This window comes from Prosopis cineraria, unplaced genomic scaffold, assembly GCF_029017545.1.
Source record: "Prosopis cineraria cultivar Desert tree isolate PC_DT_omini unplaced genomic scaffold, ASM2901754v1 PC4, whole genome shotgun sequence".
Classification (NCBI taxonomy): Eukaryota; Viridiplantae; Streptophyta; class Magnoliopsida; order Fabales; family Fabaceae; genus Prosopis; species Prosopis cineraria.
Window position 1 is genome coordinate 18,967,345 of NW_026555335.1, and position 72,089 is coordinate 19,039,433.

Here is a 72,089-nt window from a genome sequence, read left to right on the forward strand (position 1 = left end):
GTATCATTATGTATTTCTTTTTACATTTCTATTTCATTGCATAACTTTAATCCTGTGATATTTATAATATTAATTATTTGTCCATATATTAAAACAGTATAATTCATTGTTCTTCGTTATAACTAGTAAAATAAAAATAAAAGAAAATATAGAAAATGAAATAGATGACACCCCTTTTGAAATAAATCAACAAAGATACATGAACATAATATCACATATAACTTATAAAAAATGATATTGCCAAGTAAGTTTAGTAAGAAACAGAGAATATTTAAGAAATATAATATTCAAAAATTCTGTGAAAGAATAGAAAAGTTAGGCAATAGTGCTCCTATTAAGCCTAGGAAGAACAATATTAATAGAAAATAAAACTTGTAGAAATAGAAATATGAGATGGTTCGATAAAATATTAGGATCTAAGTCAAAAAAGAAGAAAAAAAATAAGTTTTAAGAGTCTCAGTTTATAGCCAAATAGGAATAGTGAACCTGAAGGAGAAATAGAAGAGGTAGAAATAAAGAAATACATTATAAAAGAATTGACGAACAAATAAAAATCCCAAAAATAGAAAATAGAGTAAATTAAATAAGAGAAAAATTTAAAAGAGATATTTGTGCAGAATATCCAAATTCTTTTTGAAATAGAAAAAGATACAAGAAATAACAGGTGAAAAAAAATATGACAAAAGAAGAAAAAGAAAAAGCAAAAGAAAAATAAGAGTTGAATCTTGTCAAAAAATAATCTAAGCACAAAAAAAAAGGTAATTAGGTGAAGCAAATCAGAAGAGCTAATTTAACCATAATTTTTCTAAACTTCTATAAAATCAGAAGACTTTTAATTTTGCAGGCATTAAATTAAATGGCTCTTCTCTATCTCGTAATATAAACCTCTCTTTACTTGTAATATTACAAGATATGTTTGTGTATCTATACATACATACAACTTGGTTAAATAAATGGAAATGGAAATAAATTAAAATTTAAATAAAAAGAATATCATGAGATTAGTAAAACAAAAATATATTTTTTTCTATGGAAAATACTTTAATCTAATTTTGAAAACACAAAAATTAAACTTGTCATAAAATTTAATTTGAAAGCGTAAGAAATATCACTACAAAAAAATTATAAAAATGTTGACAATTAGCCGCTGCTGATTCTCGACTTTCAGCGGCGACTTGTATGTCACCGCTGAAACTTATAACATAATTTTTTAAAAAAAATTATAAAAATGTTGATAATAAGCAGTGACACTATAAAGTTTCTGCTGATTCTCAACTTTCAACGGCGACTTGTATGTCGCCGTTGAAATTTGCAACATAATTTTTTTAAAAAATAAAAAATTAATCTTTTAGTCCTTCAATTTTTAACTCACTTATAACTCAGTCCTTATTTTTTAATTTTTTAAAATTTTTTTATCAAATAAGAGGGATAAAAAATGCTCATATATTATTTTAAAATACCTCTTTGTATTCATTAATTTGAGATATAAGCTAACATAAAAAAATTAATAAAGGTTAAGGGACTAATTTGTAAGTGATTTAAAAGTTGAGGGACTGAGTTATAGACGAGTTATAGTTGAGGGACTGAGTCACAGAGAGTCATAGTTGAGGGACTGAGTTACAAGTGACGCAAAAGTTGAAGGACTAAAAGATTAATTTTTCCTTAAAAAAATTATAAAAATGTTGACAATCAATGACGACACTAAAAAGTTGCCGCTGATTCTCAACTTTCAGCGACGACTTGTATGTCGTCGCTGAAACTTACAGCATAATTTTAAAAAAAAATTATAAAAATGTTGACAATCAGTGACGACACTAAAAAGTTGCTGCTAATTATCAACTTTCAACAGCGACCTGTATATCGCTGCTGAAACTTACAACATAATTTTTTTAAAAAAAATTATAAAAACGTTGACAATCAGCGACGACACTAAAAAGTCGCTGCTGATTCTCAACTTTCAACAGCGAGTTGTATGTCGTCGCTGAAACTTACAATATAATTTTTTTAAAAAAAATTATAACATATTTTAAAATATGTTGACAATCAGCGGTGACACTAAAAAGTCGCCGTTGATTCTCAACTTTCAACCGCGACTTGTATGTTACTGTTGAAACTTACAACATAATTTAAAAAAATTAAAATTGTTGACAATCAACGGCGACACTAAAAAGTCGCCGCTAATTCTCAACTTTCAGCGATGACATAAAAGTCGCCTCTGAAACTTATAACATAATTTTTTAAAAAAATTATAACATATTTTAAAATATATTGACAATCAGCGGCGACACTAAAAAGTAGCCGTTGATTCTCAACTTTCAGTGACGACTTGTATGTCACTGCTGAAACTGACAACATAATTTTTTTAAAAAATTATAATATATTTTAAAATATGTTGACAATCAGTGACGACACTAAAAAGTCATCGCTGATTCTCAACTTTCAGCGGCAACAGAAACTTACAACATAATTTTTTAAAAAAAATTATAAAAATGTTGACAATCAGCAGTAACACTAAAAAGTCACCACTAATTCTCAACTTTCAGCAGCGAGTTGTATGTTGCCGTTGAAACTTACAACTTAATTTTTTTAAAAAAATTATAACATATTTTAAAATCTATTGACAATCAGCGACCACACTAAAAAGTCACCATTAATTCTCGACTTTCAATGGTGACTTGTATGTCACCGCTGAAACTTACAACATAATTTTTAAAAAAAAATTATAAAAATATTGACAATCAGCAGTGACACTAAAAAGTTGCCGCTAATTCTCAACTTTCAACAGCAAGTTGTATGTTGCCGTTAAAACTTACAACGTAATTTTTTTAAAAAAATTATAATATATTTTAAAATATGTTGACAATCAGCGACGACACTAAAAAGTCATCATTGATTCTCAACTTTCAACAGTGACTTGTATGTCACCGCTGAAACTTACAACATAATTTTTTAAAAAAAATTATAAAAATATTGACAATCAGCGGTGACACTAAAAAGTCGCCGCTAATTCTCAACTTTTAGCAGCGACTTGTTTATCGCCGCTGAAACTTACAACATAATTTTTTAAAAAAATTATAACATATTTCAAAATATATTGACAATCAGTGGCGACATTAAAAAGTCACCGTTGATTCTCAACTTTCAGCAGCGACAGTAAATGTCGTCGCTGAAAGTGTGACTTTCCGCGGCAACATACATTTGTCACCACTGAAAATTTGACAATCAGTGACGACTATATCTTGTCACCGCAGAAGTCACTATTTCAGCAGTGACTTCAAATATCGCTACAGAAAGTCACACTTTTAGCAGCGACTTTTACTATCATTGTTGAAAGTTGAGAATCAGCAGTGATTTTTTAGTATTGCCGCTGAAAGTCATTTTTTTTATAGTGTGTCAACTCTCAAATGAAAAACCAAGCGATGAAAGAAGTGATCACTCAATCATATAGTGTCGTCGCTAAACGTCATTTTTTTTATAGTATGTCAACTCTCAAATGAAAAACCAAGCGATGAAAGAAGTGATCACTCAATCATATATGGATAAGGAAGCGAATTAATGCACTGGTTAACTTGCTCTTTGGCCCATCCATGATAGTTTAGATATATTGAGAACTTTTATATGCCTTCACCAAGATGTAAAAAACTTTTATGTTATAACATGACTCCACAAATTTTTACCCGTGACCTTGCATTTCAAAGAAAAAAAAAAAAAACTTCCCCCCGTAAATACACACTCCTATGTATAATATGAAAATTTAAGTCAACTTAGTTAAACTAGTAAATCACAAAATCATTGTTTAAATTGGTTTAAAAAAATGCTTTATTTATGATTCATTTAATCATGATAGTTTGATTATATTTTCACAACTAATTTTTGAACTAGTATCTCAATTAGTTTAATTACTGCTTTGGTTTTAATACTTTTTGCAAATATGTATATAACTTTTTAAAAAGATATTGAGGCATCACCACCCACATATATTTCAGTCCCCAAGAGAGAATTGCTATATAACACGACACCTCCTTCACTCAAACCTATATGCAAACTTCTTCCCGAGACCGTCTTCACTCAAACCTCTCCAGCTTCCAGTCACGGAGACAGAGAGAGTTAGAGAGAGAAACTAAAAAATCCTAATAAAGAAGATGATGATCTCCTCCAAGATTTATGCTTCCCTCATCATATGCTTGCTCTTCATCTCCTCCTCTGCAACTCCTTCTCTTGGCTGCACCCACTGCAGCAGAAGCAAGCCCCCAAAGAGGCATCAGAAGCCGCCCAAGCTCCCACCCAGGACTCTCCCGCTGCCGCCGCCGGCGCATCCGGCTGAGGCGACGTGCCCGGTGGACACGGTAAAGCTCGGGGCGTGCGTGGATCTGCTGGGAGGGCTGGTCCACATAGGGATAGGAAACCCAGTGATGAACCAGTGCTGTCCCGTGCTTGCAGGGCTCGTCGACCTTGAAGCCGCCGTGTGTCTGTGTACGACATTGAAGCTGAAGCTTCTGAATCTCGACATTTATGTGCCTCTCGCTCTTCAACTTCTCATCACCTGCGGCAAGATTCCTCCTCCTGGTTACACTTGTTCGCTCTGATACCCCACACTCGATCTCCACCTTAAAGGACGCCGTCTGGTAGGTAACACTCTTCTTTCTTCTTTCTCTCTCACTCCTCTATAGTTGCAAGTTCAACTTTTTACATTTATTTTTTTAAGAGTGTGTTTGGTTGGGGAGGAGGGAGGGGCTCCCTCCCCACCCTTCCTTTGGTTAGAAGGAGGGGAGGGGAAATTTTTCCTCCTCTCCAAAGCCTCCCCTCCAAATTGGGGGGAGCTCCTCCCCCTCTCCCTCCCTTTCCTCTTCTTCCCTCACCTCCCCTTTCCTTTCCTTAATCAAACACACCCTAAGAAAATTATATTTCTTGTAATTTTCAAATCAAGATTTTTATTATTGAAATATGGAAAAAGAAAAATTGAATGTGTGAATTTTAATTATGAAGAAATACTAATTTAGTACTAATTTTTTTATGAGATCCTTACTTGTTATTTTTTTTAATTTTCTGAAATGTTATATATATATATATATATTATTGTAAATAGTAAAATTGTAATCGTCTATGAATGAACTTTTTAGAAATTTAAAATTTTTATAAGAATTAAAGTTATAAATTCCAAATAAAAGAACAAGAAAAGGCTTTTTTTTTTTTCTAGTTTATGTTAGCAAATTATTAAAATATTCATGTAAAAAATTCAAATAAGATCCAAAACATTTTTAATTTAGAAAATGTTGGATTGATATCAAGAAAAATCATGTTTATTTTAATCTTGTTTACTCCTTCTTTCAAGATTTAAAACTCAGCACGATTTTCTATTAATAGTGAGTTAGTGACCACTTTACATGATAGATATGTAAAAGGATTTAATTTTTTTTTAAAACCAAGTTTTAATGTTAACACACTTTTTTTTTAAATGGATAATGTGTATAGCAAAAACATAGATCTTTTTTAACTTGATTTGTTACATAATGCACAAGTATTTAATTTTTTTGTGTAGAAATATATTAGTGGGGATTTATTTTTATGGCTTTTAACCTGTTCCTTCAACAATGCATTATAATCACTTTTTTCAAAAGTATAATTCGTTTTCTACTTGATCATTTTTTTCCTTTTAGGGTATACAAAAGCGCTTTACTCAGAGAATACATGTCAATAATAAGCTGATAATAACCTTATGTATGCATTATTGTTAAACATATCAACAAATCATTCCATATACATATACACATACGTAATAAAGCTATACAAGTTAAAATATAAGTTGAAGGGTCTTTTTTTCCTGCTTTTTGATTATCAATAATATATTTTGCCTCTTATTTTTTCACATGTGGTTGTCTGGTTACTCGACAGTGATTATGACTGTTTGGTGTCGCTGGCCGAGAGAGAGAGTGAGTGTCTATATTTATATTATATGGTGGCTAACATGATTGATTCTTTTTTTCTTTTAAAATAAAAAAAGTAATGCTTTTAAACGGTAAGAAGTCAGAACAATGAACCCGTGAACTCCAAGCCCTTGTCTCATGCCCTTGTCTTATTCCATCCGCGGAGTTATCACTTGAAATTGAACTCATTGAGATTATTATTGAATTATATAACCACAAACCACCTTGTTTAAGTGGTTTAAAAAAGAGGGAGAGAATGGCATAAAGGTACTAAAAAATCAATTAATTAAACCTAGATTTTAAGTATCAATTTTTAAAAATTTACAAATTCGACTCTCAATTTCACAATTTCATTATGATAAATTTACTACATATTTTTTAAAATTTTTACATGATTAAAGAATAAAAAATATTTTTTTTTATTAAAATTTAAAACACAAGTTGTAAATTGATCATAACAAAATTGCAAAATCAAGAGCTAAACTTGTAAATTTTTATAAATTACCACTTGAAACTTAAGTTGAATTAATTAATTCTTTTGAGATATTTCTATCATTCTTTCTTAAAATAATTATATCAATTTAACAACAAGCCTTGAGTTTGAATCCAAAAATATTAAAAATTTATATCCTTAGTATCTAATTTTTTCAAATGCCCCCATTGCTTACATGTGGCTTCAATATTGGGTAGAATATCCACCTGAAAGGATATCAACCCATTTCAATTTGGATTAGTCTAAGCCTCTTAAGTTCCTTTATCTTTATGTGAGATAGTCCCAAAATACCAAAATGTTTCATTGAAAAAATATTGAATTATATAAATTTATTTTTTTACATTTTAATTGTTTTTTATTTTAAAAAGTGCATAATTTAAAATAAAATAATTTTTAACTGACATTTTTATTGAAAAAATGATTTTATTATTTAACAACCACAAATCTAAAGCTTAAAATTTAGATCATTCTAAATTATATTATGTTGTTTCCAATTTGGTCCTTCCAAGTCCCAAGTTATTGATTGCATATATTGATTGTATCTGCCTATGCCTTGCAGCTATGCCTCCATTGTCTCTTATGGAGTATCCACAGAATCGGCATGAAACGACGTCGCTCACTCTCACTTCTCTCTCTCCCCCCACTATTATATTGGAATGGGATTGCTGATATTAGGCTATTATTATTAATCATTTAATTAAATTTTGTAAACATTTTGTTTTCAAGTCGTGTGTTAATCCTATATATGTTTCTAAACTCTAAAAAAATTGTCATATTGTTTGAGTCATAAATTATAGAAATGGCTAGAGTTTATACAGTTATATGTATATAAATATTTAAGTTCAGCTTTATAATTGTCATTTTGTGCAATCTATGAATGAGATAATAATTTTAAGAAAATTGTAATACAAACAATTATATACACTTTGTAGAAAATTCATTTAGTTTTAGATAGCACAAATTACAGCCAAAAAAATTAATTTTCTGTCAATAAATTTATTAGATTCTTAGATATTTGTGGATATATATAATTAATAATCACACCAATAAATAGAAAAATTATTTTCTTCTAGTTTTTTTTTTGAAATTCTGGTTAAAACACACACATATATGTTGTGTATTCTTAAAATATATTTATTTTTAATTTAAATAAATGCTTGAGTAAAAATTTTCACTGAAATTTTGCAGCACAACATTAAGGATAAAATGACTATTTGACTGTTAAGCTATAGGAGATCTTAAAATCATTTGTTATGTATTTTCATCTCTAAACATTTAAAATTATAGCAATCTCTTCCTTTATATTAATTTTAGTAGTCAATTAACATCATTTGGTCCTTATAGTTGTAATTCAGTCCCTTAATTTTGATTTATTATAACTCAAGCGTTTTGATTCAGTTGTAAATCAGTCCTTAAACTTTATCTTTTACAATTTAGTCCCTGAAATTTGAATTTATTAAATATTGGTCCCTATGTTTTAAAAAGTAAAATTATAAAAATTAAAAATATTTTAATATTGGTCCCTATGTTTTAAAAAGTAAAATTATAAAGATTAAAAGTATTTTAAAATTTTAATATTTATAAAGATTAAATATTTTTAATCTTTATAATTTTACTTTTTAAAATATAGGGACTAATATTTAATAGGTTCAAACTTTAGGGATTAGATTACAAGAGGCAAAGTTCAGGGACTAATTTACAATTAAGTCAAAACTTTAGAGACTGAGTTATAATGAGTCAAAATTTAAGACTTGAGTTACAACTAAGTTAAAACTATGAGAACTAAATGATAATTTTTCAAATTATAGAAAAGGACAAAAACGTAAAAACATGTTTTTTTATGATCATTTTCTACAATTTTTAAGTACTTTTCAATTATTTTTTTAGTCATTTCATGTAATTGTTGAAGTTGTATTTTTTTTTTTGTAATTTTCTAATCAAAGGAATGTAAATTGTGACAATACAATAAAGTAACTGAACTTTTCAGCAATGTGTTCCATTCGGAAAATGTTAACAGAAGTGGATAATAACTTAATAATATAAATGTCATTTAAAATTTGGAAAGCTTTATGTTATGAAAGATTCTTCGTACGCAACATTAATAACAGTGCATGTTTTATATGCTTGATCATCTCATCTATCAAAATTTTTACACCATTCATATATACTTTGAGCTCTTGAAGGTGCCGCAAAGATCCAACCATGTGTGAACATTGACCATGACAAATAAAGGCCAGCTTGATGTAATGACTGAACCTTAATTGAATTTTATTGATTGTCATGATGTCATCGCAAATCAAAATGTAATTGGAATTGTCTATTTTGCATGCAAAAAACTTTTAATTTAATTTGGACTCGAGAGTAATTTGTTTTACATAGATTATATCTTTGTTTAAAATGTCAAGAATACGCCAGGCTTTATATAGGTTGATTCAGATAACTTGTTATATGAATTGGATAGGGTTGGATCCCTTAATTCACATAAGTTTATGGTGCCACCTGACATAGCTCATTTATTTTGGAAATTACAGCGGATATACTCAATCATGAATATGATGACGGATAATTAATTTTTGTTATGATTTATTTTAATTTTTTGTCTTATTAACATAGATAAGCATATGTTTTGATTGAATTTTAAGTTGTATAATATATTGATATGTATTACTCAAATATCAATTTTTTTAATTTATCAAAAAAGGAAGAAAAAGTTAAGTTAATTGGTGGGTTGATTCATTTAACCCACTGAATTTTTTCTTTTTTTTTTAAAAAAAGGATCACAACATGAAATTGGGTTGAACGAATTCAACTTATGTTTCTCCCAATTGGTATGAGGCAATTTTTATGTCCGGGTTTGTCAATATCTAGGGAACATGATCAAAGTCTTTCAAGTGATGAATTAAGGTCCTTTGTCTTTCAAATATTTTCTTATCCAACGTTAATTCATTTGAAAGACGTTGATCCTTTTATTCATGTGATTTTATCATTTCGTCTTTATTAACAATTCCCTTTAAAAAAAAAAAAACTGAACAGAGATTAAGGCCACAGTGAGAGCCCCTGGTTTTGGTATTTCAGATTTTCAGTGGGCGCTGCTTTGAGAATGTCCTTCTGAATTCTGATCAAAACAAGACAGTGATGGTGAGAGTCACGGGCAAGTACGCTGAAGACCTTGTCCCACATTTTTTTTTTTTTGACCAGAGACCTTGTCCCAATTGAGGTATTGTTGTTTAATTTAAATTAAAATTCTTATATTCTGGCATTATAAAATATATATATATATATATATAACGTAATTATGCAGAATAAATTTCATTTGATATTTTTTGCGTGTATAATTTTTTTTCAACCCGTGCATCTATCATTTTTTTAGTACCTTAAACTACAATTGGAAAATAAGCGAGCCTCATTCATATGGCGTACATGGGCTCAAACTCGTAAGCTTTTTTCCTTCAAAATTGATTATTTTTTCAAGTTCAACTTCTATTGCTCGAGTGAAGGATTGGGGTTGAAAGCAAATGAATCTAAAGTATATCTGTTTTTACAATGAAGAATCACTTTGGTATTTGAATTTTACCCTTACGGTCTACGAATATTCTGAACTCAATATTAGGCCATTTTTGTCTCCGAACAACCACCATGTGGGTCATTTTTGATCCCGACATTAACATGCTCAACAGCCATTTTGTAGGTTACAACATTTGCATTTTTTTACATATTTTTATAAAGATTAATAGTCATTTTTGCCACTAAACTTTTGTTTTAAAGTTTGCAGGTTCTTAAACTTAATTTTGGGTCTTTTTGCCTCCAAACATTTTAAATTATATTTTTTATAAGAAAATATTATATGTAGATCTCAATCTTCTTCCTCTCCCCTCTCTACTCTCCCATGTTCTCTCTCATCCATTCCTCTCGGCTTCTTTTCCACACTTTGTAATAAACTCTGTGATTTGGACAAAGTTTTAATAAATTTAAAAAAATTTAGGGTTAGGCTTAATAAAATAATATTTTTTATTTTTCAGGCTATTTGGTCCAAGCTCGAATACTTGAATGAAAATTACTTTTATATATATATATATATATCATATATAAATTTTAAAAAATAATTTTAATATATGATATATAAATTCCAAGCAGGTCCCCACGTAAAAAACATGAGCTCTATAAGGCAGTCCAACTAAACAGCAAACTCTCGATGCCAAATCTGGTTCACAGGTTGCTGATTTAGGAATTAGGGTAGATGATGAAGCTAAATGGCAGATCTTCTCTCAACAATTATAGAAGCTAAGGGAGTTGATAGATCTTAGTGGTCAGTGTAACATCTCAAATTCTCACCCATTGATTTAATTAGGTTAATAATATTTTAAGAGAGTTTAAGGGTATTTAAATATATTAAAAAATGACTTATAATCAATGAGGATTTGGAAGAAGATAAGAAATGAGTTGTCTTTATATAAAAGCATATGATAATATTTTTGAGTAATTATTTTTGCATTAGAAAGTAAACATCTCAAGCTTTCTATAGAGTCTTAATTTATAATTTTTGAAGATGTGTGAAATTAATTATGAATTTTTAAATTGGGCAAACTATAGCATTTTGCGGTGGCTAGTATCTCCTTTGCTGTGCAAAATAGCCAAACATCAAATTTAAATGTCTATTTACAAACCAAAACGTTAATATTGAGTTTTTAAGAGGTTTTGAGCGATTTTTGAAGAGCTCTACTAGGGTTTTAGAGTTTCTAACACTATGACACGAATTTAACTCAATCTCTCAATGTAACACTTATAATCTTCCTCCTTCCCTCTAATCTTCTCTTTAAACTAGTTTAAGCTTACATTAAGCTTGAGTTTTCAATTTTGTGAGTACCCATTCATTGGGTCCAAGTTTTAAAGTGATTTGGAGGTTAAATAAGTTTAGTTTAAGTAGTTTTGATGATGATTAAGGCAACGAGATGCTCAAATCCTAAAACCTTAAACTTGAGGGGAAGTTTTTATGATGATTTGAGGAAGTAGAAACTAGATAAATGTTATACAAGTGGAATGATGATTATGGTCATTAAGTTTAAGCTTTATGAAGGTCAAATAAATTAATGGAAGTGAGTTTTAGAGTTAATTTTATTAAACACACTTAATGGGGGTATTGAGCCTTAATATTGATTGAGGGTTAATTAATGACAATCAACCATTAATAAGGTTTAATGATACTAATTGTAGATTGACCACTCTAGAGTTTGTTAATTGCTTGAGAGCTTCCTCAGAATCCAAAGTGTACTCTTGGGTGGTAATCCAAGAGTTGATGTAATTGAAAATTAAATTCTTGTAGATAATTATTGTTTACAATTATCAATCATTTGTTATTGATTGTAATGAAAATGTTGATGTGGATATACAAACATGTTGGTAATGATTATTATGAATTATCTGACTTGTAATCATGAGCTTGCTAGTGGCATGAGTTGTATGGGATGATTGAATGAAGTTTTATATGGTTGTTAAGCATGATACAATAAAGACATGGTAACTAATGAAATCTTAATGAGTATTGATTAACACATAAATTTATGGGCATTGGTATGAGAATGTGAATATGCAATTAAGTGATTGAATGATTTTCAATGTGGTTATTAAGTATGATGTAATACTAGTTTTGTGTCCATCATAATTTTGACAATTATGTTATTTGAATTTATAAGAATTTGTATCAAAATGTGGAGGTGTGATTAAGTGATTAAGTGCTTATGACATAATGTTATGAGTTGAGTAAAGATATATGATTTGGTAGGATAATCATACGTATGAACAAAGTTGAAAAGTATATATGAATGATGTACCATGCTACGTGAGTTTGTGATATTGTGATGAAGCTTGAGTAGTGGTTAACTATATAGGGCTAGATAGCATGTGCAATGTCAGCCTTGACATTAGCAATAGTCACCACTCTGTCACATCAAAATGGTATTTAGGAGATATAAATCACTCCTAAACTTACCCTAAACATATAAGGGTTAAATCAATTAAACATTTAAAATTAGTTTGAAACTCATTTAGGATTTCATAAAAACACCTAAATAAGTAATTTGAGCACAAATTTAATGATTTCCAAATATATTAGAAGCATGGAAAAGTTTGAGGAGCAAAACACTTGAAAATAAGGCAAAAAATGTTATTTTTGTACATTCTAGCACATATGCCGTTGCACGTGATTCATGCGCCATTGCATGTGGTATAAAAAAGTTAATTTGGCTTTTATGTCATGTGCCATGGCTTGTGCACAACATACCATGGTGCACGTGTCACTATCATGATAGCAAAATATTGGCATGACAGCTTTTCATGACAAAATTTAAACATGCGTCATTTTCGTACTTGATGTCCTATTGTAATGATTTAACTACTCACATGAAACTTATTCAATAAACTAACTACTGTATAATTTTCATTATGATTCAACACTATATGAGAATTTTAAGCATTTTTATGCAAAAAGGTAGATTTTAGAACAATTTACAAGCATTCAAGTATTCAAAACTCAAAACTTATATCATTAATCCATTTTAATGTTAGAACAAAGTCTAATGGACCATTATACATCTAATTGAGCACTTAAACACACAATAACACATCAAATATAAAACTTGGCTACTTAAGGCTTGATTTCATCTCACATGGCCAATTATCACAAAATTATAAACAAATACCACTTCGCCTTTCTATTACCACATGACCCACTAAGTTTATATTATCTTGGCAACATAATATCTTGCATTAATTAGTATCTCATTTATTTTTTTGGTTAATTTTAGATTTGAACAATTATCTTTATGTCATCATAGCTATTACCCCCGGTCAACCTTGAATACATTGAGTCTATATTTAGTGCATTAATTTGGAGGCCTATTATGTAAATAATTGATTGAGATATTTTGAATATTTATTATTTATTAATTATTAAATGACTACCTAATCTCATAAAATTTGACATTTATAATACTAAATTCTAGCGTCCACCCCAAAAATTCTTTTTTAAGAAATATTTATATTTATTAAATATATTATTAAACTTTAAAACTGGCAAATTAATGGTGATTACATGTTAAGAAATTTAAGGGTCTAAATTTAATTTTTTTTTTATTTTAAGGTTTAAGGAAGGTTTTTTTTCCCTATTTATTAGTTATTAAATATGTGTACGCAATTATTAGGTTATCAATTTACATTAGACGTCAATCCTTAAAACGCGGGGCACGCTATATTCTTAATCAATATCCTTATATAAATCTCCTAAAATCTTAGAGAATAATTTGTCAAACTTAACAGAGAAATATATTATAATAAATTAGTAATATGAAAATAATTTGCACCCAAATATCATGATATTACAATACATTTTAATTAATTTTTTATGCCAATATAATATCAAAACTAATTAAACTATAATATATTGTTTTCGTTAATTGACAACTTAATCATTTTTTTTCTAAAACATGATTCCGCAAATAAGTTCCAAATTCGCCTGTTGGGTCCGTTTACTTTGTTTTTGTTTTTGTTTTTGTTTTTTGTTTTGTATTTAATAGTTATACTAAGCCTTATATACCCATATGTGCATATTTATTTAGATTTTGGGTGAATATTATTTAGTCAAGGTGCATACCTTATTTTTTTTAATTAATATTCTAAATTGTAGAGAGGGTGAACATCTGTATCTGAATTCTAAGGTACCTATCATTGAGGCTTTTAAGATTGAACTTCACCTGTAGAGGATATAACCGAAAAAGGGAATAACAAAACAAAATATCATGAATGATTATTATTTTAAGGTTCATACTAGTGGTTTAGCAAGGGTTATTTAGACAAAGTGCCGGCGGTTATTTAAGATTGACATGGCATGGCTTTGTAGCTGGCATTGCTTTTACAATAATATTTAGTCAAGGTGCATACCTTATTTAGTCAAGGTTGCGTGAAATTTTTACAAATTTTGTCAATGAATTTATGAATGATTATAATACCAAACAACAAAAGCCAAGACTCAATAGCCTAAAAAATTATTCAATAATATATTAATCATGTAAAATAGTAAAAAAATTAAAAAAGTTGATATGAATGAAATATTAAACAAAATATCCAATCAAAATGCCATGAAATGATATCTCAAAATAATTGGTAAATAAACAAATTAGCCGTGATGAACATGACAACGGCAAGATGATGTACTACTATCAAGATTATCTTCAAGTCCACATGTATGATGGCAAGCATGCTTGTAATAGTGTATATCAGGGTGGTCAAAATTTCATAACACACAAGTTGCATTGTAGTAAGTTATAAAAATAACTGTGCTTGAAAAGTAATTTTATTTAATATGTAATCAATTAAATTTATTGAAGGGTAATCAAACTAATAGAAGGCACACAAAATCACCTCTAGTCCTGTCAACAAGGGCAAGTTGAAAAACAACAATGACACAGCTCTTATCTTTCATGGACTTGTACTCATTATATGCCCACCATGTAATAAACTCATGAAGGATGCAATCGAATGAATCCCCACTTGCAAATAAAATAAAAAAAATTTAATAACCTATCACATTAATCATAATAATAAAAACATATGCAAATATTGAATATAAACACAAGTAAATTAAAAGACAGAACTCACTAGTCATCAATTATTATAAATATAAACTCATCAAAATAGGAGCCACAATACTTGATCTGGTGATAGAAACCAATCCTTGATACAAGTCCAAAAATATCTAGATGAAAAATTTATAATTAGATATTATACTAACATAACTAACAGAATTGATATATCAAATATAAAAAATAGATGTGAAATTAGTACTTATAAGTGTAGCTTGAACTGTTGGTATGATAGCAACATCCAATAAAGGTTTAAACTTTAAAGATTAATGGTGGTAGAGGAATGTCCTCACTACACAACTCAACGTTGTGTCTTCTTGATAGTAAAGTTGATACCCAGTTGAAATTGAGTTGAGCGCACATTGTACAAAAAGATTTTTAAAAGAATAAGTAAGCTCTTCATGCAAAGTATGGGAAAACCTTGCTATAACCCATGGAATTTCAACTTTGGCTTCATTATGTTGCCCTAATAAGTGTGATAGAGGGTTAAATAAATAATAAATAACCCAAAATGAAGAATATTCAGTTATAACACATAAGGCATAAACATAAATTAGAATTGAGAATAGAATTAAGAACTATACCTTCCTATCACACACAATAAAATTAAAGTTTTCAATTGTCGCAGTTCACCAAACCTTTCACAAAACCTCATACATCCTCACAATGTAGCTTGATAGATTGGTAGTAGTGATCTTGCTCTAGCTCCAAAAGCAACTGAACATTGGTACAGGAACACCGAATGAATTGAGTGGCAAATAATGACAAACCATGATACGCTTGAAATATATTTAACATGCACGATGCTTGAAAAATTAGACAAAGGCTAAGAGTGTATCAACTATTTATATAGACTTGCTGATGAGATTCAAACTAGACGTGTACAATTACATGATAATGTGAATCTCATGGTAATAATGACACAAAAGTTTTTGTGAGAAAAATAAAACTTATAGGAGTAATCGCTACATAACACACACACATATAAGGAAATAGCTATAAATAAATTGACAACAATTGTTCATGTGACACGTTTATAATTTAATTTATTTGAATCAATTAAAAAATTTCTAATTGCCATAAACTACCTAAAACATAAATTTTATTTGAATCTCACGGTGGTAATGATATAAATTTTCATGTAGAGGAAAACGTTTAATAACTACCTAATATAAATTTAAGGAAATAACTATACATACATTGGCAATCGTGATATTCTAATTAAAATATATGTATATATATTGGAATTAGTTGCCCAATGATTAAATTTTAAATTGAGTTTAAATTTTAAATTATATATACATAGATTTTATATAAAATCAAGAAAATAAACTTAAATATATCAAGGTAATATAACATAAAATGGACACAATCAATAAATTAGAAAAGAAATTGAGGAGACATAATAATTTAAAGTTGACTGTCAGAAAAATTAATTTATACCTAAAACAAAGTTCTGATTGTTTAATTAGTTGATATTAAATCCTAAAATTATTAATCAAAATAAAATAGATTCAAGAATTCAATTTCCTCACAAATTTATCTCATGATTATACTTTCCATAAATTAAAGAATCAAATCACTAAATTAATTCATTACATCCACACACATTAAATGCATGCATTATATTTTTAAATAATGAATAATAATTTATTATTGAGAAATTATTCAACCTGTGTACACTTGTTATCATGGGAGAAAAACATGGAGCTGACTTGGCTTCATAATACGCTGACAGCTGACACATGTACTTGAGAGTCTTGATTTTTTCTATATATATATATATATACATTTTATATTTATAAATAATATAATTTATTAATTTATGTTAAAATAAATAAACATATAATAAAATGGTAATTAATGATTAAGTAAATAGCATCATAATAATTATCTAATATTATAAAATTTTAACCATGAATATTAATTCATAAATAAATTTAAATAAATAATAATAGGATATTATTCTTAATTTTCTAAAGTAATATATAATTAATAAAAATTAGATAGGTGGTGTTTTTTAAAGTTGAAAACGCCACCTCTGTATCATTATTTATGAAATAATCATACATATATTAATTGAACATACTAATTAATTACATTTTTATATAATAAATTTTTAATATGATAAAATCATATTCAAACAAAGAGAAAGGTAGTATTTCCATGCTTCAAAATGTCAACTCTCTTAATTTAATGAAAATAATATATGTTTATTATTTTTTAAATTTAATAAATTATAATAAAATATTTTTTTAATGTGATGTATGGAGGTGACATTTTAAAAATTTAAAAATGCCGCCTCTCTTATTTTAATTTATTAACTGAAACATCTTTTTTGTAATAAAATAGATAGGCAGCAAAAAAGCTTCTGAAATGCAACCTCCCTGATTTTAATTGATTAATTAAGAATATATATTTATTAATATTGATAATTAAATAATTATATTAAAATTATCATATAATCTAATAAAAAATACAGTTAATTAATGACAAATTAGATAGATGACATTTTATTATTGAAATATCACTAATAATGTTATTCAGCTAGAAGCTGTGGTGTTTTTTTTTTTAAGAAACGCCACCGCTTATTATATACTAAAATTATAAATAAAAATAATCTATAAGCAATGGAATTAGATAAAAGAAATGCCACCAAAAGTCTTTGAATTTACTATTAGTGGTATTTTATTTTTTATTACTATTAATTTTTATTTCTGTAGTGGTGTATTCTCAAGTAATTGGTTCTCCTTGGATCAGCTCACTGAATGGTCTTCTTGTTGTTGTTGTTGTTTCATTATTGAGTTTCTTTTGTGTTGTTTTAGTTTGATGGGCTCAAGTGGATAGTTCAACTATCCTTCTTGAACTTTTTGTTTATTGTAATTATTATCCTTTGTTTAATACAATTTTTTTGGGTGAAGAAATATAATTTGTTTTTAGTTTGTGAATTTAGAGCGGAGGTCACATGATATTTCAAAATACAAATTTGATATTTTTTAAAATGAAAAAGCTATTGTTCATTCCACTATAGGCTATGTTTGATATCTTAGAATTGTGAGAAGGGAAAAGCAATTAGACATGGAATTGTTTAGTTGATTTATTTGGTATGTTGGAATTGCTTTCTTGAAGGAATCTCATTCCATCAAAATTGATGGAATCCAATTCTATTGTAGAGGCTATGGAATCTACCAAATCAACATGGAATTGGATTATGTGTCATTAAAAAAATTAAATAAAAGATATTTTGAGCTTTAAAAGTACATTCTTTATTTTTTTATTGCTAAGTTTTTCATTAAAAAAGGGTATTTTGATTTTTTATTTTAAATACATATACTTGTTAAAATTATATCATGATTTCCTCTTCATATTAAACACACTTTTAAAACTTAATTCAATTTCAATTTTAATTTCGATTCTGCTTTTGATTCCATCAGAAACTCTTCTATCATACCAAACGAGGCCTAAGAGTGGAATGACAATGACGATTTCAAATTCATGGAATTATATACTATTGCAACATCCCACATTTTATTTAAATGAATTAAAGGCTCAAAAATTTTTATTAGAAGTCCAATTTATAAAATTTTTGTTAGTGAGAATATAATTTAAATTTTTACAAAAATTGCATCTTGGGCCATGGAAGTAAAAAATCTGGAGAAGAAGGTCCAACAAAAATTACAATTTCAGACCCACTTGAGAAACGTTTTGCTATAGTTTCTCTATGCTTGTTTTTAAAAGAGGGCACGAAATCACTTCATTTTCTATCTTATTCAAACTCTAGCTACTCTTCTCTTAGAAATTGATTAAAAATTGAAGAAAAAGGGGTTCAAGAAAGTCTAAGAATCATTTTATGATGGATTTGAGTAATAATCATTAAGGCATCTGATTTTTTAAGCTTTTTATTTCCACCTTGTTATTCAGGATTTATGATTTGGATTGTGAGTTAGGTAAATGAGTTATCTTGAAGTTGAGTTGTTTGATTTATAAGATGCTTGAACGATGTTTAGAGAGTAGAATAAATGTTGTTTATGAAGTTTACACGATTTAATCGGTTGGATTATGATAACTTTGAAAATTTACTTTAAATCCTAGAAAAAACTGTTGAAATATGACTGTACAGTGTAGGTTGATTCTTGCTTAAGAACTTCATCTTACTGCTATGAATAGTCCTAAAATACCCCTTGAAACAAAAATATGTGATTGGATTGGGAGTTTTGATGATTTTTGAATTATGGATGAATTTTAAGTGAATTTTATGAATATTTTTTGTTTGATTTTTGTTTTGTTTGTTTTAATGTATGAAGTTTCATGGCAATTGGGTTTGTTTACAAGCATTTTAAGCTTACTCAAAATTCTTGCTCTGTTAGGGCTCAAACTTGCCTTGGGGTTCCTTATATATTTTTTGACTTGTGTTAACTACACTTGGACCCCTTGAATGCTAATTGGACATTATTACTTTGTGTAGTTATTGAATTAGACTCTGGATTTAGACTTGATCATAGTATTGCGCTTGGCTCGTTTGGTTGGAGGTTGAGATAACTTAGGAGATTTCATACACTACCTATATGCTTTGAATCACCCTATTATTTATGCAATGTGATGAGAACGCATGGACAAAATATTGTTGTATGTGTGTCAAAAGTGTGTGTGTGTCAAAGTCCCACATTGATTAAAAGAAAGACTCTCCTAGTGTATATATACTAAGGAATGAAGTGGGCTAGTAAAATGGGTTTGGAAGAGAAGTGGCCTCGCGCACATGAGACAGGCCAACTCAGGGCAATCGCAGTTGAAATCAGCCGGTTCGCCCCCCCTGCGCGCGAGTTCAAGAGGTAGTGGGTTCCTTTTACCGGATTATTTTTACAAATAAATAATTATTTTGGCTTGCCGGAGAAACTCAAATTTTGGCTGTCTGGAGTTTGAAGTCAAACCAAGAACGTTTTTTTTCATTAAACAAATTAATTTTTCTAAACGTTTGTCTTCCCAACGTTCCCAACGTTTCAGACAGGAGGTTGAATGCGTTTTGTGTAACTCCAACGTTTCCAGACAAGCTTTTAAATAATTTTTATGACACTGTAACCGAGCTTTTAAACCGGTGGTAACCCCCCAACGTTCATGTCCACCTCCGGGCTATATATAGCCATGGGTTCAGACAGAGCAAAATACAGAAGCCTCTTGAGTCCTCACGGTTCTCTCTTCCTCCCTCTGTGAATCTATCTGTGTGCGTCTGTGATTACGTTTGGTCTCCATTGTTCTGTTCCCTGTTCCACCGAGGAAGTGCTTATTTAATCCTGGGGAACTGCCGGACGTCCGAGGGTGTGCCGGAATAGTTCTTAAGGACAGTGTCCTCCGGGCACGACTCAAGCAACCAATCAGGAGTTTGCTGCTACACATTTGCCACCGGTGTAATCAACAATCTTAAGAACTATTCAACCCAATGGCGACCAACAATGCTGAGAATGTCACTCCCGAAGGTGTGCCGAGTGTTTTGGCCGGAGGTCAGTACGTGCCTGCCGCTGTTGCCGTCCCCTACCAAGGCCGTTCCCGGACATATCAAAGATAGAAGTCTTTGATGGCCGGAACTTCAAACGCTGGCAAGAACGTGTCTTCGCCGTCCTTGACATGCATGGTGTGTCTGCTGCTCTTGCTCAATCCGAGCCTCCTGCTGATACTGATCAAGCCCAACGAGTTGCATGGACTCATGCAAACAAGGTATGCCGACATACTATCATTAGCACTTTATCTAATGATTTGTTCGATGTCTACTGTGTCTACAAGGAAGCTTGTAAGATATGGGAGTCCCTAGTTACAAAGTACACTGCTGAGGATGCCGGTAAACAAAAGTTCGTTGTGAGCAACTACTATAAATGGGAGATGACCGAGAACAAGGATGTGAAGGAGCAAATCAACGAATATCATAAGCTGCTGGAGGAGCTTCGTGCTGAAAACATCAACCTTCCAGACGAGTTTGTTGCTGGGATACTGATTGAGAAGCTGCCAGAATCATGGTCTGACTACAAACAGCACTTGAAACACAAACAGAAGCAGCTATCCTTGACTGACTTGATTACTCACATCATCATCGAAGACACCAACCGCAAGGCAATACGTGCAGCTCGAACCAGAGAAATGACATCCAAAGCCAACTTAGTGGAGACAAAGCCTCACAGCAAGAGGTATGATTCTAAAACTAAAGACAAGAGGAATAGAAAATCTGATTACAAACCCAATGCTTCTAACCCCTCTTTCAAAAGGAAAGGAGACTGTTTTGTCTGTGGCAAACCAGGACACTATGCAGCACAGTGTAGAAAGAGAGAAACCCGTGATAAGCCTCGAAAGCCAAATGTAAATTTGGTACAACGAGATGGTGACAGTGATGATGACATCATTGCTGCAGTGGTGTCACAAGCTCTCTTGATTTCTGATGTGAAGAAATGGGTGGTAGACTCCGGGGCTACCAGGCACATATGTGCAAGCCAAGAGATGTTTACCACCTATAATCCTGTAAAGGAAGGGGAAGACCATGTTTACCTTGCTGATTCCCGAACTGCTAAAGTTCAAGGAAAAGGGAAAGTGGTCTTAAAGCTCACATCAGGAAAGACTCTGGCTCTGAATGATGTTCTGCATGTGCCTGAAGTTAGAGCTAACTTAGTGTCAGTTGCTCTTTTAGGGAAAGCTGGGGTTAAAGTGTCATTTGAATCTGATAAGATTGTAATGACAAAAAATAATGTGTTTATAGGCAAAGGGTATTGTAATCAGGGACTGTTTGTTCTAAATGTTGATGAAATGAATAAAACTGAATCTTCTGAGTATATGCCTGTTTATATGGTTGATTCCTTTGATCTGTGGCATGCTAGACTAGGTCACGCTAGTAAAGGTTATATAAATAGGATGCGACAACTTGGACTACTTTCTGAAATTAAAAACAGAGATTTTGGAAAATGTGAAGTATGTGCAGAAACTAAACAAAGTAAAAAACCTCATTTTTCTAGTCAAAGAGAATCTGAATTACTATCTTTAATTCATACAGATTTAGGTGACTTAAAACAAACCATGACTAGAGGTGGTAAAAAATATTATATCACTTTTATTGATGATTTTTCAAGATATACTAAAGTATACTTGTTAAGAAACAAAGATGAGGCTTTTGAAAAATTTCTGTTATATAAAGCAGAGGTTGAGAATCAGTTAAACAAAAGAATTAAAAGAGTTAGATCGGATAGAGGAGGAGAATATATTTTGTTAAATGATTTTTGTGAAAAAGAAGGAATTATACATGAGATAACACCTCCTTATTCTCCCGAGTCTAATGGTGTTGCAGAAAGAAAAAATAGAACATTAAAAGAAATGATGAATGCTTTGCTTGTGAGTTCTTCTGCCCCTGATAACTTGTGGGGTGAAGCTATTTTGTCTGCATTTTTTTACAAAATAGGATACCTCATAAGAAAACGAAGAAAACACCTTATGAGTTATGGAAAGGGTTTACCCCAAACTTAAAATATTTGAAAGTGTGGGGGTGTCTTGCAAAAGTTTTATTGCCTGATCCTAAAAAGAGGAAAATTGGCTCTAAAACTTCTGATTGTATGTTTATTGGGTATGCTGAACAAACTGCAGCGTATCGCTTTTTAGTTTTAAAAAGTGATGTTTTAGACCAAAATACAATTATAGAAACTAAGGATGCTGAATTCTTTGAACATATTTTTCCTTTGAAAATTAAGCATGTTTCTAAACCTGATGAGAATTCAGAGTTTGAACAAAATCTTAACGAGGATTTGGTTTTAAGGAGAAGTAAAAGGCAAAGGAAAGAAACAAGTTTTGGAGATGACTTTTACACTTATCTAGTACAAGATGAATCGTTAAATTTTTATGAAGCTATTTCTTCTCCTGATGCCAAATATTGGAAAGAAGCAATTGAAATTGAAATTGATTCTTTAAGAAAAATAAAACTTGGGTTTTATCAGATTTGCCCCAAGGAGCTAAGGCTATTGGGTGTAAATGGATTTTTAAGAAAAAATATTTTCCAGACGGTTCAATTGATAAGTATAAAGCAAGGCTTGTGGCCAAGGGTTTTACTCAAAAAGAAAATATAGATTATTTTGACACTTTTTCTCCTGTGACTAGAATCTCTTCTATAAGAGTTATTATTGCTTTGGCTTCAATTTACAAACTTTTTGTTCACCAAATGGATGTTAAAACAGCTTTTTTAAATGGTGATTTAGAAGAAGAAATTTACATGGCACAGCCTGAGGGATGTGTGATTCCTGGGCAAAAAAATAAAGTTTGTAAACTTGTAAAGTCTTTGTATGGCTTAAAACAAGCGCCTAAGCAATGGCATGAGAAACTTGATCAAGTTTTGACAACTGGTGGATTTTCTACTGTTGAAGTAGAAAGATGTGTTTATACAAAGTTTGTGAATAATGAATGTGTGATTATATGCTTGTATGTTGATGATATGCTAATTTTTGGCTCTAGTATGTGTATTGTTAATGAAACAAAAAATTTTCTTTCTTCAAATTTTGACATGAAAGATATGGGTGAAGCCAAGGTAATCTTGGGTGTAAAAATCATAAGGAATGAAAATGGAATCTTGCTTTCCCAAGAACATTATATTGAGAAAATCCTCAAAAGTTTGGACATCTTGAAGATGCTCCTTTGAGTACTCCTTATGATTCGAGTGTGCAATTAAAAAAGCACAAGGGTGACCCAGTTGCTCAATCTGAGTATGCACAGATTATTGGGAGTCTGTTGCATTTGATGAACTTTACTAGGCCTGATATAGCTTATGCTGTAGGCAGATTGAGTAGATATACTCACTGTCCAGGCAGTAAACACTGGGAGGCTCTGGTGAGAGTCTTGAGATATTTGAGAGGTACCATGAATTATGGTATATTGTATAGTGGATTTCCCGCTGTATTGGAAGGATACAGTGATGCTAACTGGATTTCGGATTCAGAAGAGACAAAATCCACTAGTGGTTATATATTCACTCTTGGTGGTGGTGCAATAACCTGAAAGTCTGCAAAACAGACGATCAACACAAAATCCTCAAGGGATTCTGAGTTCATTGCAATGGAGCTGGCTGGGAGTGAAGCTGAGTGGTTGAAAAACTTCCTAGCAAGTATTCCAATAGGTGAAAAGCCTACACCATCAGTGTCTTTACATTGTGATAGCCAGTCTGCAATAGCAACGGCTAAAATTAAGACCTTCAATGGCAAAAGTAGACATATTCGATTGAGACATAATATTATAAGGCAGCTGCTTAAAGACGGGGTCATCTCAATCGATTATGTGAGATCAGAGTTAAATCTGGCGGATCCGTTAACTAAACCCCTAAGGAAGAAATTTATTATTGAAACGTCGAGGGGAATGGGACTTAAGCCTGTTTGAAATTAACGGTGTTGGCAACCCAACCTTTGTGATTGGAGATCCCATGAAGAAGGTTCAATGGGTAAAAACAAGTCACTTGTTAGTTCTGCTAGCACTGAATTTTGTCCCTTCCTATGGCTTGAGAAAGTGCTAGAATGCATTGAACGGAGGCTGAGCGATAGCTCTTAATGTTTTCATAGTCCTTACGGATGGTGTATTCATTGCAGATACACTTGATGAAAACACCTATACAAATGTGGAGTGAGGCCGCTCCTATGAGATCGTGGCAAAATCTCTAGAGCATTTGTTAAAACCAGGCGAGAGCATGGCCGATAACGTGCAAAAACGTCGTTAACAGCAGAGACTGTGGGGGTATAATCCGATTAATAAGACCTCTAGCACATGCTCAAGATCTGTTGGTTCAATAACAAAATTACACTAACTTTTCTATGTGCTAAGTTTTATTAGTCTAGGATTGGTTCAAGTCGACAGACACCAAATTCAAAGTGATTATCCTCCGTGTGAATAACTCAGACGAACATAGATCCTTTTAACACATGTGGGGGATTGTTGTATGTGTGTCAAAAGTGTGTGTGTGTCAAAGTCCCACATTGATTAAAAGAAAGACTCTCCTAGTGTATATATACTAAGGACTGAAGTGGGCTAGTAAAATGGGCTTGGAAGAGAAGTGGCCTCGCGCACATGAGACAGGCCAACTCAGGGCAATCGCAGTGGAAATCAGCCGATTCGCCCCCCTGCGCGCGAGTTCAAGAGGTAGTGGGTTCCTTTTACCGGATTATTTTTACAAATAAATAATTATTTTGGCTTGCCGGAGAAACTCAAATTTTGGCTGTCTGGAGTTTGAAGTCAAACCAAGAACGTTTTTTTTCATTAAACAAATTAATTTTTCTAAACGTTTGTCTTCCCAACGTTCCCAACGTTTCTAGACAGGAGGTTGAATGCGTTTTGTGTAACTCCAACGTTTCCAGACAAGCTTTTAAATAATTTTTATGACACTGTAACCGAGCTTTTAAACCGGTGGTAACCCCCTAACGTTCATGTCCACCTCCGGGCTATATATAGCCATGGGTTCAGACAGAGCGAAATACAGAAGCCTCTTGAGTCCTCACGGTTCTCTCTTCCTCCCTCTGTGAATCTATCTGTGTGCGTCTGTGATTACATTTGGTCTTCGTTGTTCTGTTCCCTCGTTCCACCGAGGAAGTGCTTGTTTAATCCTGGGGAACTGCCGGACGTCCGACGGTGTGCCGGAATAGTTCTTAAGGACAGTGTCCTCCCGGGCACGACTCAAGCAACCAATCAGGAGTTTGCTGCTACACGTTTGCCGCCAGTGTAATCAACAAATATAACTTGGGATAACTAGTGAGAAATAGAATTGTCATTAGTGCATGTTAAATGTAATGATAGGGTAACTGATTTTCTTTATATACCACATGCTATAATATCCTTCACCCAACTACACTCAGCCAAATGTAGCAGTGTTATAAACATTCATCCTCCCACCACTAATTATTAAGATTGTCATCACGTCTTAATGATTTATTAGTTGTGATCATGTTTGATTATTGATAGTAATCATGCATATTGAGGATAATAGCTAAGATCATGCTACAAATGGTGGTCATGGGTTGTGACCGTACCCAATATCAACCATACTTAAGGGATCCATAACCGTCTAAGCCTAAGGATGATTCCTTTATGCATACATACTTAAATTTATCCATATTATAACATGGTGTTATCAAAAAGACTAATGATAAAAAGTTATGAAAGCCATGGCTCACCCTTTTCTTTCAACAATTTCAGGTGAAGAAGAGGGCTTACGTAGACAAGTAGCTATCTATTTCTGATCTTGTCAATTTAAGACCTAAATCTATTGAGTTGTGTGACATTTTAAGATATGCCAAATGTAATAACTTCATAACCTTGTTAATTTTGTGATGCTTGCCTATGAATGTTTTAATGGAATGTTGGGTTGTAAAATTTGGACCAATAATTTTTTATTTTATGCTTGGATCTAAACTTTGCTATGCACTCAAATTATCTAATGAATTGGATGGGTTGGCTTTGAACTTAATGTGATTTGAGTTGTGACTTTTGGTTCGATTATATGGCTGAGCTGGTTATTTGATTATTATAATATAGTTACTAACATTTCTCTTTATTTAGACATATGTCAAGCTTTAATCTGAGATTCTATCCAATTTTTTATATAAAAAAGAAATTTTGACCCATAATTTATTGTTATCATAAGTGATACTTGATTATTGTATCAATTATATGCTTAATAAAGTAGTGTTACACATAGTTTTTTTACACTATAAATTAAATTTGTAATTTGTAATTTTGCATATCTCACTCTTCTATTTTTACTTTGAATTTCATATTCACTATCATTTTTTACAAAAGGTCACACACCTTATTAAAGAACGTGCCCTTTATCAAGGTATTTCAATATACCTACTTAATAATCTTTTTTAAAAAGAAAGAATAAGTTAATTACTGGTCATTCTACTCAATAGTTTTCTATTAAAATGATAGATTTTACAATATATAAGATCATATGATTAATTTTGGAAGCCTGTGAGGAACTCACAATCTCTTTAACCTATTTAAATTTAAAGGGTAAAGGGGCAAAAATACCCACAAAGTAGTCAGCTACGGGCACTCAGTATTCTAAAGTGACGAAAAAGGCAAAAATACCCATAACGTTATATGGATAGGTGCAAAAGTAACTAGACCATTAACTTTGACCTAACATCATTAATTTTGACCGTTAAATGTTGACTGTACATGCCATATGTCGGTCTTTGCTGATGTTGATTGAAAAATGGGCAAAAATATCCATGAACTTGTTGGCCAGGGGCAAAAATACTCATAACGTTACCAGAGTTGGTGCAAAAGTGACTAATCCATCCAATTACTTAAATGTTGACCGTTTAGTTGACACCTAAGCAGAAGTTGACTATTTTTTCACTAATGTAAACAAAAAATATTCCAAGATGAATTTTTACAGATGTTGATCGATCATTGTATGAGTACCTATAATGTTACTTTAGTAGGTGCAATAGTATCCAATCCATCAAAATCAATGCTATATAATTTCTTTCCATCACCACATATCTCGCCCCTTTTCTTTCTTCCTCTCTACTCATTTTTCTTGTCTATAAAACCTGAGATTTAATATAGTAAGATAGGTTGTTCAAAATCGAAGATTGAGACTAAGTACATATAGCTTAAGAACATTATCACAACCTTAAGCAATTGCATTCATGATAGATTCAAAATTTTCAAATGATTTTCATCACTGCTACAAAGAAACAAGCAATTTAATTTGATATTCAGTTAAAATGACAATTTTTCACATGATATTCATACAATAATCGATTAACTTCCAGAGAATTTCACCTAGGAATATTTTTTGTCTACATCAGTGAAAAAAATAGTCAACTTTTGCTTTGGTGTCAGCTAAATGATCAACATTTAAGGGACTAGATGGATTGGTTACTGTTATACCAACTTTGGTAACGTTTTGGGTATTTTTGCCCCTGGCCAACAACTTCGTGGGTATTTTTGCCCCTGGCCAAAAAGACTGACACGTGACATGTACAATTAGCATTTAATGGTCAAAGTTAATGGTGTTAGATCAAAGTTAATGGTTTGATTACTTTTGTACCCATTCATGTAACGTTATGGGTATTTTTGCCTTTTTTGTCACTTTATGATACTGGGTATTCGTGGCTGACTGCTTTGTGGTATTTTTGCCCCTTTAGCCAAATTTAAATTTAAATTGTTTAGCATACTCTAATTTGTGATGTAAAGTTTCCAAAAGTCCCACATCAAAAGTTGAAGATACTGTCTAAGGTGAAGGGGACATAAAAGGGGAAGCCAAGGATAGTTTAAAAGCATGCAGCCACGTAATGAGCACATAGCGAACTATTCTTTCACCTTTTACTAAAGAATACCGTGTGCTCATTGCTTCAAATGGCATGCGCCTATTTTTGAAGAGTCCTAGTTCAGTTTGATTTGGAGCTCTATATTGAAGTTGTAAGATTTTTCAATTTTAATTTTGGCAACATTAGGCTTTTTAGTCTTACTTGGTGGTGACTAGAATTGGAAATTTAGGTCATGTTTGAAAAATTTTAAGGCTATACTTGATAGTTTAAAAAAATCTTCCTTAAGTAACTTGAATAAGTGGAAAGAAATTTAGGCCAAATTCAAATTTGAATGAGTTTATCGTGTACATGCCTCAATTTTTTTATTATTAATGAAATAAAATTAAAATAGGATAAACATTGAAAATCTTACTCCCTCTGTTAATAAATGTGAGGCATTTTTTAAGGTGTTGGATGTTAAAAATGTAAGGCATTTTTAGTCTTTTGAGGTATAATCATTGACATTTTTTCAAAAGTGCCCCAATCAATAATGACTTTATATTTATTGTAAGATATTTAATAAGGGTAAATATGAAAAGATATGATTAGTTGAAAAATAAAAAACTATTTTATTGAGGAGTGAGATTTGATTAAAAATGCCTTACCTTTTTGAACGGAGGGATAATTTTTTAAGAAAAATTGAAATTAGATAAAAAGGAAAAATAAAATAAAACTTAACCATTTAAGTATTCGAGCTACCCCAAATAAACCAAAAAGCATGAAGTGTAAAATATTGAATTTGATTATATGAGCTTTTTATATATTTAAATAACTTGATGAATTGAGCCTATCCCAAAATGTGGTGTTCCATGGGACAGAATGATTGAGTTGGGGGATCCCACATTTGAAAAATATGCAAATTCTTAACCAACCAGTGACTAGCACTTCCCAGACTAGGGAGCATGGGAAGAACTTTATTTGCTCTCCCCCCAATATTTTGAAAGCTGTACAACCTGATAAGAAAATCAATATTAAATAGGAAAAATTACTAAAAATCACCTAACCACAAATTTGACTATTAAAAGGAACTTGGAAACTTTTATAATATGAGGCTTTTCACTAGCATTAATTTAAAGCTTTGAATGACTAGATTGACCTTGTGATTAAAAATACAAAAGTTAAGCAAAGTCCTTTGCTATCAATAATTTAGTGTCAATATGTAAAACAAGATCCTTCGATGTCAATACATTAAACAAGATCCTTTGGTGCTAATATGTCAAGCAAGGTGTAAATTTTCATGATATGCAAAATAAATATTCAAATAAATAGAAACCAATTGCATCTCCTTGAAGGGTGCTTGTATATTGTGGAAGAATGATCACACATAATTAAATATACCTACACGTTGTTTTTAAAAAAAACATTGAGTATAAATTTTCAAGATATCCAAAATGCATATTCAAATAATGAAAGCTAATTATATTTTCTTGAAGGGAGCTTGCATATCATGGAAGAAGGGTCGCATCTCATTGAAAATACTTGTATTTTTTTTAATAAAATAAGGAAACTTCATTCAAAGGAATTTTAACGAGTACAACCTAAGAAGAAATAAATAACAATAAGAAAATGGCAAAAAAAAGGCCCCTCAAATAGAGCATAAACAAGCCTAATGAGGAGATTCTCGATACAAATTAAAATCACAAGGAATACTATGAGCCAACTTCGCTAGGTAGTTAGCATCCTTGTTCTCTTCTCTATAGATAAAAGGCATGTTAACAATCTAGCTTCTGTAAAGTAATGTCCTCATGGCTTTCATAATATCACAGAAAGGATGATAATTATGATTATCCCTTGTGATAGTTGAAATGGCATACGTATTATCACAAAAGACTTCTACAGTTCAAAGTCCCTTTTTTCGACATAATTTCAACCCATGAAAAATGCCATAAATTTTTGCAATGCTAATAGAAACTAGGAACATGATCCACCTTCTGATTGAAGCTTAAAATCTAATTTCCAGTAGTATCTCTTAGAATTTCACCATACGAACTATGCCCATCAGTAAGAACATATCTATCTGTTTCCAACCTAAAGTTAACGCTTCTCAATTGTTGAGAACAATCTTCAAGTCAAATGTGTGATGCTTCTCAATCTGAGTAAGAAGTTTGCAATATAGGCCATTTTGAATAGGAAAGAATGTGGATCCTCCATAAAATCTTCTTCCCCTATTTGGAAAAGAGTATTGCATCTATCTGTCAAAATGTTCCAATAAGTATAAGTAAAGAGGACATTCTAAGAAACAATCCCCGTAAAACGATTCCTAACATGGTGTGTTAAATTCCATGATAACCATTCCCTTCTATCTAATCCTAAGAACTTATCCATCTCATTTGGTTGTACATATTCATTCTCCCATTTCTTGGCATGTGGACAATCACAGAATAGATGCATAGAATCCTTTACTATTAAGCACCCTAAAGGGCAAGGCTTAACAAATGCTAATCCTCTCTTCTATTGTAACTTTGTTGTATGTACTCTATCATGTACCAGCAACTAGAGAATGGATTTGATCTTCTCAAGAATCTTCCACCTCCAAATGTTGTGCCAAATGGGATCTATATGGTCCTCCCTACCAGCAAAAAGAACATAATAGCTAGAATTCACAGAATAGTTCCTGTCATTAGAAAAAATTCATAAATGTTTATCCTCTCTTCTCTCCTCACAGGGGGCTCTCAAGCTAGTAATGAGATTTACAATGTGATCTGGAAGCCATGATCTCATTTCAATAGTGTCCCATCTACCCGAAGGAAGAACATAATCCTTTACTCATTCATTTAATAATATCTATGTATTCTCTGCTCTGCTCCTCATAATCAATCAATAGCATTCTGTTAAGGATCCACCTCTCAAACTAGAAAGAGGTATTGCGACTTGACCCTATAAATTTTCCAAGCCTATCTTGTAAGGACTCCCAAACTTTCACTATACTTCTCTATGTGATCAAAGCCCCTATTATTTTCTTCACTTTTGGAAACTCTCCATCACCATACTTATACTTGAATTTCAACACTTGCACCCAAAGAGCTTTCTCATTAGTTAACAAACTCTAATACAACTTCCATATAAAAACCTTATTCTAAAACTTCAAGTTTTTAATACCTAAACCGCCCAAATCCTTATGCTTATGCAAAGTGTCCTAAGAGAGGAGATGTACTTTATAAGCCTCTTCACTATCTCCCTAATGAAAACCATGATTGATCTTCTATAATTCATTTAGAATTCTTATGGGAAGAAGAATAGTCTGCATGTAATAAGATGGAAGGGTTGAGATAACACATTTAACAAGGATGGATCTTCCTACCATAGTAATGTAGTTTAACTTTCCAACTAGACATCCTGCTTCTTGCTTTCTTTAGGGTAGGAACAAAGAGGCTATTAGTGATCCTCTTGTGAATGAGGGGAATGCTTAAATACTTCCCTAGATCCTTAGTTAGCCTAACTCCTAGTGTTTGACTCATCATCTGCTTCTTTTGTAGACTCATATTTTTATAGATAAAAAGCTTAGTTTTGACCTTGTTCATTTTTTCCTTAGAGCTAGCACAGAAGTGGGACATACATATCCATAATATCCATTTGCTTATGAGATACTTCCTTAAAAAGCACAAGATCATTAGCAAAGAATAAATGCAAGAGTCAAGGACTATTTTTGATTAGCTGTATTGGTTTCTATTCTCCTCCTATAATTGCATCATTAATGATGTGGTTCAACTTTTCCATACATAAAGTAAAATATATATGGTGATATCAAATTTCCTTGTCACAAGCCTCTGGAAGGCACAATTTTTGAAGTAAGTTCTCCATTCTAAAGAAGTTTAGTAAGCAAGGTACTCATACAAGCCATAATGATCTCGCACAATCTATCTCCAAGCCCCACTTCTTCAATACATCTTTAGATAAATGCCCATTCAAGCTAATCATAGGCCTTTTCTAGGTCCACTGTCACAACAACAAAGCCTATTTCCTTATTTTCCTCCTCATGGTGTTGATAATTTCTTGAGCTATTATTACATTATCACTATTCTATTTTCTAGCAATAAAACTGCTCTGGTAGTCTTCAATAATCTTTTTCATCAGCCTTTTGATTCTGTTAGCAATAATTTTGGAGACAATCTTGTAGCTTACATTACACAATGAAATAGCGCGAAAGTCTTCATGCATTATGGATGATCAATTTTAGGAATGAGCACAATATGTGTACTGTTAACCTCCTTAATGCTCCTGGGGTCTTGGAAAATATCCCTCACTAGAGCATAAACTGAGGCCCTTAGACATTTCTAATATTGTTGATAAAAGACTACTTGAATGCCATTTGGTCTTAGGGCCTTAAAAGTTCCTAACTCAAAAGTTGCTTGCCTTTTCTCCTCATCAGAAAGTTCTCATGCTAGACTTGCCCTCTCCAATTCACTAAGTCTCGAATAACTTCTATTAGACATAATTGGTGGTTGGAAGGAAGGCTCAGACTTGAAAAGCTTCTTGTAGTAATCCAGAGCCATACCTTTCAACTGCTCACTATTAAAAACCTAGTTGCCCAATTCATCTCTGAGAGCCTCCACATAATTATTTCTTCTATAGACTTTAGTAGTAGCATGGAAAAATCTACTATTCCTATCTTCCCAATTAAGCCATTTGCATCTAGATTTTTGATACCAAAGAAGCTCTTCTTGAACTAAACCTTTATTATATTCTTTCCAAAGGTCAGCCTCTACTTGTTTAAGATATTATGAGTCCTTCCTTCTCCTTGCCACGTTAATGCCCTCTAATCTCCTCAATAAGTGGTTCTTCTTCCTTGGAATGTTTCCAATTCTAAATTTATTCTAATAGATCGTAGCTGCCTTAAATTTTTTAACTTTCTCATTCCAATGATCGACACCCTCGCTTTGATTAACAACTTCCACAAAACCTTCCTTTAAAAACCATACAGCTCGACACCTAAAGATAGGTTTGCTCCTTCGCCTTTGTTGATAAGAGGACTTCTTAATGTATAGAGGTCAATAGTTTGAGCCAAATTTCCCCAAGTAGAAAGCTTTATAATTAGGAAATTTTGAAAACCAAATACTATTGCAAAATGCCCAATCGATTCACTCCTTAACTCGCCCATTCTCCCAAGTAAATTGGTTCCCAATAAAATCCACCTCAAGAAGCTTTAGCTTATTAATACCCTTACCAAATTGCTTTATAGACAAATAATTCAATTCAGCACCCCTACATTTTTTTTCACAAGATAAATAAGCATTAAAATCTCCTATAATTAACCATGGCCCTATTACATAACTCCTAAGGACTTCTAAACTTTCCCAAAATTTTTTTCATTAATAATGATTAATTTCAGCATACACACAAGTCAAATCAAAAGAAATATCAGTACCCAAATCTTTCACCTTAACATGTAGTAATTGAGTAGTAGAATAGATATAATTGATCACCGTAAAAGAAATGTTCCATAAAAGCTAGATACTCCTAGAGAAACTCATAGCTTTAACTCATAACAAATTAGAAAAACCAAGTTTCTAGCATATTCTATTAGCTTTACACCCATTGACTCTTGTTTCAAAGAAGATCAAAATATTCACATCCTTTCCTCTCAAGAAATCCTTAATTTTAATAGGGAAAAATTTAGTAGTAGCTCCCCTACAATTCCAAGCTACTTTTATAAACACATCAATATAGAAAAGGAAATGAGACTATAGTTACCTATAAGATTTCACTTAACCCCCTCTGTATCTGTACTTAGTGCCATAATGGCTTCACCTTGTAGGCTTTCTTCATCAACTTCAAAGAATTGATCTTGCATTTCCATACCTCCATTCGTACTTAGAGTTTGTGCAGAACCTTTATGATTGGAATCAGGGAGCCTGGTAGGATGATGGATGCTTTCTATGGATTCTTTATTTCTTTGTTGCTTTATAAGGTTAATTTGAAAGTCCTTTCTTGTCCCGTTATCCATAGAATTTTCTTTGTTTCTATTTAAACTCTCCCTTCTCATTCAAGTTTACCTCTGGGAACAACTCTCCCCTTCTCATCATTGAGCGTTCTACTAGGTTATGTTTCTTGATTGTGTGTTTCATTAAAAGAGATAAATCCTTTGGTCTAGAAGTTGAATTTCTTTTGAGACTACTAATTTTAATTGGTGATCCTTTTCCAGTCCTGTAGATCTTCTTTTTCCTTCTTAAGCCTAAAGCTACATTATTTCTATTATTAAAGATTGAAGCATTGAATTAAAACAAGTGTTTATCCTTTTTAGGCCTTTCCTTGTCTCATCTTTCTTATAATTTGAAGATAAATTACTCATTGACCCAATTTGCTTCTTACCTTTTTTTAGGCCCATTGCTTCAAATAGCTTTTGGTCTAATCTAGGGGCATTAAAACTAAATGCAGGGTCCACTGTTACATTACTTAGTCACCATGGGGTCCACTTGAAAACTCTTCCTCCTCCTTTACTATGCTTTTTCCTGTTGACTTTCCTTTATTCTTCCTTTTTACATTGGCTAAAATCTATTCCCTTGTACCAGTTTCTTGTCCTTTATTTCCATGCCCATCTTTTCATACATATTGTCAAGATTCTAAGCCTCCTTCTGCCTCCATTCTATCACATTGGTTTTTTTTTGTTAAAAGATGATTTTGCTATAGTGTCCTCTCCTTCTTCCACCATCTCTTTCATTATGCTAAATCGCGAGGTAGATGCATCTTTTGCTTGCAAGGGTGATGACCTTCTTTGCTTGATTTGTCCTTGGTTTTGACTATCACTCTTTCCCCAATCTGGTTTAGACAATTTAGGTTTGCAGGTTTTCCTCTCTAGCATCCATCCACTGTACTCCTCCTCTAAATAGATTTGTAGTGGGTTAAACTTCCTAGACTCTGGCCTACTTGAACTCCTGCTTTCTTCCCTAGTGACTTTTCAGTAGTTGGTTTTGACGTCAAAATCTCCTCTTTTTTCAACAAAAGGCATTCTTCTTTTTTATGACCATATTTCCTGCAATTAAGACATATAATCTCAAGGCCCTTATCAATTACATTGAACACTTGTTTGCAAATACTAAATCTTGAGTATAGCTTTTTGTTTAAATCCACCTCTATACTGATCCTAGAAAATCTTCCTCTTTCCATCTTTACAGTAAGATTGCTTTTTTAACCAATGTGTTCTTGTCAACCTTGAGCACCTTACCAATCTTATTTCCCATTTCTCGTTACATATCCTTCGCAAAACAATGTAGTGGTAAGATTGTTATTCTAACCTATATAGCAAGCTTTTGCAATTTGTTACTAAATGGTGTTGAAAATAGGACTCTATCGTTGGATTGCTAAATAATGTCTTAACATTACCCAAGGTCCTTCATTCGGCAGCTTTAATCTGAGAGGCTTATTTTCAAATTAGAGAGCAAAACAGTTGTTGGCCATCTCAACCAGCTTAAAATTCGATGACCCCATTATAATTTCTAATCTTTTTTATAGCTCTTCAAGACGTAATCTTTTTCTATTAATGTCATAATTAGAGCATCTTTTTAGGGCAAGCACAACTTCTTCCACTAATCATCTAGCATATCAACTTGCATAATCTATTTAAAAATCTACCATTGAGCTTCTGTGAGTATCAAAGATACTTCCTCCTCTTCTTTGAGCCACTCTTGAAACATAACCTCAAAATCTTCTTCCACTTCCAATGTAGTCCTTCTTGATCAGTATGTCCTTAAAAGAAATATGAGACCATGGTTTCAGACTATTTCTAGTACCTCCTTTTTGACCATACACTACCTCTTTATTATTTTCATTCATAACAGTATCTTGATCCATGCTCTGCTCCTTACTGTCAGAATACTAATGAACCTTGTTAACATTGCTAGCAATTGTGTCTTCCTCTTCCTTTGATAACCCTTAATAAGCTTCACTTGTAATGCCCTTTACTGATATTACTAGACACTCTATTATAATTAATCTAATTATGTTGAAATTATTTAGTTTGAAAGTATTGAAAATCTTGGGATTCCAATAAAGATTTCAAATTATTTTATAAATCACTTAGGTTATAAGACCTAACACACTAACACATATACAACTGAAGCAACAAGTATTTGGGTACTGAATGCCAAAAGAAACATGTGCATACAAGAAAATAAAGTGCAATTTTGCACCGTGCATCGTGGCTCATGCCACATGTGCCACAACATGTGGTACAAAGGCCACAGCTGCTTGGTCTGTGCCGTGCGCTACAGTATACGAGTATATGTGTTGCGGTGCACAAAATTGAATTTGATGTCAAATGATAGTTTCTGATATGAAATTCAGATGCGCACCATTTCTACATCAGATGTCCGATTAGGATGATTCAAGCGCCTACACAAAACTTATTTCGAAATCTAACTAATGACACTAGTTTTATCTTAATTTGATATTTCTATTAAAAATTACACACCCAAATGCATTTTTACCATTTTTTATCAAAATCTTGTTTGAAACCAAATGTCATTAGCCACTTTTTGGGCCTTGAACATGTCCAAATGGACAATACACATTTGATTAACCACACACATTTGGCTTTTAAATTGCCCATTTTATACTTTAGGCCAAAATCACATTTTCACTTTGATAATCTCATACATGGCCAAAACACTATCCATCCACTTCACACATCACATATTCACACACATATACATTTATCCACTAGCGCATCCAGACATTTCACCATTTACTCATATACGAGGGTTAGGAACTCAAATTCATCAAAACATATCATAGTCACAACTTTATGTGCATGTTTGAATCCTATGGCAACTTATACATATTCAAGATTGATAACAACAATTTCATTACACCTAAAACTTTACAAAGGCTTACGGGTGAGATAAAAATTTCAATAACCAATATGGTTTATTTAATTCCTATTACCATAAATAACCATGTCAAAGTATCAAAACTAAAGTTATATATATATATATATATATCTCTCTCTCTCTCACACACACATGTATAATATAATTTATTCATCTTTTCAAAGCAATTCTATATAGATACACACTAGCATGATTGTCTAACCACCAAACCTCCAATGCTCCTCGACATGAAATCACAGGCTCTCCTGGATCAACCACTTGTTGACCCGAGCACACTTTCGGTGGTAGAAACACTTGGCCAAAGGTAATCTAACATACCTATAGACTATGGTTTTCCTTTTTACACACTTATGATAGAGGCGTTATTGACTCTTAACCACATACTAATAGGCACTAGGGAGTTGCCAGACTGCCTAGATGTCCCATAGTAACAGTCTCATAATACATTGTACCGGATTACCTATGGTATCAGCCTATAATATGCTACACCGAATGTTCCATAGTGCCAGCCTAACCATATAAATTTTTTACTCACTGTGAATATCGTATTTTGTCCGAACATTTTTTTTAATAATAAATAACCAAAATATATAAAAATATAAAAAAATATGTATAATAAACATAAAAAAAAAGAGCTATTAGGATTTTTAGGATTATATTTTCTTAAAAGAGTTATTATATTTTCTTTTTAGGATTATATTTTCAAAAATATTTGCTTAATCCAAAATCAATTCTTTTTAAGTCCCTTAATCCAATTTTTGAAATTAATAAACATAAAAAAAAGAGAGTTATTAAAAATTAAAATATATACAGCAAAAGTGGACAAAAAAATGCAAGGCTGAAACATGCACCAACACAGCACATGCACAGCAGACACAAAATGCAGAAACAACAAAGAAACGCAAGCACAGAGATGCAGAAACAAAAACAAGCACACACTTTCGGCCATGCAGCAGGAAAAAGGACAGAAACAGCAAAACACACGAACACATGAGCTGCAGACGTTGAAAGAACCAGAGGCAACAGACACAAAATGTAGAAGAAGCAAAACAGAGCAGAAAGAACAGCAAGCAACCGGAACACGTACGCATATGCTTTCGGCTAGCAGGAGAAAAGAAACAGAACCAAGGACGCACGCATGCATGAAGGAAATGGCACAACAGAGAAAGCAGATGGGACAACACAGAAAAATAGAGACAGAAATGTAGAAAAATAGAGCAGAGACTTCGGCACGCACAGAAGACGCAGCAGCAAGGAAGAAGCGGAGCAGGAGAGCAATGATTCACCCTTTCCATCCCCTATATAAGACCGAACATAAAACAGAAAGGGGGCAGTTTGTTTGGCTGGAGAAAAGAATGAGAAACACATGCACAGAAGAAACAGAAAACAGAGCACGAAAAACTGAAGGAGAAGAGAGAGGTTGAGGGAGGAAGAAACAGAAACCAAGAAGAGAGAGACCAAGAAGGAGAAACAGGAACGTGAAAATGGAGCAAAAATCCAGAGCAGGAGATCGAGGAGAAGAGCATGAGGATGGACGGAAGAGAAGAGAAGAAAGCTGGACGTGAAAGATAAAAATCGAGACAGAGAGAAAGAGGAAACGAGATCAGGAAGGGAGGAGTCTACTGGACTGGTGAGATAGAGCTGAGACGTGCTACATACAGGTTTATTAGTCTTTTTGTTTAAAAATTTGAAATGCTCAGTTTATTAATTTCCAAACAAATTTCATGTTTAAATACCTGTCTCTCATTTTTTTAGTTCTTAAGTAAAAATCAACGTAATTGTCTTTTTCTTAAAAAAATAAAAAAAGAGAGAGTATGAAAAAGAAGGATAAAGAGATTGCAAATAATAAATTTGTTTGCTATCATAACTAAGCTTAATGCAATTTTAGGCATAATCTCATTTCAAATAAAGAAAGAGTTAGTGCAATTATTAGGCAGGGTCTTTAAATATGTGTTTAGTATGAAAGGGCATATTAATATGTATGAGCATGATTTGTTTTTTTTATCTCCATTAGTCCTAAGATCCTTTACTTGTCAATAATATTGCTACACTCATACCATATGGCATTCTCCATCAAGATTACACATACGATTTCATTTATTATGACAAGCCTATTTTATAAAAGGCAGAGGGGAGAGAATTCAATTCTTACTCAATTTCTTTTTTTTTAAAAAAATGAAATGAATAAGAGAAAATTTATCTCTAATCATTTACTTGTCGTGTGAGATTTTAAGAATTTCTGCAGACATTTAAAGTGGTCTCATTTTGTGTAAATTAATAAGGTTTCGCAGGAATAGAGATCCAATTTATATGTATAATCAATAGTTTTAATGACCCATCGTTAAAATTAACTTTTTTTAATCTAAGTAATTTATTTCAGTCCCATGTGAGACTTCAAAAATTTTCATTAGGACTTAAATTAATCACATTATCATGTGAGATAATAAGTCCTCACAGATATAGTGATTTTTAATCGTTATAATAAATAAATAATTTTTTTAAACAATCATATAATACCCAATTTAGAAGATTAATTAACCAAGTTAATGCATTTAAATTGTAACCATATTCATCAATTATATCTCTTAGTCATGTGAGATTTTTGAGTCTCCGTAGACTTTTAAAATATCATATTATCGTATGAGTCAATAAGACTTTACAGATATAACGATTAAGTTTATTAAAATACATATAAATTATATATTAAATTAATTAAATTAAAGACATATTTAAATTTAATTCCTTTATTGTGTGAGATTTTAAAATCTTTGCAGATATTTAGGATAATCATATTACCGTATAAGTTAATATGACTTTACTGGTATGTTGATTAAAATTCTTCAAAATATGTATCTACATGCCAAAAAAAAAACTATTATTAACACTTAAAAATGTGCATAAGAATATAAATAAATAAATTAAATTGCCAAACTCTTTTATATCGTGTGAGATTTCAAAATCTCCACAGATATTTAGAGCAATTGCATTATCGTATGAATTAATAAGGTTCTGCAGGTACTGTGATTAAAAATCTCAATAATAAAATATAAAGAAAAATAATTTTAAACTCTTTTCTTTCTTTATTTCAAAAATTCAAAAATGGAGAAAAATAATTAAAATTAAATTACCTTTTGCAATTTAAAACACACATATCAAAATTTCAGAAATTATTTTATTTGCAAAAGGGTGAATTATTTCTAATTAATTTCCCTTCAAAAAGTATTTTCACCAACAAACTTTTGAGCCCGAACTACGTGGACTTTGATCCCTATCACAGGGTACGTAGGTCTTAGAGTCAGATTCTGAGTCAAGTCCGTCCTCCCTCGTAAACAAATAAATATTTCTCACTTAATTCTTATCATTTTTATCAAACACATAAATATAAAAGGGATAATTAAAATAATTATAAAACCATATTAATAGAGCATAACAAACTTCAGGTAACTGTTCTGACGAACGGGTGTTGTGGGGTGCCTAACACCTTCCCCATACTCAACCGACTCCCAAACCTATTCTCTAATTTCACAGATCACCCTTATCCTCGCTTTAATTGGTTTCCCAAGATTTATCTCAAAATCTTGGTGGCGACTCCTCATTTCGTGCGGTTCCCACCGCGAAGGCCGGAACCTCCGTTCATGTGCCATCCGCGTCGCATTTTACCAGGTGTGACAGTCACATATCTCCACACACATACTCTCACATATCCTGGGTGAACTCCCACCCTCTATGATCATGCTCTTTCATAATTATCAATACTCATCCACATTTTCATAGCATATAATATCATGACACAAATATATCATTTGAAATCAATAACCTTTCAAATACCATTTCACAAACTATTGCTCATGCTAAAATCATTTTCAATACACATCATGCATAAAAACTCATAAACCACTATTTCTCATTTTGTATTTACTTTTACATAGTTATAATAGTTAATAAACACAATATATGGTTACCTCAACCCTTTTGTTCGTTAGAAAGGTTTACCCGTGTTACTTCCTTACTTAAATCTCTTTTTGCTTATCTACTTTGTCATTCACTAAAATCTACACAAAATTAGCATTTGGAGTCAATTTCACTATTGACAAAAAGTGCCAATTATTACAATAACACACCTAATTGATATCAAATTCACATTTCACACTCGATTATAGATATTATCACTAATTACCCCTCACTTTAAGCTTTAACATTTTCTAACAATTTTCTCTCACTACTTTCTCTCTAGATTGGGGCAAATCTTGCCTATAACTTCAGTGCTTCATCATTTCAACTCCAACCAGTCATAAAGCACTAGTTTAGTTATGAAGAACCTTTCTATTACCATAGGATAAGAAATCAACTCCTTAAAACTCCCAAATTCAATTTCTCACTAGTTAGAACTAAGAGAAAATAGGGTAGAATCGAAAGTTAAGGCATTACGTGACTTACCTGATCAGTAACAAGTCAGAAATGCTGTCCTTGCTCTTGATTTAGCTTTCCCTAGCAGATCTCCCATTCTTCTCCATGCAAAACCTCTTATCTCATGCTCTCCCTTTCTATTTCCATGAGTAGACATGTCTTTATTAATATGATTTCTGTACCATGCGCATCTATCCCCTACTATGGCGCATGGCACAATAAGGGAAATTCTCACTATGCTCACACGTTTTGCTTCGAGGCTCTGCTCTTCTACTCATATCTATTCATATAACATCCTAATGAGTCAATATCACACTTCACTACTCAGAACCCTAATCTTACATTAAATTACTAATTCATTCTTAATCACTCATTAACATAGGATTAAAAATTCAAGATGTTACATCACTGGCACTTGCTTTCTCGTAGCCCTACCCCTAGCTTTCGAGCCCCCACTCTTTCTCTCTCATTCATCTCTCTTTGGACTATATTGTTTCAAAACATGATATTAAGTTTAAATTTTTAAAATATGCTAAAAGCATATGTTTGAATAGATGGAAGTCAATTGCATTGTCTTGAAGGGTGCTTGCATATTGTGGAAAAAGAGTTGCATATAGTTGAAGATACATGTATGTTGTTTTAAAACATGACATTAAGTGTAAATTTTCATGATATGCAAAATGCATGTTTGAATAAATGGAAGCCAATTGCATTTTCTTGAAGGGTGCTTGCATATCATATAAGAAGGGTTACATATGGTTGCAAATACTTGTATATTGTCTTAAAACACATATACAAAATGCATGTTTGAATAAATGAAAGTCAATTACATTTCCTTGAAAGGTACTTACAACATACAAGTGCATATCATAGAATAATGATCACATATGGTTGAAAATACTTACATATTATCTTAAAACATGACACTAAGTGTAAATTTTCAGAATATCCAAAATGTATATTCACATAAATGGAAGCCAATTGCATTTCCTTGAAGGGTGCTTGTGTATAGTGGAAGAAGGGTGCATGTGATTGAAGATACCTACATATTATCTTAAAACATGACACAAAGTGTAGATTTTCAAGATATTCAAAATGCATGTTCAAATATTTTATACCAAGTGTAAATTTTCAAGATATGCAATCTCATATTCTAATAAATTGAGGGTCAAACAGACTCTATCACCTTAATTTTAATTCTTTTGTAATATTCAAATAAAATGAGGATGAAATGCACCTTATATTTGAATATACTTTTTACATATTTTGTAAAAAGAAGTCTTGGTGTCAAAATTTTACATGGATTGCACCTTATACATGAATATGTTTCTTGTATATTCTGAAAATTTTCTCATTTTTCATGAAAACACTAAAGGATATTTTGAAAATGTAAATAGATATTTTGAAAATTTTATTATTTCTAAATTAATGAATAACCTAGCAATGAGACTTAGGAAAATCTTGAATAGCTTAAGATAATCAACAATTGCAAGAAAAGTGGGAACAATATAATTTGTTTAAACTAGAATGTGATCGAAAGACTTATAAATTACACTTGCGATCACTCATTTAAAAATTTATATATATAATTTTTTTCCCACAATCTACTACAATTACAAATCAATAAATATAATTGTAATTCTCCTAGTCCTAACAAATGAAGAGTTCTCATTTTCTATCCATCTTCACCCTATTTAAGGCTTCTGTAGTTGGTTTAACATCAAGCAGGTGAAGAAATATAGGCTGATATAGACCAAGCATTACACCCCAAGCATAACAATCAAGTGCTACAACAATCAATTAATCTAAGTGTTCTTCTCAAAAGAGGATATTTTCTAGTATATGGTCGAGTGGCTTATTCTTAGGATCATGATTTTGAACACAATCTGGCTTCTTCATCCTGCTTAAGACATGTTTCACTTGGTAGCACAACATGGAATCACTTCTTATAGCATTTTAATCAAACATGCAATCTTTGATATTTTTTGTTTTCTAAACACTACATAAAATTTCATTTTGTATCAAGGTATCTAGCTACACGCATCCAATTAAAATTTTAACCCTCCATTAATTGATGATCAATAGGGAACACAGTATAAGTATTTCCACCTAGAAGCAACTACTGAAATGTGAAGATGTAGTGGTTACTTTTGCCATAAAGAATTATTAAAATTAAATAACTCAATGCACCCAATTGTCTTTTCCCATCAAGGATTATTAAGTAATAGCAGAAACACTTTAAGAACTATAAAGGAATTGTTGAGCGCATATCTCCTAAAACATGGATTGCTATAGAAGTATTATCGGAATCTACTACCTTTAAAGATTATGACTTAATGGCATTTGCATTAATTGAAAGGGGAACTACAAATAAGGATATTAATGCTGGAGCCTTTGCCAGAGATTTGGAAAAAGTATTCCCAACAATTAAGGCAAGCATTATAACTCGCTTATACTTATGGATGATGATGTGTGTTCCATGAGCTACTATGCATGCAAAAGTACTATGCTATGAGTTAGAGATGTGAAACTAGTGGAGAAACAAGTAGAGAAATAACAAAAGATAATTCTTTTTGTAGAATGCTCATGTATTAGTTATGCTATAAAGTCAAAGATGTGTATGCCTATGAAACTTTTACTTCAACACTAAATTGAATAACATCGTTTCCTAGATATTGTATGTTAAAATCAATGCAAAAACTAAGTAGTATATGCAAAAGCTAAAAAAAAAGGAAGAATAAAATTTCCAAGTAGCGATATACAAAATTTGATACGAACAAGTAACGAATATTAATGAAATCAACGAATTAAAACCTGACTGAAAAAATCAAACCAAGCATTTAGAATTGAAACTAAATCAACTGATTAATGCATTGAAAAAGAAAAACACACAAGGAAATGAAATTGAACAAATGAACCTTTTTAATTGAAGTAATTTGAGTCATAAGGAGCTTTACAAATAGAATTGATAGGATTCATCCTTTTGTCTTGTGGTGGTGGCATGATCTTCATCGATGAAGAACTTAGAAGTTTTGGTCTTGAAAGTGAGGGAGTGTTGAGTCTTAGGATCAAGGAAGGATGAGTGGCGATCGGTGATGTGAGGAAGAGGGCAAGTGATTGATGCCGATGATCGATGCTTTGAGAGAAGAACAACATTTTTGTCTTTTGCTCTTCTCATATGGTAAGTTCCCTTTTTTTTAGCCATTTTTCTTATTAAATAAGAACTCTTTTAAATAAAAATGTAATTTATATATTGGATATAAATTGCAATATTTCAAAAGTGTACATTTCAATGGAAAATCCTCTTAATACCAAGAATACAAGTATTTTTCACTACTCAAAAGAAGAACAATTTTGATTAGTAGAATGCCCTGCTAAAGGAGGAGAGTATATAATGTTATATCATCAAAGTTTAATTCACAATGCAGCATAACCAATATACTATATTAAAATTAGAAGAAATTATTTAAACACACTCAAATTCCACATTTCATGTGAACTTCTAAAGACTGATAATTTCTTTAAGAACAAATGGTATAAGGATTTAATTTTTTGATTAGAAAAGTTTGAAGTAGCAAGATGACGAAGATTAAATAAGTTTTTTCCCCCTATAATAGTTGAAGTAGATTTCATTATATTAACAATCAACAACTTTTATAGCATTGAAAACATAGATAAGAAATAACAATATTATTTTGTTTCTATAAATCAAAAGAAATATGATATATAATGAAAAATCAAGATTCTAAATTACATAATGTTTTTTAAGCATGTGTTTCCATAATGAAATCATATTCTCCCTTGTGACATAAGTTGATTAGATTCAATTGAAGAAGAAATGAAGAAAACCATAAAATCATGGCAGAACCAAAAATCTCACCCCCAATTTGTAGTGACAAAGAAAGAAGAAGGTTTAGTGTAAAATATACTCTCACGGTAGGTAGAATGGAGGTTTGATATATTGGTACGACACGTGTAGGTTGAGATTGACGAGCTTGGGTTCTGAAATTTTCTTTCTTTTTCCATTTGCTTAAGGTGGTGATAGGGAATACAAGAAACAAAATATTGAAGATTGTTTTGATTGATTCATTGGTAGAGATGAAGAAGAGAGAGAGAGAGAGAAGAGAGAGATGGAAAGGCCAAGAAGAAACTAATGGGAAAAAATATTAGGGGGAAGAACTGATGAAGAAGTGAGAAGGAACCATTGGCGCAGCTATATACAGCTTATATAAATTATGTATTTTGAAATATATGAGTAATATGAAATGTATATTTTGAAATTTGAAAGAATGGAGAGGACACTAGACCAAACTATCGTGCACAGAACTAAAAATGAGTTGGTTGATATTCATAAAGGACTTAAGGCTAGGATACACTCCCTCCAATCTTATATACAAGGTAACTTGAAAAAGATGTACTCTTTAGTGCTATGAAAATTAAACCAAATTGATCGGTTTAATTGGTTGAATGTGAAACCATCAGTCCCAAGTCCAGTCCAAATAGTGCAAAAAACTAGCAATTTGAAAAACTGATCAAACTAGCTTGGAAAACCAGTTGGACATATTATTTTTATTTTATTTTTTAATTTTTAATTGACATTTCTAAACTATAATTTATACATATTTATAACTAATATGCATTATAAAATGAAAAAAAATGTAAGAAATATGTATGGATTATACATATACGCATATCTTTTAAAGTTATAAGTCATAAATTATAAAATACTCTAATTAAGTATATATATTTTGGATGAAAATAAATGTAATATTGATGGATATTATCTTTTTTATTATACGTTATTTTATTTGAAATTTAAACATTCATTTTTTTATCATATATCAATATTTCTTTCTATTTTAAACACATAATATTTAAAATATATTAATTTATTCATAACTGATTAGATCATGGACTATGGTCCAATCAATGAATCATAAATCAATACCTCGATTGGTTTAATAGTTAGTCTGGTTTTTTAATATTGGCACTCCTTGATTCTTTTTTATTTTATAATCACTTTTCCAGAGTACAATTTGTAAAACTTAATCTTCATCGCCTCATCACATTTTCTATCATTGAGCTAGAAACAAAAGAACGTACGTCTGAAGACATATATATTCTAAGAACTTGTCCACAATGATCACATAACATTACACCAATTTTATTCCTACATGATCATTAGAATTAGAGGGGGGTGTGTGTATGTGGTGTCTCAGTCTTAGAGGAGAAGAAAATTGCATAGTCGTCAAAGTTAACCGGTTCACCTAAAAAATTGATGTAAAAATTATCATACCGGGACAGAACTTTATGTAGGATCTTCTTTACAATCTCTCGTATTTCCCTCTTGCACTTTATCTTCTTGTGAATAATTTGCAATTTTGTTGTTCAAAAGCTAGTTATTCATTTAGTTTGTTAAGAATTATTATGGTTAACACTCAATCGAGTCATGAACGACATTGAATGTTTTGTCCATGAGAAAAGTGGTAGTGAACTGAAACACAATGTAATTAAGAATCAATGAAAATCTCATATCGGAAGTTGAAGACAGTGGCAAGAGGTGAACGTAGTATAAAAGAAGCCAATGAACGTTTCAATATGCGTAGCCATGCAGTAAGTACAGAGCAAACTATTCTTTCACCTTTTACTAAAGAATATCGTGTGTGTGCTGCTTTAAGCGGCATGCGTGTTTGTTTGTTTGTTTTTTTGAGAGGGTCCCACTTTTGAGTGGGGCCTTATATCTTAGTTTTAAGCCTTTTGTACTTGGCTTTTATTTGATGTCAGTCTGAGGATTTCTTAATAGGTTAGAGATATGTTTGCTATTTAATTATTTGTTTAGGAATTATTTGTTCAAGAATGATTGATGTCTTAAAAAGTTATATTTTGACATGGAAAAAATTATAATATAAATTTAAATATTTATAAAAAAGCACTCGTAAAATTTAAATAAATATTTTATAAAAAAATTAATGTCAATTAAAATTTTAAAATAATGTTTAATCAAAATCATTTTTTATAATTTATAAAATTATTTTTTATAATTTATAAATTAATTAACTGTAAAATTAACTTTTTTACCCATTACAGTAGATTTATTATTTTTAAATATTTTTTTGAGCAAAATATTATTTTTAAATATTAGAAGAGAAAATTATATAATGTAAAAGCTTAATACTAGATATTTCAAAACAAATAAGTGAGAAGTGAAAATGTTTTTTTAATCCCTTATTAATTAACCGTGAACTTGAGGAGTGAAAGATTGAGTTCTTGGGAAGCAGGTAAAACTAATAATACAAACAAGATTTAAGAACAAAATCAATAACATAACCATATTTACAAGATTTTTTTTTTTGGGACCATCAACCATATTTACAAGATTAAAGAACAAACTTACAATCTAACCAAAAAAAAGAAAAAAAAAAGAAAAAAAAAAACAAACCTAATCAAAACCGAAATGGACATACTTTACCAAAAAGGTTAAAAAAAAAAAAAAGACAAGTAAAATCGGGCTACATATCATAAATTGAACCCATCCATGTCCTGCAAAAATCGAAAGCGGATTTGAACAAGAAATCAGAAATGAACCGTCAAACTGCGCTCCAAAATCGGCAACGCCGAATCATTCTCTTCCGCCAGATAAGGCCGATCCAAAACCTTTCGTCAAAGATTTTGAGTTTTGGCTTGAACTTTGACGATCTAGTCGCCACTCACCATACTCCCAGTTGATAAGCTTTTCTCCGATGGGAAGCTAGTGCGGCTTCAACTCTCTAATCTTATGCCTTCCTTATTCACCACTCTGCAACGTTATTCTTCGCCGCAACTCGACGGAGGAGCCTTTGACTCTAATAATAGAAAATCGATCATCATCAGAATCTCCCTGTGAGTAATACAAAAATTAAATTCAGAAAAATTTTTAAATCCGTCCAAGTAGTATGGTTTTCTGAAATTTCAAAATTTTAAAGATCGTTGATTGTAATTGATATTCTTATAGAGGGTGCTTCAATATCATTTCCCCTTACATTTTCCATTTTTCTTCATCACCAAAAGTCTGTATGTCATCATTCAACTTTTGTACTTTGTGGCCTTTCCTCTTGAAGTCTGTGAAAAAGTCTAAAGTTGTTGAAATAACATGATAAGTGTGACCACGCTTCGTTTTCTTCATGGCAAAAGTCTTCAAGTCATCTTCAAGTATAGCCCCACAATAACCCCATATATCCTGGCATCCATTTTATCCAAACAAAAGAATATCTTGCAATAACAAGCTATCAACCACCGCTAAATCTGTCAATATTGATAGTGAACTTTGAAAACACATTTTCCATTTTCTTTTTGCACATTTTGGCTTTGCTCTCTTAATGTCTATGTAAAAGTCTAAACTTTTGAAATAACATGTTCCGTATCGTGACTTTTTATCTCCTTCATCACAAAAGTCTACAAGTCATCTTTCAACTAGAGCCCTACAACTTGAACTCTATAAGTCTTACAAATCCATTTTAGACGCCTCACATCTCCTGACAAGAAGCAAAACAAAGAGAAACCTTACTTATCTAAAAATTGTGTTTTATAATTCTTCCTAATCTCTTAACTTCTGAGCTTATATCCTATTGAAGATGTTGTCACTGTGATGGGCTCTATCTGGAAACTCTTCTATGCATTATTTTCATTGCTGTTTTTGTTGCACACAAGTTTCAGTTTGGCCACTAACAGTGAAGGAGCAAAGTGCGTAGAGAAGGAGAGAAAAGCTTTGCTCTCGTTCAAACAAGGAATCCTACAAGATGACTTTGGCATGTTATCCACTTGGAGGGATGAAGATAATGAAGATTGCTGCAACTGGAAAGGAGTTTATTGCAGTAATGAAACAGGTCATATTCAAATCCTTTACCTTCGCAGTCCGTATCCTGTCTATTTGAGAGGTGAAATTAATATCACTTCATTGAGTGAGTTGCATGGTATGGAATATTTGGATCTCAGTGGCAATCAATTCTATTTAAATGAAATTCCTGAGTCCATAGAGTCCTTTACCAAGTTAATATATCTCAACCTCTCTACTTCAGATTTTGTTGGGACTATTCCTTATGAATTGGGAAAGCTTTCAAATTTAGTATATCTTGATCTGAGTTTCAATAGATTCGTTGGAGCTATCACTTGGACAGTTGGAAATCTTTCAACATTGCAATATCTCAATCTTGGAGGAAATGTTCTTGCTGGATCGATCCCTTTTTAACTCGGGAATCTCTCCATGTTGCAGACACTTCATCTTGGTTACAATTATAATCTCATGTTAGACGACCAGAAGATTAATCATGATGCAAAGTGGCTATCTAAGCTTTCTTCACTATCAAGTCTTGACTTGAGTTTTGTGATTGATGTTGGCTAGTCTTATCTCTGGCCACAAATGATTGGTGAGCTGTCAAAACTTAGAGTTTTGACGCTAAGAGGATGTCGAATTTCTTATGTCCATAAGCTTTCTTTTAATGCTTATACTTCCAATTATTCCTCTTCTCTTGCTGTCCTTGATCTCTCTAAAAATAACCTGAACTCACCATCATTTCAATGGCCCTTCAATTTCAGCTCCAACCTTCAAGTTTTATATCCAAGTGATTGTAATCTTTCAACTACTAATCTTCATTTTCTATTTTCCCATTTTCAACTTTCTTCCCTCATCATCCTTGACCTTTCTTACAATAACCTGATGTCACTAAAGGCATTGGACTTTAGCTCCAATCTACAAGTGCTTAATTTAAGAAATTGTAGCCTTTTATCTGATAATCTTTTTTTCACATCTTTCAATCCCAATCTCACTTCTCTTTTCTAGCTTGATTTGTCTCTTAATCTGTTGACATCATTTTCCATATTCCACTGGATTTTCTAACTTAAATTCAACATTCTGGTAACTTGCTGAAAGGTCCCTTTCCATGAGGTTATGGAAACATAATGAACTCTCTTGAAATTCTTGATCTTTCCTATAATAAGCTGCAAGGTGAAATACGAACCTCACTAGGGAATATATGCACTTTGAATGCCTTGTATCTTTCCCATAACAACTTTAGTGGGGAACTTTCAAGTTTTACTCAAAACACTTCCTGGTGCAATGGTCATCCACTAAGACTTCTGTACTTATCAGACAATCAAATAAAGGGCATGTCAAGCAATCTTCATGTTTTCTCCTTTTTGGAATATTTAGATCTCTCTAATAATCAATTGAAAGGAGAAATACCTGAAAGCGTCGGATTACTATCTCAATTGAATGATTTGTGCTTACATGGGAATAATTTGGGAGGTGTAATCACTGAATCTCATTTCAAGAATCTCTCCAATTTGAAGACTTTATCATTGTTTGGCAATTCTTTGACCCTGCGAATTAGCACTAGATGGATTGCCCCGTTTCAGTTGCAAAATTTGGAAATGGCTTCTTGTATGGTGGGTCCTTCTTTTCCAAATTGGCTCCATAATCAACATAAGTCAGACACATTGAATATTTCCAATTGTGGGCTTTCGGGTTTCATACCAGAGTGGTTTTGGTCTCTAATAAGAAATATGACTTTCATGGATATCTCACACAACAATTTTGTTGGTGAAATTCCAAAGTTACCATTGAAGTTTAATTATATGCCACTAATAATTTTGACTTCAAACAACTTTGAAGATGCAGTTCCATCATTTTTTTCACAAGCATCAACTCTTTATCTTTTAGGAAATAAATTCTCGAATTTGGTTCCACTTTTATATGGCCAAATTGAAAATGAAGGCTTTGACATTTTAGACATATCAAACAATCGATTAGGGGGAACTCTACCTGATTGTTGGAGCCATCTAAACTCATTAGAGCTTGTTAATTTGAGCAATAATAATTTGTCAGGAGAAATACCAACCTCCATAGGACAACTTGTGAATTTGGAGCCTTTGGTTTTAAGAAACAATAGCTTTGGAGAACTTCCTTCATCTTTGGCAAATTGTTCCCATTTGTTGTTGTTAGATGTGTCTGAGAATAAGTTGTCAGGGTCAATACCCTCATGGGTTGGAGAAAATCTTGGACAATTGCAAGTTCTAAGCTTGAGGATGAATACTTTTTATGGCAGCCTACCTTTACAACTTCATCACTTGGCACACATTTGACTCTTGGATCTATCTCATAATAACTTGTCCAATGAAATTCCATCATGTCTTCAAAACTTCACAGTTTTGGCTCAAGATGACATCAACTTAACGAAAGCAAGTTACCACTCACATATGTTCAATAAAACAGGCTTGGGATATACCATTTATGGCTTTGAATTCTATGTAACATTGATGTGGAAGGGTAAAGATCACTTGTTCAAGAGGCCAGAACAACTTCTTAAAAACATTGATTTATCTAGCAATGCTTTCACAGGTGAAATACCTAAAGAGGTTGTATCTCTGTTGGGATTGGTTTCCTTGAATTTATCAAGAAACAAATTGAGTGGAAAAATTCCTATTGAGATTGGCAATCTAGGATTACTGGAATTCTTAGATCTGTCAAGAAATAGATTATCAGGCCCAATCCCTCCAAGTCTTGCTCATATTGATTGCCTAAGTGTATTAGACTTGTCAAACAATCATCTGTCTGGAAAAATCCCGAGAGGAACACAATTGCAGAGTTTTAATGCCTCAAGTTATGAGGGAAATCTGGATTTGTGTGGAGTTCCACTCAACAAAAATTGCCAAGAAGATGAAACGCCTACACCTCAAGCAAGTGATCAGTATGAAAATGATGTCTCACTTTTCACAACTCAATAATTTTATTTGAGCTTAGGATTGGGATTTTCTATCAGATTTTGGGCATTCATTGGGCCATTTCTCTTCATTCGCTCATGGAGACAAATCTACTAGACCTTTGTAAGAAGAGTTAAAGGCAAAATCCAGATCATGGTGGCGATTTATGGGGCAACACCAATAGATAGAAGGTAACAGTCTAATTTCTCTCATCACCTTTTTGTCATATAGCTCTTTTTATAATATATAACTATATGGCAATCAAATATTATAATATGAATTAATTGACACGACAAACATTTCAACTTAGTAACCATGGTCAAATGACAAGACTCAATTGTTAGTTCTGTTTTTAAGCTAGGTAATTTACTCCATATGATCAGCTTTGAGTAATTAATTATGATAATAACAATAAAGTAATCATATTTTCTGATTGCTTAACGCACTACCATGTTTCTTGAAGGATCTATTATACTTCGATTTGGCTTGGTGTTTGTAGGATCATCTTGATTAGTTGCTAATTTGTGATCCAAGCGGCAACGTTTTGTTGGATGAATTTGATGTTGTATAATATAATGTGCTTTCAATAATCTTCATTACTAGCATTTAATCTACCTATTTAAGTTTTTCTATCGCCTTGTGAATCTTCTGTTGTATGTACGCATTGGGAGTAGCTGATATTTTGATGCATTGCATGATTTATCTGCTCGATTATGTGATTTCTATGATATACAAAGAGAAACTGAATACAGCCAAAAGCTTTGCAGTCCAGTAAGATGCAAGCTCTCTTGTAGTGAGAGGTCATGGGTTTGATTCCATTGGTAATCCTAGGCCATTAATACCTATTCCTCTAATTCACAGAGAGAGAGAGAGAGAGAGTACACTCGGTTGGTTAAATAATATGGGCACACTATGGAACTAAGTAGCTTCTTATAAATTATGTTTATTGTTTTAATTTTATTACATATATACTTGCTAGCTTTTCATCAGAATCTTTTAAACCTGTTTAAGTTGTTCAGAAATAAAAGAGAGAACAAAGTAATTAACAAAGGTTGATTTAGTTGGTAAGAATTTCACCTATAATCTATAAAGTGTGTTTAAATCTCATTGTCAATGTAAGGATTTTATTAATGGGTGATCTGTAAGTATTTTTATAGGTGTTTTTTGAACTTAGAGGCATGTCTTGGTCCTTATGAGCTCTTAGGCTTTAGAATCTGACTTATCCAAACTTTCTTATACAAGAAAAAAAAAGAGAGAGAGAAAAAGCACAGCTCGTTATAGTTTTATTGTGTTTTATTATTGGTCCTTATTTTTTGTTGTTATTCTAGGTCTCTTTATTTTCTCTCATTTGCAATATTAGTCTTGTTATTTTTAAATATATCTAGAGGGACAACGAATTGACACTAATGATATTAAATCATTTGACATTTAACTAATGAATGTTAATTTTGATGCTGGATGTAAAAATAAGAGACATAGCAATCACAAAATACAGAGTAACGATGATCAACTAGAAGAAACTGAAAATTATGCCCAAATACTAAGACAAAACAAATATTAATATGAGCCAAAATAACAGTTAATGGCTTCAAAAATAGAGTATATTAGTGTGACAAACGAAACCAAAGCAAAGGTGAACACTAAAGAGATGGGTTCAAAGTCTGTAAAAACAAATAAAATAAAACTTAATTTCTGTAAAAACAAATGTTGTGCGCTCGGTGCTTCAATTGGCATATGCCAAATTTTGGGAGGATCCTACCTCTCGGGGGGTTCCTGCATGTCCAGATCAAAGCTCTATGATTGTTAAGTTAAATTAATTAGTCAGTGATTAATAGTCTTTTTATTATGGTGCTAGTGCAAAGATTAATGAGTCCTTGGGCGATCGAGAGTCCACTCGATCCGATTAGTCTATAGTGTGCTTTTAAAATATTTTTGAAGAGATATTTTACTTTGAATAAATTGATCCACTAGCCGAAAAAAATTTTATGCCAAGAAAATATAAAATAAATTTTTGAAAGTTTGAAAGTATGGTTGCTTTATATTGATGTAAAAGGAATTTATCATTAATATATAAGAGATTTATCATTAAAAATTTAAAAATTTATAAAAGATTTATCATTAATATATAATGGTATATCATTAACAATTATAATAAATTTGCTATAATGTAAAATATAATAAATATTAAACTGTTTGTTTGGTTTATTTTTATAACATGAATTACATTTGCAAAAGCCTCTCTTCTTTTTTTCTTTTATGTCTAATTTTTTACTCTTTATTCCTGTGATTTATAACTTCTCATGGAGTACATTGAATGACGTACTTTGTACCAATGTATAATTTGATTTGGCCATAATTCCACTTAAAAGGTTTACTTTTTCTTTTTAGGCCAACATTATAATTGGAAGTTTATGTATAGCCAAAATTCCACATAGATAAGCATATAATATAATTTGGAAGCTCTCTTATAATTGATTTCCAATTATATTTTGCTTAATATCTTGCATAAATAATTTTTTTGCATGCATTGGATAATAACTTGAGAAAATATTCTTGAAAATTTTAAAATATGGGAAAGCTTGTGGAGAAAAATATAATAGAAAAATTAGAAGTGAGCCAAAAAAATTGGCAAACGAGTTCTTCACAAGTTGAATGTATTTAAACAATAGAATTAGGTATGTCAGAGATGCGGGACATTAAAGATAATTACACAATTTTTTGGATTCCCTTACTTCAATTCATCTAGATGCAAATGCAAAGAGATTATTGTAAAATGTATTTTTGATTAATAAAAAATAAAATACAAAGTCATAATGATTATAAATTATGAACTGAAAATAAATTTAAGTCTAAATGTGAAATACAGGGTAAATAATTTGGAAAAATGAATCCAAGATGGTTTTTGGTGCAAGTTGTCGTCCCTTTTATATCGTTAGTTGAGCCCTTTTTATAGTACTTTTTCTAAGACAATTGTGTTTGAAGAATTTAGAGTCCATGCGCAAAATATTTGTGATCCCTTAGTATAGCCTTGCGAGATTTGTGATACGTCAAATGATGATCTTATGCCCACTCAATAATATTCTATACTTAATTGTTTTGAGTTTTAAGGGTCTCACTGAGTTTGTACATGGCATGACTTTTTATGAAAACAGATCGAGTCTTGTCTTCACTTTAGTCTGTCATTTTAGTTTTCCTACCTTTTTATGATTTTGGACTGATACTTCATTTTAGACACAAACAATTAAAAAGAAGTGTGTAAGATGTCAAAAAATAAGACGTAATTATTTAAAAATATGAGGGCATATATTTTCCAAGAAATCATATTGTTACTATTTATAAGTTCTATTTATAAGTCATTTGTCTTCATATAAGTTTGTTTAATATATATTTAAGATGTTACGTAATTCCGTGTTATAAGTTTATTTAATATCTATTTAAGTTGTTTTGTAATTCTGAGTTTCCTTTTGTGCAATTTGAACCGAAAACAAAAATGGATCACTTCAAGAATGAGCAAAATTGGCATTGCCGAAGACAAAATTTGACGAAAATTGAAGTAGAAGGGAGAATTTCAATGAAGACCATCATAAACACTAATGTTGCTTTGGAGGTCTAAATGACACAAATGCCTGTCTCTCTCTCTCTCTCTCTCTAAAGGGTTGCCATCACTGACTGGCCGCCAGAGTTCTGTTGCTAGTGAGGAGGTTGCCACCGCTGATGGCTGAATCGCCAAAGATCTGGCGCCAGCAAAAGCTGTCAAATTCGTTAAATGCGCCAAGACAAAATTTAAACCCCCTGGTTTTATAAAAGATTGGCTGCTACTAAACCTTCAAAGCTTTTAGTTATATGTTACAAAATACATTTGCTTAAATTAGAGTAAAATACCAAGCCTACATTTTAGTAAAATATATAATAGAGGTAAAATACACAAGCCTTCCTTCTATTTTGCTTAAATTATAGATGTCTCTTCTATTTTCAAAACCTACATTTTAGTTCAACTTTTAATACCATTAAGAATATTCTGTTAAAGATTCTAAAATAATTTTTTTATTTGTAGTTATGCAGAAAAATTTAAAATAATTAATTTGTCCTTATAATCTAATTGTCTACTCTCTCTTCAATTTAAGTAACTTTAAATAATTAAGTATGATAGTATAAAATAAAAAATTTAAAATATCTTATTAAAATTATAAATTTTATAAAAAATTATATTGACTAATTTTTCTCTTATTATATTAAATTCCTATTTTAGTAACTCTTTTTCATGTGTTTGAAATATTATTTTAGCCAACTTGTTTTTTTTTTAAATTTTAAAAAATATTAAATAAATAAATTTGCATAACTAAAAAAATTTAAAATATGAATTAAAAAAGTAAAAATATATCCATTAATTTTTTTGATAGCTTAAATAATTTCTTGATAATGTTCATATTTAAATAGGATTATAAGGCCAAACATATGTAATTTAATGATCAACTATTAGTTAGGTATTTGTAAATGAAATCTTAAAAGTATAACGTCATGAAAATACTTTTATTGATTTAGCTAATAGGGGTATAAGGTCAAATGTATTTTTTATTTAACATATTGTATTCATAACTTGACAATATTAAAGGAACAATTTGGGTTTTAAAAATTAACAACTTTTTCCATGTATATTAACAAGTCATGTTCAAATATATACCAACCATTGTTTGGATATTAACAACTCCTCCTCAATGATTAAGAAAAACTCACATAAATGCTTGAAAACAAAAGTTATAACACACATTATATTTTGTTATATAAAACTAAAGAGTTTGGTGGTTTAGTGGTAGACTATTTTATAGACAATCAAGGGGTCAAGGGTTCAAATCCTCCTTTGACCCCTTGGTACATTTGAGTCAAATGTTCTAAAGGAGGTTTGAATTTATGACCCTTTGGTTGTTTAAAAAATAGACTACCATTGAATCATTAAAACTTCTTTTTGTATATATTACAAAATATTAGGTATGTATGTATGTTTATATGTTATAAATTTTGTTTTTAAGTGTTTAGGTGAGTTGTTAATTGTAACACCCTAAATTTTTTTTAAAAAAATAATTTAACTCAACCATGGTAGAAAATTGTCTACCATGGTAAACAGAAGTCAACTTATCCTATATTTTTTTTGAAACAATTCCATAATTTAAAACACTACTATGGTAGAAAAGATTAAACCCCTTTTTAAATAATACAAAATAATTTTATATAACTAATATACATTTACAACTATAGTTGGGTTACAGCCACCCAACACATTTTATATCAATAAATTTAATATAAAACATTTTATAATTGGTTTAAACTTGCACAATAAAACATTTCAGATAAATTTTTATTTCCCATATATCATTAGGCTAAAATCACATTTTTCATCTTTATACTCCCAACAAGTGCAAACTATAAACCAATAACTAACAACTTAATCAATTCCCAAAACAAGCCAATTATTTGGCCTCATAATCATGTCATTTCAAAACCATCCAAAATAAATCAAAGATCAAAGTTACAGTCATCCAAAGTGTACTAAAAGTTGAAATAGTTTGAAGGGCATGATTACATCATTACATTCATATAATTGTTAATAAACAAAAGCCCTAGTATTGGCAATATAACACATTAAAAATCATAAATCAAATACCTAAAGGAGACAGTGGACCTATGCCACTAAGCCTTAGGGACTCCTCCACGCGCCACTCGTGACTCTTATCTTGAAAATTGTTAACCACATAATGAAACTCAAACGTCCCAGTAACCAATGCCAATTTATGATAGCGTATACAAACAGTTAAATGTGTGCTTGCTAAGTGGGGAAATAACAGTTATATAATTCGAACAAAAATACAAGAAATATTACAATACTAAACAAACAACCATCCTTATCTCCCTCCATTAATCTTGAGCCATAATCCTCACTCGGTACTAAATTACCTGGCCAAAGGTAGATTAGCCCAAGCCCTTACAAGCCACTTATTGGGCTCCAATAGGGGCGTACCACGTGGACACATAAATACAATAACAAAAACAAGTCTCCCAACACCTCCCACACTAATCAAATAAATTCATAACAATATTGTACAATTATACAATATTATAATCTTCACAATTTTCTCATTTTTAACAATATTACAATATGACATCCCACTTGGAAAAAATACTTCAAAATGCAAATTCACAATTTCACAATTTTTTCATAAACATGATAAGGTAATTTCTCAACAACAATTCATAATTTTCTCAATAATCACCCAATTAACATGAAGCAACACTAAGCACAAATTAAAAGCATGGTTATCTTGTGGCTTTTTCAATAAATTATTCCTTACAACTTCTCTCCCACCATAATCTTCACCAACAACACAATCTACAAATAACATATTATTTATAAATATTAGTTTCAATTATTGAAACTAATAAAATAACTCTAAAAATAGGATTAGAAAATATGACATAATTTTTAATCTCAATCTTAATACAAATCTAGAGTTAGTACTATTAAGTAACATTTTTAACTCTTCTTTTAGTCATCAATAAATATTAATAAGCTAAAATCAACCTCTAAACTAATTTCTATTATCAAAATTTTCCTTCTTATTTCATAAATTCACACCTAAAATACTAAAAAATTGAAAATTGAGTCTCAAGCTTAGAATCATTATCCTATAGCCATAATAATTCATTTCTCATCCTAAATAATCATCTAAATCTCAATAAATCAACATATATTTTTGGATTTAATAAAAATCTAGCCTAGTGTTTGATCCATAAGCCTCAAATTTCAAGTTCATCAACAAATTTATACTCTAGAATATTTATTATAGTACTAACAATCTCAACAATCATATTTATTCAATAAAAATTTATCCCTCTTTCAAATCCTAGATTTTCTACCACCACAAAATCAGAAATAAAAAAAAAGTATGGTTAAGAAAAAATTTTAGAATACTCAAATAGTCTTATAAAGCTTAAAATCACATTTTAAATATCATATTAGGAAGTCTCACCTTAAAAAAAATGTAGCCCCAACACTGACGAAAATACGCTCGTAGACGCACCCTCTGTTCGCACACGAAAGAGAAAGGAAAGGAAGGGAAAATGAGAAAAAGGGGCGTGCGTGGGTTTATAAAAAGGTATGGGTCCCACCCCCTTTTGCTTTTCGTTTCCCTTTTATATATATATATATATGTATATGTATATGTGCGTAGATCACAAAAGAAGGAACCGTTACTCCTCTTTTTTTATTAATATATATATATATATATATATTTGTACATTACACTGTGCGTTTCACCTCCCCATTTTTTTTAATTTTTTATTTAATTCCTACACACACACACACTTTACATTTCATTTCTTAGTCTCTCCTTCTATTATATTTCTCTTTCTTCTTTCCTAATAATAATAATAATAATAATAATAATAATAATAATAATCTTTAACATCTTAATTTAGAATTATATCCTAAGTTAGATCTAATAATCATCTTCTACTAATTTATTTACCTCTAACTATTCTTCAAAATTTTTATTAACCCAAATTAACTATTAAAATTTAAATTGGGATGTTACAATTCTCCCCTCTTTTTAAAAATTTTGTTCTCAAAATTTGAAGTTAGTAACTATTAACTATGTATCTAATCAAAAAGACGAGGATGATCATGTCGTATACTATCCTCAGTTTCCCAGGTAGCATCACTAGGAGTTGTGCCCTTCCAGATTACTTTAACCAATCTAATAGTCTTGTTTCTTAATTGCTTGTCCTTATAATCCACAATCCTTTTTGATTCAGCTCTGAATGTCAAATTCTCCTTGAGTTCGATCTCCTCGGGTTCAACTATATGGGAAGGATCCGGTTGATACTTCTTCAATTGTGACACATGGAATACATTGTGTATACCAGCAATTTGGGGAGGTAGTGCTACTTGGTATGCTACTGGTCCAACTCGTTTTAAGATCTCAAAAGGTCCCATAAACCTTAGTGTCAACTTCTTAGCCTTAATAGCTCTTCGAACACCAGTTACCGAAGAGATTTTTAAAAATACATGGTCGCCCACTTCAAATTCAAGCAGTCTTCTCCTCTTATCCACATAACTCTTCTGTCTACTCTGAGCTATGAGTAATTTTTGCTTGATTAATGTAATCTTTCGGGTAGTCTCATCAACAATGTCCGGCCCCAAAACAGTTCTCTCACTCAATTCTGTCCAACACAGTGGCGATTTATATTTTCTTCCATACAATACCTCATAAGGTGCCATCTGAATGCTAGAGCGGAAACTATTATTGTAGGAAAATTCAGTTAATGGCAAGTGACTATCCCAATTACCTCTAAGCTTAATGGCACATGCCCTCAACATATCTTCAAGAGTCTGTATGGTTTGTTCTGTCTACCCATTGGTCTGGGGGTGGTAAGTGGTGCTAAAACTCAGACGAGTACCCATGGCTTCCTGTAATGACTTCCAAAAGTTGGATTGAACCTTGGATCACGATCAGATATGATATTTATTGACACTCCATGCAATCTCACCACTTCTCTTATGTAGATTTCAGTTAATTTCTCAAGAGAATAAGTGATATTGGTAGCAAGAAAGTGAGCCAATTTGGTAAGTCGATCCACGACTACCCATATAGTGTCATGACTAGAAGATGTTCTAGGCAATCCTATAATGAAGTCCATAGAAATACTATCCCATTTCCACTCTGGAATATCAAGAGACTGCAGCATTTCGGTGGGTTTCTAATGCTCAATTTTGACTTTCTGGCAAGTCAAACAACGAGTTACATGCTCAGTTACATCTCTCTTCATCCCTGGCCACCACCAACCATGTCTTAAATCATGGTACATCTTAGTTGCTCCTGGGTGAATGGTGTATCTACTTTGATGAGCCTCCTCAAAGTAGGATATTTTTCAATCGAGCATCATTAGGCACACACACTCTACCCTTATATTTCACGACATCATCATCGGTCACATCAAAATGTTCATCCTTTCCAGCCCCAATCTCTACCTTAATCTTATTCAAATAATCATCCTTCTGCTGCGGAACTTTGATTTCTTCCCAAAACTTATTCTCAAATTCAGTAATGTGTAAAGCAGCTAAACGATTCTCAACTACTTCTACATTTGCTGTATGGAAACTACTCCATAATTCATGTTCTTTGACCATCATGTGAGTGGTATGTACAAGCTTCCTGCTTAGAGCGTCGGCGACTACGTTAGCTTTCCCTGGATGATACTTCAACTTAAAGTCATAATTCTTCAAAAACTCAATCCATTTGCATTGTCTCATGTTGAGTTCCTTTTGATCAAACAAATATTTTAAACTTTTATGATCACTGAAGACTTTAAAGGAAGAACTATAAAGATAGTGCCTCCAAATCTTTAAGGCAAACACCATAGCAGCAAGCTCCAAGTCATGGGTAGGATAATTTTCCTCATGAGACCTTAATTGTCAGGAGGCATAAGCCACTACTTGATCCTCCTGCATCAATACACAACCTAAACCTTTCTTAGAAGCATTAGTATATAAGGTATAAGAAGCAGTTGGAACAGGTAAGGTGAGCACCGGTGTGGTGGTCAACCTCTTTTTTTAGCTCCTGGAAGGCAACTTCATACTCATTCGTCTAAATAGATGGAGCATCTTTCCTGGTCAACTTAGTCAAAGGCATTGCAATTTGTGAAAAACCCTTGATGAATTGATGATAGTAGCCCGTAAGACCCAAGAAACTCCTGATTTCTGTCACACTTCGAGGTTGTTCCCATTTCATCATTGCATCTATCTTACTGGGGTCTACTGCTACCCCTTCTTCTGAAACAACATGACCTAAGAACTTAACTTCTTTAAGCCAAAAGTCACATTTGCTCAGCTTGGCATAGAGCTTGTGTTCTCTCAATATCTCCAAAACAATTTTGAGATGCCTAGCATGGTCCACCTCATCCCGAGAATAAATAAGTATGTCATCAATAAAGACTACAATAAATTTATCAAGATAAGGCCGGAAGATTCGATTCATATAATCCATAAAGACAGCGGGGCATTTGTTAACCCAAATGGCATCACAAGGAACTCATAGTGCCCATATTGAGTCCTAAAAGCTGTTTTAGGAACATCCTCTGCTCTAACCCTCAGTTGAGAATACCCTGATCTTAAATCAATCTTAGAAAACACCGCTGAATCAACTAATTGATCTAACAAATTATCAATTTGAGGTAAAGGGTACTTGTTCTTGATGGTTACCTTATTCAACTATCTATAATCAATACACTATCTGAGGCTCCTATCTTTCTTTTTCATAAATAGTACCAGTGACCCCTATGGTGATACACTCGATTTGATAAACCCCTTCTCTAGCAACTCTTCAATTTGTCTTTTCAACTCAGCTAATTCTGATGGGGACATCCTATAAGGTGCCTTGGAAATAGGCCCTGTACCAGGTACGAGCTCAATCAAGAATTCAACCTCTTGTTCTGGAGGCAAACCGATCACTTCAGTAGGAAAGACATCAGGAAATTCTCTCACTACTGGAATCCGATCCACACCTTCAATCTCTTCCTTGATTGAGAAGAAAATCATAAAAGCTTGACAGCCCTTTTTTATAAACTATTCTACTTGAGCTGCAGACAATAACATAGGACCTTAGGACTCTACAGGGGTTATAGTAAGAGCTGAGAGTGACACACTCTTTTTCTGACAATCAAGTACAGCTCCATTTGCAGACAACCAATCCATCCCCATAATAACCTCAATCCCAGACAAAGACAAACAAATAAGGTCTATGGTAGTCTTTCAACCCTCATACTCAACCTCTACATTTAGACATGCCTTAGCAGTCCTTACAGTGAAACTAGCAGGAGTAGAAATTTTCACATCAAAAGGTAAGGTACACACAGGCAATTTACATCTTTTCATATATTCATTAGACACAAAAGAGTGCATAGCACCCGAATCAAACAAAGCACAAACATCATTATCAAGGATTCGGATTATACCTCGGATAGCATTAGGGTTGTTAGCAGCCTCTGGCCCGAAGAGGGCATACACTCGTGCTGGCACTGTAGGTCTCTGATCATTACCCTTGTTCTTGTTCTGATGGTAGAATCGGGCAATATGACCAGGCTTCTGGCAGATGTAACAAACCCAACAATCACCAGAATGGAACCTCCCACACTTCCTGCATGCCTGATTACTAGCAGCACCAGAAGTAGGAGTAGAGGTAGCTGGGCTCCTGTAGGACCCCTGACTCCTACTTTGATTCCCTCTGTAGCTTTGGCCCTTATGGTAGTAGCTCTTCTTCTTCTAATTTCTAAAGCCTCCAAAAACTTGGTTGCTCCTCTTCCTTACTCCACCAATGGGTCTCGGATGGGTAGGGGGCTTCCCATAAGGTTCCTTCCTCTTCTCTTTATCAGCTTTTAATCTAGCCTCTCTCTTCTCTGAGAGACTATCCAAAGCTTATTATACATCTCACTAAATGTTTTGATCTCAAAAGGGGCTAACTATTCCCTTAGATCAAGCCTTGCCTTCTCTAGCAATCGTTCAGCCATCCACTCTGTGTCTTCATGTTTCTAGAGGTAAGTGGAGTATTTAGATAATTTTGAGAATTGTTCAATAAATTCATCCTCATCTAGATCACCCTGACGAAATGCATGAAACTCAGCCTCCTTTTCTGCTCTCAGTGCAGTAGGAAAATAATTCTCAAACAATATGGCTTTAAAATCATCCTAAGTGAGAGAGGAATCATCCTTTGGTCCTGCTATTTCCCACTACTTTTTATCACCCTTCTGTAGTAAGAATATCGCCAACTGCACCTTCTGATTAGAAGTGCACACAACCATACAAAAAATACTCTCCAATCGATCTACTATTCTTTAACCACCACTGGTTTAAGATTCCCATCGAAAGTAGGAGGGTTGAACTTATGAAAAGTACTCTAAATCTTTGTGATCGTGGATGTCTGCTGATCAAAGTGGAGACTCTCATTCTTTGAGCTAGTCTCATGGTGAGAATAGAAAGGTGAGCCTTCACCAGCAGATTGGCTCACATTGTATACCTTGGTATGGCTTCCTTCTTGTTGGCCAGTTCCCTTTCAGTTGGCATGCTCCTTCTGTTGCCTTAAAGCGGCCAACTCTTCTTCTTGTCTCTTCATACAGTCACTAAGATCCCACAATAAATCCATCATTTGCCCCATGGTTGGCTCCCCCTGGCCCGGTTGTGGCTATATGGACTCGCCCTACCCCATTTGTTGTGGTATGGGCTTCGGTTGTGGCAGTGTGTCATTTCCTACTGGCTCTATAGAATCACCAACATTTTCACCACATCTTCTAGTTTTGGACACCATCTCTCCCTTCCTAAAGCATGGAAGCCACACAATTAAGTCAATACTAATCTAAAGACAAGAAAAATAATAGACAAGCATTATGATTTAATAATGTATATTGCCAATAAACTAAGTTAATGTATAACAACTCCACGATTTACAAGAAACTTAAAACATGTAGCTCTCATCCCAAGATGTAACACCCTAATTTTTTTAAAAAAAAAAACAATTTAACTCAATCATGGCAGAAAAGTGTCTACCATGGTAAACATAAGTCAATGTATCCTATATTTTTTTTTGAAACAATTCCATAATTTAAAACACTACTATGGTAGAAAAGATTAAACCCCTTTTTAAATAATACAAAATAATTTTATACAACTAATATACATTTACAACTATAGTTGGGTTACAGCCACCTAACACATTTTATATCAATAAATTCAATATAAAACATTTTATAATTGGTTTAAGCTTGCACAATAAAACATCTCAGATAAATTTTTACTTCCCATATACCATTAGGCTAAAACCACATTTTCCATTCTTATACTCCCAACAAGTGCAAACCATAAACCAATAACTAACAACTTAATCTATTCCTAAAACAAGCCAATTATTTGGCCTCATAATCATGCCATTTCAAACCATCCAAAATAAATCAGAGATCAAAGTTACAGTCATCCAAAGTGTACTAAAAGTCGAAATAGTTTGAAGGGCATGATTACATCATTACATTCATATAATTGTCAATAAACAAAAAGCCCTAGCATTGGCAATATAACACATTAAAAATCATAAATCAAATACCTAAAGGAGACAGTGGACCTATGCCACTAAGCCTTAGGGACTCCTCCACGCGCCACTCGTGACTCTTCTCATAAAAATTGTTAACCACATAATGAGACTCAAACGTCCAGTAACCAATGCCAATTTATGATAGTGTATACAAACAGTTAAATGTGTGCTTGCTAAGTGGGGAAATAACAGTCATATAATTCGAACAAAAATACAAGAAATATTACAATACTAAACAAACAACCATTCTTATCTCCTTCCATTAACCTTGAGCCATAACCTTCACTCGGTGCTAAATTACCTGGCCAAAGGTAGATTAGCCCAAGCCCTTACAAGCCACTTATTGGGCTCCAATAGGGGCGTACCACGTGGCACATAAATACAATAACAAAAACAAGTCTCCCAACACCTCCCACACTAATCAAATAAATTCATAACAATATTATACAATTATACAATATTACAATCTTCACAATTTTTTCATTTTTAACAATATTACAATATGACATCCCACTTGGCAAAAATACTTCAAAATGCAAATTTACAATTTCACAAGTTTTTCATAAACATAATAAGGTAATTTCTCAACAACAATTCATAATTTTCTCAATAATCACCCAATTAACATGAACAACACTAACACAAATTAAAAGCATGGTTATCTTGTGGCTTTTTAATAAATTATTCCTTAAACTTCTCTCCCACCAGAATCTTTACTAACAACACAATCTACAAATAACATATTATTTATAAATATTAGTTTCAATTATTGAAACTAATAAAATAACTCTAAAAATAGGATTAGAGAATATAACATAATTTTTAATCTCAATCTTAATACAAATCTAGAGTTAGTACTATCAAGTAAATTTCTAACTCCTCTTTTAGTCATAATAAATATTAATAAGCTAAAATCAACTTCTAAACTAATTTCTATTATCAAAATTTTTTTTTATTTCATAAATTCGCACCTAAAATACCCAAATTGAAATTGAGTCTCAAGCTTAGAATCATCATCCTATAGCCATAATAATTCATTTCTCATCCCAAATAATCATCTAAACCTCAATAAATCAACATATATTTTTGGATTTAATAAAAATCTAGCCTAGTTTGATCCATAAGCCTCAAATTTCAAGTTCATCAACAAATTTATACTCTAGAATATTTATTATACTACTAACAACCTCAGCAATCACATTTATTCAACGAAAATTCATCCTTCTTTCAAACCCTAATTTTCTACCACCACAAAATCAGAAACCAAAGAAAAAGGATGGTTAAGAAAAAAATTTTAGAACACTCAAATATTCTTAAAAATTTTAAAATCACACCTTAAATATTCTATTAGGATGTTCACACACGAAAGAGAAAGGAAAAGAAGGGAAAATGAGAAAAAGGGGCGAGCATGGGTTTATAAAATGGTGTGGGTCCCACCCCCTTTTTCTTTTCCTTTCCCTTTTTTATATATATATATATATGTGCGTAGATCACAGAAGAAGGAACCGTTACTCTTCTTTTTTTTATTAATATATATATATATATATATATTTGTACATTACACTGTGCGTTCCACCTCCCCATTTTTTTATTTTTATTTTTTATTTAATTCCTACACGCACTTACACACACACATATTTTACATTTCATTTCTTAGTCTCTCCTTCTATTATATTTTTCTTTCTTCTTTCCTAATAATAATAAATAATAATAATCTTTAAAATCTTAACTTAGAATTATATCTTGAGTTAGATTTAATAATCATCTCCTACTAATTTATTTACCTCTAAATATTCTCCAAAATTTCTATTAACCTAAATTAACTATTAAAAATTAAATTGGGATGTTACATTAATCATGGATGAGTTATTGTTAATATTCGAATAATTACTTTTAAATACTTGAACATGACTTATTAATATATTAAAAAAAAGTTGCAACTTTTAAACTCACTTGTTCAATTGTTTACAACTTGTTTTTTCAATATTGACATCTTAATATTGAGCTAAACAAAATAATATATATGTTATAAATTTATTTTGCAAACATTTTCATGGGCTTTTGTTAATTATGGACACCTAAATATCAACATGACTTGTCAAGGTGAAATACCAATAACACTATGAAAATATATGCACTTTGAATGGCTTAGATCTTTCCCATAATAACTTTAGTGGGGAACTTTCAAGTTTCACACAAAATATAAGGTCTACCTTACTTAACCATGTTTAACTTCAAGATAAAGGAAATTAAGAGATTAAACCTCAAAAGATTACCAAAGACGTAAAGTTATATAAACGAGGAAATTTCTCAAATCCTTTACAAAGGAATTCCAAATTCAAAATTTCAAATCTCAAATAGTATTTGTTAAGCTCAAATTAGAGTTTGAAATAGTGTGAAAGTTTAGAAATCAATTGGGACCCAAAACAATAAGTTTTAAAATTTAAAATTGGATTTTGTGCATAAAACGATATGTGCATCGTGGCATACGACATATGCATCGCGACTCAACCTTCTTTGTGCCATGTGCCATAGTGTATTGTATGAAAATGACAGTATCAGTGCTGTCATTTGATAGCACAGAAAATGAACTTCCAATGCGTCCCAAATCTTCGTCTGACGTTTGATTGAGGTAGTTTCGGTGTTTACACAGAACTTTCTCCTAGCTCTAACTAATACCACTAGTATCACTCTTAAATTTCTTTTTCTATAAAGAGTAGATACCAAAACTCATATTTCTACTTTTTTATGAGTAGAGTGTCTCAAATCAACTGCAACTGTTATAAGCCTACACCAAATATTTGATGACACTCAATGTACTTTAGTGGACCCGAGCAACGCACCACACATATTCAAAAACACATGCATCATAAATTACTACTCAACCCTGATTTTTACAAAACACAAGGAAGAGAAAATTGTTGCACAAAATCATCATTTTCATTCTAACTCTTTCAAAATATACATGTTTCTACTTGCACAAGTATTTTGGCCCTACCTACGGGTTTACAACCAGAACTCACTAACCTAGGGATAAAATACACAAGTTGCATACTATAGTAATGCAAGTAGTACAAAAACAATAACATTTGATCCTTGCTGGCAATTACATTAACATCTACACATAAAAACAATATGAGAGGTATACAGAAAGGATTACTCCATAATCCTAAGCCTTTACGTGTTTTGCCAAATTTTGCTTCGATGACCTAGGCCTTGAAATATTAAGAATTGAGAGGTAAGTACAACCACTCAGTAATTAAGTTTGAACCATAAAACTAACAATCATGTGGCTGAACTTATATGCATGATCAAATGCCAACTTTATACCCTCTTATTATTTCTGACATGAAACCAGTGGCTATCATATGGCTACATTCTTTACGAATTAACCCAGCCTTCTACTTATAAGGAGCTACCGATTAGGGTTAATTCACTCACTTATGTTATCTAGTTTTTCCTAATACTAATAACTATGGGTTTTGTACCCCTAATCTGGCTTCCTCATAAACTGGTGAAAACTAATTAGGTTTAAGTCCCTCATAGAACAAGTTGAATAGTCCCAAATCAACCATGGGACAAAGGTTACCTCTCAATTCTAACGGTCGGTGCCAGGGTAAGTTCTCGATTTCAACAGTCACTACCAATATCACATGTGGGCACTTGAATCACTCTAATTGGATGTTGTATGTGAAAATGATGCATGTCAAAAGTTCGCTATCAAATGCTAGCAAAATTGTCTATCAAATGCTAGCAAAATTGTCATTGTGTGCTGCAATGCATAGCTCAACAGGTTGCAATACATGACACAGAGGGAGAGCCTATGACTCTATGTTGCATGCCACGACTCATGTAGTGCACGTTGTGGCGTATGCCCTAATTTTAGACCCTATTTCTTTGCTTTAAAGGCATGTATTGATTGAGATTTAAGCACTTTGGTGTGTACAATTTTTAGAAAAAATGACTTTTTACACCTGAGTATTTAAATTTTGATTGAATTATTAGATCGTATCTAAATATATCTCATTATGTAACTTATGACATAAGTTTTATATGGGTGCTTGAATTACTCTAATCGAATGTCATTTGTGAAAACAGTGCACGTCAAAAGTTTGCTTCCATAAATTATCAAATGACAGTAAATTGTCATTGTGTATCATAGCATATAGCTTAACAAACTGTGGCATATGACATAGAGTTAGAGCCCATGGCTCTATGCCACATGCCATGATGCATGTGCTGCACGCTGCGACACATGCCGTATTTTCAGGCCTTGTTTCTTTACTTTAAGGGCATGTATTGATTGTGATGAATGCAAGTATTGTTCTTTCACTGTGCAATGATTATTAGGTATTGGATTTTCAATGATATTGAATGATTTGAAAATAAAGTATTAGGTCCCAAGCTCTTTTAAAGTAATTTACTAATTCAGTTTGGTATAGAGATGTGGTGACTAAGTTAATCCCTCTTAATATTAGATGGTGGATATTGGGAGAGGTTACAATAATATTCTCAAATGGTTTAATTATAGGCCACAAATAATTTTGACTTCGTGTAGTTTCATCATTTTTTTCACAAGAGCGACACATGCCTTATTTTCAGGCCTTGTTTCTTTACTTTAAGGGCATGTATTGATTGTGATGAATGCAAGTTTGATTTCTTTCACGGTGCAATGTATTTAGGTTTGGATTTCAAATGATATTGAATGATTGGAAAAAAGTATTAGGTCCCAAGCTCTTTTAAAGTAGTTACTAATTCAGTTTGGTATAAGAGATGTGGTGACTAAGTTAATCCCTCTTAATATTAGATGGTGGATATTGGGAGAGGTTACAATAATATTCCAAATGGTTTAATTATAGGCCACAAATAATTTGACTTCAAATAACTTTGAAGGTGTAGTTTCAAATCATTTTTTTCTCAAGATAAAGGCTTTAGCATTTAGATATATCAAACAATCAATTGAAGGGAACTTTACTTAATTGTTGGAGCCATCTAACGTGTGATAAAGCTTGTAATTTGAGCAATAATTTTGTCTGGAGCAATATCAACATCTATAGGACAATTGTGAATTTGGAGGCTTTGATCTTAAGAAACAATAGCTTTGGAGAACTTCCTTCCTTTTTGGCAACCTGTTCCCATTTATTGCTATTAAATGTGTTTAAGTAAGTTGCTAACACATGAGAGAGAGAAAGAGGAAAAGGAGATATTGGGAAATGAATTATCATTTAATGAATTTGAAATGTAGTCAGAAGGCTGTATATGAGGTGATATATATACAAGATAATTACCTAGGAGAAATGTAACTAACTAATTGTAACAAATTAATAAAACTATTATTTATGTAACATCCAAAGCTTTTATTTGGAACTAATTGTTAATTAAATGAGAATGTGTTAAAAATACTTAATCAATTTAATCATGTTTTTGGATTGTTAATTGACATTTTGGATTATAGATAACTTCAAGGTTGTGTGTTAGGGTTGAAGTTGGGTTGGATCGTGATAAGACAGCTTGACACAATTGAGATAAGGTTCATTGCGTATTATGCCACAACATAATGCCCAAGTTATGCAATTTAAGATGCATGAATTAGTTGGAAAATTCATATGAAAACTTGGTGAAAGAAGGGAGTACAAAGGGAGATCTTAGGCAGCTAAGTTAGGGCTTCCATTTGGATAAGATTATAAGTTTATTTGGATTCTCAATCATTTGAGTAAGCTTGCTAGCTCCCTTTCCTTCCTCGTTCTCTAATTCATTTTTTAAGGGTGGAAGGTTTGGAGATTGGGGTTTTGAGTTAAGGAAGATTATACTCAAACCCTAAGAATTGTATGCGATGTTGGAGCCTAATTAAAGTTTTCTTTAGTTGAATAAGTATTAATGTGAAGATTAGTTGTTGTTTGGAATGAGTTGGATCAATCCTTAGTTAAAATTATAGGATTTTGAAGTGCAACAAGTTGAGATATCAAGTGATATATTGTGATAGAGTTAGAAGGAAGCTTGAGTGGATGGTGTAAACTAGTTGTAACCATGATTAGCTTCTTTTGTTAAGAATAAGAGTGAGAAGTAGGAGAATTAGGGTGATATAGGTAGTTGATAATGCTACTATTAGTTAAAAATTAAAAATTAGTTCTTGTTGCAGATTAAGGTAAGGGAACCATGTTGTAACTCAAGAGAAAATTTAGTACCATAGGTAATCCTTTTAGTAACAAAAGGGCTAACGTAACTAGATAATTTTTATTATTTATTATCTTGTAAAAGTTATCACAAGTTAATTTTATATGACTGGTTATATGTGTATATATATATTGTAAAAGTTAAGTATTTTAGAAAATGTATAGAGTATTGATTTGTGAAACTTCATAATTTTGAAATAAGTAGTAAGAATATTAGTTATACTTGTTTAGAAAGTTGTTATGCATGGTTAAGTGAGATATGTAGTGAAATGTGGCATGTTAGTAGGGGAAGGTCACCTAGTGAAGTTAGTGGAGATAAAGTCCATATGGTATACTGCGGGTACCTTGGAATACTAGGTGTAGCTTATATTTCTCCTTAGTTCTTGGAAGGGTGCAATGTTGAAGAATTACTCTCTTTATTACCTAAAAGAGCGTAGAGTTGAGACTATACTTATTA

General features: G+C 31.9%; 2 protein-coding genes and 2 non-coding genes across 10 annotated transcripts; all 4 read left to right on the forward strand.

Moving 5' to 3' along the window:
• Positions 1–4,010: 4,010 nt before the first annotated feature.
• On the forward strand, positions 4,011–7,240 carry LOC129309653 (36.4 kDa proline-rich protein-like). 2 transcript variants are annotated; one of them, XM_054951309.1, is made up of 2 exons: positions 4,011–4,629; positions 6,977–7,240. In XM_054951309.1, the coding sequence occupies exon 1, from the start codon at positions 4,143–4,145 to the stop codon at positions 4,584–4,586; it is 444 nt and encodes a 147-aa protein (XP_054807284.1). In that variant the 5' UTR covers positions 4,011–4,142; the 3' UTR covers positions 4,587–4,629; positions 6,977–7,240. The 2 variants fall into 2 exon arrangements, with proteins under 2 accessions (XP_054807284.1, XP_054807285.1); XM_054951310.1 differs by having other exon boundaries at positions 4,012–4,625.
• Positions 7,241–28,342: 21,102 nt separating this feature from the next.
• On the forward strand, positions 28,343–28,459 carry LOC129310187 (U5 spliceosomal RNA). The gene has a single exon (XR_008593030.1). It is a non-coding gene; the product is annotated as a U5 spliceosomal RNA (small nuclear RNA).
• Positions 28,460–47,202: 18,743 nt separating this feature from the next.
• LOC129310189 (U5 spliceosomal RNA) lies at positions 47,203–47,314 on the forward strand. The gene has a single exon (XR_008593031.1). It is a non-coding gene; the product is annotated as a U5 spliceosomal RNA (small nuclear RNA).
• Positions 47,315–48,154: 840 nt separating this feature from the next.
• On the forward strand, positions 48,155–56,200 carry LOC129309313 (receptor-like protein EIX1). 6 transcript variants are annotated; one of them, XM_054950847.1, is made up of 3 exons: positions 48,155–48,477; positions 49,285–49,460; positions 52,832–54,361. In XM_054950847.1, the coding sequence occupies exons 1-3, from the start codon at positions 48,374–48,376 to the stop codon at positions 52,840–52,842; spliced, it is 291 nt and encodes a 96-aa protein (XP_054806822.1). In that variant the 5' UTR covers positions 48,155–48,373; the 3' UTR covers positions 52,843–54,361. The 6 variants fall into 6 exon arrangements, 3 of the variants coding, with proteins under 3 accessions (XP_054806822.1, XP_054806820.1, XP_054806819.1); XM_054950845.1 differs by having other exon boundaries at positions 49,285–54,361; XM_054950844.1 differs by having other exon boundaries at positions 49,291–54,361.
• The last annotated feature ends 15,889 nt before the right edge of the window (positions 56,201–72,089 follow it).

Coding starts and splice junctions, on each gene's coding strand:
- LOC129309313 (XM_054950845.1), top strand. CDS start 50,533: ATGAACTCTCTTGAAATTCTTGATCTTTCCTATAATAAGCTGCAAGGT.
- LOC129309653 (XM_054951309.1), top strand. CDS start 4,143: ATGATGATCTCCTCCAAGATTTATGCTTCCCTCATCATATGCTTGCTC.